Here is a 71,831-nt window from a genome sequence, read left to right as displayed (position 1 = left end):
AGTACTGAAGACAGAGTACTAAGACCCAGTGCTTGAATACCAGTTTGCCCAAGCTTGAGATGTTTGTAAAGGAGGGTGTGGAACAAGATGCAGGTGCCCAGGCAGAGAGGGACTCCAGATAGGTCTGGGTCTGGGAGGTTGGAAACTACTACTCTGTGAATTTTTCTGGACCTCTCTCATGAGTGGAGGTGCAAGCTGGCTCCTGGTCTAAGAGGTGCAGTGGGGAATTAGGGCTGGGCTTGCACTCCAGAACAGAGGTGCAGAACAGTGGGATGTCAGCAATGGCCTAGGGGAGAGAGAATTCTCCTCTGAGAAGGAACAGAGTCATCGGCAATTCAGGAGCCTGGAGCTGGGGCTGCTGGGTGGGGGAGGAACTCACAGTTTCTGATCACTCAGGAGATTTATCTTAGATAGATGGAAGGCACTTTGAGAAAAAAAAAAAAAAGTATACAAAGTGAGAACATCAAAGCAACCTGAAAAGACAAAGAGAACTGTGCCATGTTTCACAACTTACAAAGCCTCTTTGCAACTTTTAGTCTGTTATCAAGTTTTGGAGCAATGACTACCCCCAGGAATATGCCTTCAGTAAGCTGGGAAGTTAGGGAATGTACCCCTCTCCTCCTGTGCTCCCAACCCCCAAAATAAGCCATATACCAGACCCTTGCCAATGCCAAGCCATTGTATTTTTGCTGTTGGGGTTTTCCAACCTGAAGTTCAGCCTGGCTTGAATGCATGGAGCTCAGGACTGCCACAGGGTCATCTGAACCTATCCAAGTTGTGACATTACCTTTCTCTTCCTTACCTTTCTGGGGTATTTGTTTGTTTGTTTGTTTGCTTGTTTACACACTTAACTCCATGCGTTCTGCATCCTCCTCCAAGCCCTGGAGGAAGTGTTTTGTGTAAATGATGAGGTAAACCAAGGTTACAGACAGAACATGCTTGATTCCCTGGAGCTTTATTGCAATAACTTTAATCTTCTGGAACTCATCTGGTATGAATTTAGGAACCACGTAGCACTTCACTGAAATTCCCCCTTAATGCAGCCATTGCTCTGCTGGCCTTGGCAGTTACGGAGTTTGCCATGTTTATGATTTGGCCCCAGGCTCCTTATTAATGAGCCTTGAAAAGAGGGTGTGGAATGTCTAGGCGCCTTTAGATAGATGGAAGGCACTTTGTGTTTTTCTTGGGAGGAAACAAACAGAAATATCAACCTTGAAATGCATCTGGGCTCTGCCTTCTTTTAAAGAGAAATAAATCAATGTGCTTCCCAGGCCCCACTGGGGTAGAGAAGCCTCTGTCTGGCAGAGAACCTGTAAATTCTCTGAGCTCTCGGTGTATGCAAACTGAAAGAAGGGGAAGGATTTCTGCTCAGGTCTTTACATTGCTGGACCCACCAGGGTTGACAAAAAGGCCATTAGGTTTAGCTCCTTGTATTTTAACAGTTCTCCTGGTCAAATGACTGGACCTCAGGAGAGCCAGCTCAGATCCAAGCCCCAGGCTTACCAATTTTGGTCAGGCCACATACTCTCTCCCCACATCCATCCCGCAGTCCATTTAACAAGCACTTCTTAAAAAAATATATTTATTATTTTTAGAGAGAGTGGAAGGGAGGAAGAAAAGAGGGAGAGAAACATCAATGTGAGGGTGAAACATCAATTGGCTGCCTCTTGTGCACATCCTAACTGGGGAGCAAGCTGGTGACCCTTCACCTTGAAGGATGAAGGGTGAACCAACTGACCAACCAACTAAACTATTCTGGCCAGGCCATAACAATCACTTCTTGGAGTGGTCTTACAAAAGTGTCCTCCATGCTTTGCATGCACTGAGCATTGGGATATGAAGAGCAGGAGAACAGAGGCTGTACTCCAGTGATTGTGAGTTCTGACATACCTCTGAGCCTCACTTTCAGAGGTTCCTCTGCAAAATGCCTGTATGCAGATGAAATTGGCACTGCATTAGTGGTATGAGGCCAGTGGTCCACATTACCCCCTATGCCAGAGAGCCTACGCAAATAAATAGAAAACAAGCAAACAGATTTGTCCTGGTAACTTTGATAGTTCTATGTAGTGACCAACTGAGATGGTATGAATTGTGAAATATGCAATGTGTATACCACTTCATAGTTTACAGAGCACTCTCACATATCTTTATTACTCGCAGCAAAAGGCTTTGGTTAACCCTTTTTGTAAAACAAGACCCTGGCACAGAGTCTCAGCCTTATTATGTGACTACCTGCAGCAGAGTATGTGGAGTTGTTGCCTAATAGAGACAGGCATTGTGACCCTCACAAGTTTCAGACGGTCTAGATTTTAATTCTGACCATTCACCAGCTCTAGGGCAGGGGCAAGTTAATAATGTCTCCTGTGAAATCTGAAACGGGGGGAAAATAGACACCTAGGAGGGATTCCTAGTGCCTGAGTTCAAAAAAAATTAATTAATTAAAAAATAAGTTAAAAAAAGCAAAACAGAACCTAGCAGCCATTTCTTCATGGGAGCCTCTCAGCAAACTGCCCTTTGCAGAGAAGCCTCTGTACTAGGATGTCTGCCTTGTGCTTGCTGTCTGCCTACAATGTTTTTGCCATTTGAGCCAGTTCTTATGAAGGAATTCCCAGAGTTCTATTTTAACCAGTAGGACTGAGGCTTTCCCCATCCAATCTGAAGCTCCGCAGCTATGAACAATCAGAGCAGCTCTATTATAACCAATCAGAACACTACCTTTGGACTAATCAAACTGAGGATTTGGTGGCCTCATTTGTATGAGGATAGACTAATCAGGGACCAGGGACAGGGACTTGTGGCTATATAAGCCAGCTCCCTGCTAGCTCCCAGAGCACACTTTCCACTGAATACTGCCTTTCCCCTGGTAGAACTGTAACACCAGAGACCCAAAGATGTCATGAATGCAACCCATGCAGACTAGCCTGACCAGTTGGCAGGGCAGAGGGGAGTCGGCCATCGTTGAATAGAGCTGCCTAGCTGAAGAGGAGCTTGGCCCTGGGACAGCCTGATGACCATGCTGCTTTAATAGCCATGCTGTATTACTGTTGAGCTGTTTGCACTGAATAAAATTTCTTTTTTCACCACAACTTAGGGATTCTTACAGGGGTTAAATTAGTGCCAACAACCATCATTTCATGTTGTTTCTAAGCCCATTTCTTTCTTAGGTTAACAAATGGCAATAAAATGGCCTGCTTCACAGAGTTGTTTATCAATCAAAGTAGGTAATGTATGCCTATGTCCCACGAAACACATAGTACATTCTCAATAAAGCTAAATTCAACTCCCCATTTCTTTCCTCTTATGTGTTTCATACATGATATTAAAAATCAGTCATAATGAGAACAGAATGGTCACTCTGTGAACTTGCTGGTATGTCTGGGTGAATGCTGGCAATGCTCAAACTTTGGCTATTGGGTCACCTGATGGTTGGTATCATTCATGCCCTCCTTTGCCTGGCACCGTCTACTGTGTGCTCAGGATTAAGGGGCCTATGTGGACCAGGAATTCCAAAATCCACAAAGCAGTTATATGAGTTCCTCTATGCTATTCTTTGTCCATGTGGGGTCTTCCAAGTCACATTACCCAGAGGAAGGGCATCTGAGTAAGCTAGTAGATTAAAAAAAAATCAGCAGTAAGGAATAGGGAGGGGGAAAAAAGTGAGCTGTGAGAGCCTAGCTCAGATTCTGAACTTGCATGAGGGCCTTATTCCCTGAGTCAGAGCTCTTACAATATTAACTGGGCCCCTTTTAAAGCTGCAACACATTTCAACTTCTCCCTCTGACCAATCTTAATTCCTTTCCTCCCTTCCTGCTCTTGCTAGTTCCCCTCTGGTTCTGGACCTCATCTGCATCCCAGCAGCTGGAGTCTGAATGGAAGCGGGGATGTTGTTAAAGTCTAAATACCCTCCAACAGGATCAGAACAGCAGCCATACAACCTAGATTTACTGCAACCCTGCCTGAGCCACTGTCACCAAGATCACTGTGGCCTGGACCCCAGCCATCTGCTGGGGCTGGGCTGCTGGAGGTCTTCAGGGTCAGCCCTAAGACAGGGAGCCCTCCCAGCCATGCTTTCTCCTCCAAGCTGCTGCACTACTTTCACTGCTCAAGGGCCACACCTCTTCTATGAAGCAACTATCCCTCCCTCACTTCAAATATGGTGAAGGGGACAGAGAGAAAAAGACAAATCTAACCTTCCTTGAGGCAAGCCCACCCTACCCTGCTTTGGTCTATTTACAAGAACTAGTAAATTCCCCAACCCTTACCTGAGTTAATTGTGCTGTATTTTAGTCACTCATGACTGTAAAACTTAACTAATACAAAAACCCAAGCAAAAGGTTTGTAGCTATGCTGTTCTGACTGATGGAACTTCTATATTACTGCTGTTTCTATTATGAAAGTTTATTGAAGTTACCTTTCATCTAAAACTATACTAGACCAGTAGTCTAAAAGGTTTCCCATGCAACTCCACTGGCCACCCTGAGATTTCACAGAGGTCTCATCCACCCAGCTTGTCCAAGCTAGCCACCAACACCTGGGAGCCTCCTTGAGTTCATCTCCCAGTTCCTGTACAGTGCCTTAACTGTTCAGGCCCCCCTTCTGACAGGAAATCCTTCCCTGAGATATGGCTTGGCAAGGCAATGGTTGAACTGTAGTAGATGCTGTGATGGGCCACAGGCCCCCTTTGGACTTTTAGGACTTGTTTCTCCCAAGCACTAAGTGCTACCAGCTGATGGTTGCCTGGCAATGCCTTCTTAGAAGCTGACCTCTGCTGGAGAAAACAGCCTTGTCCACAGCCATGCCTCTTACCAGAACAATGATATTCAGCAACACATCTGATAGGACCATGAGGGCCCTGTTTTTTTCTCAGATCAGGGCTCCTATGGGATTAACTGGGCCCCTTTTAAAGCTGCATGACAGCTCAACTTCTCCCTCTGTCCAATCCTAATTCTTTTCCTCCCTTCTACAGGTATCAGCCCTGGGAGTATTTTGGGCATATTACAAAAATACACAGTTAAAAGACAAAGACATAGTCTCTGATCCCAATGGTCCTGGGCTCAAACTTTTTCAGGGGCCCTCTCTTGCCTTCAGAACTCAGCAGCATTCTTAGCTGTGGTCCAATGGGGCCATCCATTGGGGTTCAAGTCACCTTGGACATGTCCTGCCAGAGCTGGACTGGCTGGAATCAGATGGCTGAGAGGGTATCTGGAGAAAAGTAACATTAAGCTGTAGGTAGAGAGATGGGAGGGCTTCAGGGGACATTCTGGTTCCAGAGCCAGGACACTCTGCATGAGTTTGAGACTGCCAAAGGGGTACTGAAGGCAGATGGAAGCTCTATGGGGCATGTCATTCTGGTGGCAGAGTGTGGCACAGATGAGAAAGAAGGGCCTGCTTCTCTTTCTACACATGGATGAACGCAGCTTCTGCCTTGGCAACTAGAAAATGAGCACCTGGAGAGATGTGCGGCTCAGTCTGTGGCACTGACAGCAACTTTAGGGTTGTCCCAGCAGCATCAGCAGCCTCAGTGTATCCACAGATAGCTATGAGGCCCAGGTAGGAAAGAGTAAAAGAAGGTAGAACTGAATACCCTGGGGCTCCTAAGATGCCCTCAGGACCAGGGGTATTGTGAAGTTGGGGCTTCAGTGAAAGGAGGGAGGGTTACCATTTCCTGGGGATGCAAACTTGTTTATGCGCACAGGCTGGGAAGGAGGGGTGCCAAGAACTAAAAAATTCTTCCACACTCTTTGGTCAGATACTCAAGGTCTCTTACCTGGTCACAACCTGCCTGCACTGCTTAGCCCTAAGATTTCTTTCCTTGCATCTGCTATTCCATCAAATCATGCTTCTTGCTGTCACCAATATGCCTCCCAGTATCCTCACTCTCTCTTTTGCCCCCACAACTGTCTCCTTCCATCTACCTTATCTCCAGTCTTTAGACCTTTGCATTCTTCATCATTTGAGTATGACCTTTTGAACCCTGACAAAGGAGAGAGCTACTAGCTCCTGGAGGCTAACTGGGCTCACATTTTAAAATAATAATAATAATAATAAAAACCCATCCCAGCAGCCATTTCTACACATGGACCTATCACACAAACCACACTTCAGGGAGAAGCCCGAACTGAACTGTCTGCCTCTGCACTGAACTACCTGCCTGCACTGTGTTCCTGCCACCTGAGCCAGCCCTTATAAACAAGTTCCTGGAGTCCTATTTCAACCAACAGGACTGAGGTTTTCCCTGTCCAATTGGAGCTGTGCAGCTCAACCTATCACAGTGGCTCTTTTCTGACTAATCAGGACAGTGTCTTTTGGGCCAATCAAACTACGAGGATTTGGAGACCCAATTTGCATGGGGACATGCCAATCATAAACCAGGGACAAATCTTATGCCCAAATAAACCAGCTCCCCTCTGCCTCTGAGAGTACACTTTCCTTTTAGCCAAAGACTGGAGACTGCATCTCCCTAACTGTGCTGAAACACTGAAGATGTCTCACCAGAGCAGAATGGAGCAGACCAGCAAGAAGCAAAGATGTCTAGCCAGAAAAGGGCCTGGCCTCAGGGCCACCTGGCTCCAGCACTGCCTCAAAACCATGCTGTTTTCACAGCTGTGCTGTCTCAAGATTGAGCTGTTTTGCACTGAATAGTTTCCTTCACTGCACCCCAAACTGGGGATTCCTGTTGGCATTGAATTGGTGCCAACAACCATCAGTTGACGCCTTCCTTAGTCCAACCATTCTAAGTGACCTTGAGATTCTCCATTTCTCCTGTTCCTCTCCTGCAATACATGTGTATTCTTATTACGAATCAAGACCCCAGGTTCAGTAGGCTGAGGTGGCCCCTCCACCCACCCAGAGAAAGTTTTGTACTGATTAAGGGGAAAGGAGAACCTAAGGTTTGTAGTTGAGTGTGAGTTCAAATCCCATCTTTTCCTCTTACTGCTGACAAACTCCTTGACCTCCAGTCTCCTCAGCTATGACAGAGGGATGTGTAACCACACATAGGTACCAGCTGGGCTCCAAGGACATCCCCCCGAAAGCGGTTTGGGGAGTTTGGGTTGTCCATTTTGACTTTTGCATGAAATCCATATCCTAGGGATCAGCTTGCATTAGGACCTCTAGTCACCACCTGAAATGAAAGGAAGAAGATCCCAGAAGACCTCTGAGGAAGAAATGTATCCTCACCATTATAGGGCAGAGTGGAAGCAAGAGACATTCAAGATGGTACTGGGAGCCAGTAGGGATAATACCAGAGCTTAGGTGTGACTGCTGGGAAGTAAAAGAGTTACTGGAAAGGAGCACAGAGACTTCGATGGCTGCTAACCGGCCTTTCTCACCATTAACCCACCTTCCTTGAGCCAACATGCCAGAAGCAAAATGTGTGGGGCTTACACAGATGTAGGGCTCCAAATCACCCTGAATTGCAGCCACATAAGCCAAATAACTTCTGTCCGAGGGGCCAGGTTTGGGTGCAGATTGTGGCTGGCTGCTAAGTACATCCCTTTCCTCCTTGGCATTTATCTGAACTGAACTTTGCATCAACTAAGCAGTTCCCTGGGTCATGCGGTGGACACTGCAGTCCCAGGCTTCTTGAGAAGATAGAGTGGTCTAGGCTAGGGAGGGTAAGGCTATTTCCTGGAGCACACTGTGCACTATCTCCCCTCTGGCCATGGACCTCTACTCTCTGGGTGTGGACCATGTCCTCCTGAACCTGAAATGGGGAGCAAGCCACTGTGAGGCCTAACAGATGGCTCTCTGTCCAGTGCAGATTCTTCCTTTTTGTTATCTGCAAACTAAACACATCTGCCATCTGGTAACCTGGGGAGATAGAGGTCAAATTTTGCACTTTGCACATACAGAGCATTTCTGCCTAAATAAAGAGCTTTCTTTCTTTCTTTTTCCTTTTTCTTGTTCTCCTGTCATTTCAATAATCAATCCAGCTGTTCATAGCCTGGGCTACCTCTGGGCTCCACACATATTCTGGGACAAGAATGGGCACACACTTGAACTGGTTGAGTGGGGGAAAGGAAGAGAAAAGTTTTACTTCTGTGGCCTGGGAGGGAGATGACTGCACTTATCTTATTCAGAGATGGAGGGAAGAGCAGGTGGCAGTCCCCTGCAGCCTGGCCCTGGGGTCCTGGAATCAGAAGCTTGCTCCATCAAGGTAGACTGACTCTCTCTTCCTTCAACCAAGATGCAGTTCCTGGAAAAATATTTCTTCTCTGGACCTCCTCTCAAGCCCTGCCCTTCTTCCTGTCTCTTTCTACCTTTCACTTACCCTCCTTCGATGTTAATGAAGAGCTGGCCCTGGTTAAAGAGACCAATTTATCATTTCCACCTCCCATGGATCCTGGGCCTACAGACAGGTTGGTTTTCTCTGAAACCATGATAGCCTAAACTTCAGGGGTTGTAGCTGACAAAAAAAACAAGCTCCCTTTTAAGAATTTGTTAAGGGATAAAGCTAAAAGCAGAAAGGGGATAAGTAGGGGGTGAGCAGTGGGGGTTCAAAGTCTGTTTTCTTGACATCAGGTTTGACTCCTGAGGCCAGTTGTGTGGAGATACCTACCTGAAAAGTCAATGTTGAGACTAAGGTAGTTTCAGAACCTCAAGGTGCCTACAGGAGCCAGGCATTCACAGTTGGGAGTGAATTGTTTTTCCAATGTCTTGCTAAGGTCAAATCTAACCCTGAATGAACTGCTCCTTCCCAATGGCACTCCCAGTCCTCTCAACATCTGCATCAGCCTTTAGAGATCATGCAGCTGAGAGCATAATAAACCTCAGGTCCACATCTCTACCTGAGCAACCTCCTGGATCTTTGGGTCTTATATTTCTCATGGGCAAAATGGGGATAAGAACTCTGCCTCACTTCAGTTCAGTAAGAGACAGAAATGTACATGATTGCTGCCTGGTAAATCAATGAGAGCTGTAAATTGAAAAGTGGTCACTCATTTTAAAAATAAATAATGATGTGTACCACATCTTCTTTATCCAATCATCTATTGAAGGACACTTTGATTCTCTCCCTGTCTTGATCAACCTGAACAAGACAGAAATGAACATAGAGGTGATAAATCTTTGTGAATAAATGTTTTCAAATGTTTTAGGTGGATACCCAGAAGAGGGGTTGCTGAGTCAAATGCTAACCTCTATTTTTAATTTTTTAAGGAAACTCCACAATGGAATACTACTCAGCTATAAGAAAAGATCAAATACTACCATTGGTGACAACACGGATGGATCTAGAGAATATCATGCTAAGTGAAATAAGTCAGAAAGAAAAAGTCAAGAATCCTATGATTTCAGTTATATGTAGGATATAAAACTAAAAGAAACAAATGAACACACAAGACAAACAAACAACTCATACACTAACAGACAACAGTACAGTGGAAGAAAAGGGGGCTAGGAGTAGTAAGGGTTAAAAGGGGTCAGATATATGGTGACAGAAGATTTGACTTTATATGGTAAACATAATGCAATATACAGATGATGTATCATAGAACTGTACACTTAAAGCCTGTATAATGTGATTCATCAATGTCACCCCAATAAATTTAATTAAAAAATCAAATGTACATTTAATATATATAATAAATATACACAGACTGGGGCAAAAGTAGGTTTACATTTGTGAGTGAGTACACAAAACACAGAGTTTATTCTTGCATTATTATTTAATAATTACTGTATTATTTTCCATACAAACAACTATAAACCTACTTTTGCCCAACCCTGTATAATAAATATTTATTTTATATATTTAATACATATTATATATAAAATTATATATATTTACTATAACCCACAGGCCCTATTATGAGCCCTGGTCAGAGTCTAGTCTGCACTGCCAGCTCACATCATGTTGAGAAGTCGCTTTGTAAGAGGGAATATCAGGGTCCCCAAAGTGGAGAAGTTCCCCCACTAACCTGGCTTGGGTAAGGAGAAGTGGAGCAGGGCCAGTGAGAGTTATTTTGCATACCTAAAGAACTTGACCAGTATTTTAGTAATATTAAGTAACTGTGCCTGCAGTGGAGCCAGGGAAATGGGTATGAATCTAACCCATGATGAAGCCAGAAAGCAGTCCCCCAGCTACTGTGCCTGTACATGAGCTTGAAGGTGGGTCCCAGTCATGGGGCCTTGCCTGCCCAGACTAACAGGCAGCTGAGAAGAACAGGGGATATGGGGAAGTGCATGTGTAACCCTTTGTGGGAGGAATCAGAAATGGAGTTACGAAGGAAGATCCGCCCTGGGATTTAAAACTTGAGTGCAGGGCAGCCATTGCTTTCTTAACCATGCATCCTGGGAGCAGAGAAGGGGGTCTTGGTGGTTTGAAAGGATGCAGAAGGACCCCCACTGGCCCACGATGAGTAGGGGACATGAAATTTTGGATTAAGAGCAGGAGCCTAGACAAGCACAAATGACAAGAGGAAGCCAGAGTACAGATGGAAATTGGCACAGCTAAGCTACAGACTTCTATTTCTTTTCCTGAGAGACACTACCTCTGACTGGCCTGGTTTGGCAAAGGATGGCAGGACTGTGTGTTTGTGGGTGTTTTTTTGTTTGTTTGTTTGTTCATTTCTAAAGGGTGTTGGATTTAATGGCAGAATTTCGCTCTTATTCTAAACCTGTATAACTTTTGAATAAATAATTCCTTTCCTTTTCATAAGACTCTTGCCCTGGGAGTCACAGTTCTTAGCAGCAGCAGACAATAGAACCCAGAGCAATAGGACCCAATGGTTTTGTTATACCTTTACTCTCCAAGTGTGGGCTTTTGCATCTGAAGAGTGGGGTGAGCACCCTTACCTTCTAATGCCTCTGGGATGCAAGATCAGCTGGTGGTGTGTCCTGTTATCTAATCACCAGAAACCTTTTGATATTTAGCCCTATTTCAGTCATCACTGCATATGAGGGATCCTGGCCCACAAAGTCCCCTGGTTTGCCTCAGATGAAAGAATGAGTCATTCCAGACACCGTTTGCCTGTCAAGGAAAGGGGAAGGTGATTTTCTGTAAAGGAGAATGCCCCGAGCCCCCATGTTCAATGGCTTCTATAGAGAGGGTTACAAGCAAGGGATAGATAACAGGGAGTGTATAGATAATCTAATTACTTTGGTAACTTAAGTTTACAGAGAATAGGTGTTTAAAGAAGACAAAGGTAGGAACACAACAAACTGTTTGGGTCCAAATTGAGCAAACATTATGGCGCTTGGTGGGATTTGGGTCAGGGTCCAGAAATTTTATAAATTTCTCTCCCAGTCTTAAGCTTGTTCTCTGGCATAAGTTTAACAGAGCTTGAGGGAGAAACAAAGCATGCTTCAAGGAGTGAAATTTACTTCTAGGCCTGATTTCCTCTGGGGGCCCTTGGAGTTATTATTGGGTCTTGCCTATTAACACATTACTAATGTTCTGGCCAAGTGCTATAGGTCCTCTCCCAGGCCTCAGCTTGCACAGGACTACAGTTCCTGATACTACTCAAAGCGGCCCCTACAACTGCATGCAGGACCTTCAGGCTTACTGTGGCTGCCTCAGAAGCAGTTTGGTTCTTGATCCCTGGGGAAGGACACCAGTCTTAATAAATTTAAGCTTTTATTTCCCTTCAGACTTCAAGATCTTTGCCAGTTCTAATGGGCTCTTCTACCGAGGTTGCATGAGATGGCCATGTAGTTACAACTACCGTCTTTGCATGGTGGTATATCAAAACGATAGGACTTTTGATAACTCTGGGACAAAACACAGCCAATAACTGCACCAACCAGTGGTGCTGTTGGCCCAGGTGCAAAATGAGGCCATCCACCCAGTCTGATAATGACCTGAGTATGCAAAGACCCTCGCTTCATCTGTCCATGACAGTGAAATATGCTTTTCTTGGCATGCTCTGGGTAGGGGTGCTTGACTCCTCCTGAGTTATGAGCATTTGGAGTTTGGGCTTCCTGCTCAAAATCTCAGCTGAAGTCAACTGGTAGACAGAATTATACACACACTGACCTGCTGAAGTGGCCATAGGAGTAAATATTGCCTCGGGTCAGGTTCTCTCCTGGAATCTCAAAACTTTGTTGAAAGCTGCTGAGACAGGGGTAATACATCACCACCACTCCCCTCTGTTGCCTTTGTTTACAACTAGGTAATGACTTTTATGACTGCCTCCCTCCATCCCTAATATTTGTTTTATTGCCCCTGTAGGGAGATTTTTCCATTTGGCAAAAATCATCAGATGGTTTCAGTCATGTTAACAACTGTTCATTAAATGCAGAGGATAAACAGAGAAAGAGAGTCTTGTTTCTTTGCTATTTTTTCTTTTTCTGTAATATATGAAAGAAAACAATGGGTTGGGCAATAGAAAGTAAAGAGCGCTCAGATGTTCTTCTCCTTAGATCTTGCCTGGATGGGCATTCTTCAGGAAGCTATCCCTGCTCTTCAGAGAGGCCATACCTTTAGCAAGGAGAAGGGTGAAGGTTTCAGTCTGTTTTGAGATAAGGACTTGCTGTGTGATCAGCAAATTTTGGCCCCTGACACTTGACTACTCTTCCCATGTGGTCCAGAAAGTATGAGGCACATTTCTCTGCTCATGGTAGAAATAATCCTCAGGGATCGAGCACCTAGAGATGATTGATATAAAGTGGTTATAAGGGAGAGCCAAGTAGATTGGTAGGTGGATGGGTGGGTGGGTGGATGGATGGATGGATGGATGGAGAGATGGGTAGATGGATAAACAGGTAGACAGTTGTATGAATAAATGGAAGGCTGAATAGAAGAATGGATAAATGGATGAGCTAAAGGGTGGATGAATGGATGGAAGGTTAGGTTGTAGATTGATGAAGAAAACAGCACCTCTTGGTGGCACAGCCTAGGGCTCTGAAGCACTGAGGCGAACTTTACAGAGACAAAAAGAGTAGCAGTAATCAATCAGCCTGGCTGCAAACATAGAAGCTTCACCCTGAGAATCTAAGAAGAGAAAAGCTGTTGGAAAATGGAAACCAATTCGGCTGTATGGGTAAGACCAAAACTCACAGTTAGGATCCTGGATTGCATTGTGAAAGAAGGGAGGGAGGGAGAGAGGGAGGGAGGGAAAAGAAACTAGGAAAAAAGAAAGAGCTCAAATTTTCACTTTTGTACTTGATAAAACATCCCCAAACAAAAATATCTTTTAACAATCGATTTGTTTAACCTCTCCAGTCTGCTTCTAAGCACTGGGATGGGACAATGGGTATCTTATAGGCACTGAGCAATCCTTCCCACCTGAGTCCATCTCCCACTTACATTCCCTACCCCAGGCTGCCAGTGGTACCAGCCTTTGCATTTGGCTCATTTTGAGGATGATGGCTTCTCTTTCTCTGTGCATAGCCTGTGTGCTGCCTGAAACAAAAGGAAGGAGTGTCAGGGAGTGGGCTTCATATCCATCTGCCCCACCCAGAGACTAGTGGATTGCTTAGAGATGCTTCTTCTTGCCCCAGGCATGACCAGGACTATTTCTTGAAGGTGAGGGTTGAGGTTAAACTACTGATAGCAAAGAGGAGAATTTTAAAAAAGGTCATCCCTATGCTGCTTTACTGTACCCCTTTGTAACATAATAAAACACTATTGTAATACAGCTTAAGAAATCCTCTCATTGAGAAAGTAGGCAGTTCCAAAACTTGCCTTTCCAGTACTCTTCTCATCCTCTGCCCACATAATACTGAAGGCCCAGGCAGAAAGCCCACAAAGAGGGGCTCCATTGTGTTGGGAAGAGCACAGACTCTGGAAGAGGTTTGCCAGGCTCAACAAATAAAAATCCTGAACACTTAGATAAACTTGAATTTCAGATGAACAAGGAATGATTCTTTTTAGTATAAGTATGCCCCATGCAACATTTGGAACACATTTATACTAAAAAAAAAAAAGTGAAAATGTTCTCATTTATTTTAAATTTAAATTTAACTGGGTGTACTGTGTTTTATGTGACAAACCCACTCTTATATCCTTCACCAGGAACAGCCCTACTTGGGAGCCAGGCAGAGCTGATTTCTATCCCAGCCCTGCCAAAGTGTAGCTGTGTGAACTTAGGTCTCAAATCTAAGGAATCGGGTTAACATTAAATCTACCTCGAGATAGGTACGAGGATTAAGGAGGTGAAAAGTATATAATACTGTGTAACTCCTGTGTAAATATTACATATCCTATAACCTGAGGTTTATTGTAGGGCCTGATACCTGCTTCAATTCTAGAAACTTTCATGGAGCCTTAGGTGCTAAGACCAGTCTGTCCAGGGTTAGAGGGTAACAGGAGAGAAGAGTAAGGTTAGGAATCGCAGAGCAAATCTGGACTTGATTCCACTGTTTATGTGATGGGATACATGCAGAATGGAGTCAGTGTGTGAAAGCTGGTGTGGGGGCTGGAGTCACAGCCATGAACCCTCAGGGCCCTCAGGTATGATTTGCCCTAGAACATTAGTCCTGATAGTGCATGCTTCTGAAGGATGTCCCAGAAAATAGCACCCCTGCTTTAAGAATGTCAGTTTAGGGAAGTATTTGGGCACAGCCACCTTAGACAGAAGACCTGGCTTGCTGGATGTGCTTGTTCAGCTAGGGCGAGCCATGCTCCCATGCCAGCCAGGACCCAGCAAGAACCCTGCATGCTGATTCCCTGGCTCCGCCTCTCTGGATTCTTCCCTCAGTGATGACCTGGGAGGTCAATTTGCTCCTGAGGTCAATTTGGAATCACAGGGTTAGCGAAATCTCCATCACGAAAATTCATAAACCACTTTTGACACGTTTGATCAGTCACAGCACTTTCTCCATACACTGAACAAATCCTTGTGTGTGTGTGTGTGTGTGTGTGTTTCAGTTGGGTTTATACCTTTCTTGAAATAATAATGCAAATATGTTGCATATTTTCTTCCATCTTCAATATTAAAATGGCTACACAAAAACTTACCAATTTTGATTTTTTAAACAAAGGCACTCTGAGCCCTGGCTGGCATGGCTTAGTGGATTGAGCGCCAGCCTGCAAACCAAAGGGTCCACGGTTCATTTTCCAGTCAGGGTACATCCCTGGGTTGCAGACCAGGTCCCTAGTAGGGGGCGCATGAGAGGCAACCACACATCAACGTTTCCCTCTCTCCATCTCTTTCCCTCTGTCTAAAAATAAGTAAATAAAATATTTTTAAAAATACAAACTGATATGATAGCTGTCACACTACAGTCTAACAAAATTGTTTCAAATGATGTTAAAAACAACTAAGCTCTACTAGAGCCATCATATGGAAAAAAACAAAGGAAGTTTTTGACCAACCCAGTATTAAATAATACAAAAAATGTTCTTTATTTTGGGCAGCTTTTTCACACTTAAGATCTTTTTGTATCACAGATTTTTGATATATCCTCAATTACCTATACTATTTCGTGCTATGTTACTTTAAATCTACTTACCTTTTAAAACTTAAATCATACATTTAAAAAATTATCAATCTCGAGAATTTGTTTTAATGTGCCAGTTACTTTTTTTCATTACTTTAGAAAAATAAATATATAAATCTATATTTTTAAAAATAATGTTTAAATAATGTTTTCAGAGTACCACCTGTAGTGTCCTTCCTTAAGAGCCCACCAATGAACTCTGAAAGAGCAAACAGCCCAAGCTGGACAGAGGGTCATAGGCAGGCACCTGGAGTTTAGAGATCATAACACATGGAATGCACCTGCCATTTCACTCAACAGCCAAACCAGCCAGACTCTTGCCTAACCCCATCTTGAACTCCACATGACTGTGTCCCTGAGGAGCAGCAACTCTGAATGCTGACTATGGAATGTCTGGAAGATCTCACAGGAAAGTAGCATTGCTTTGGATCTAGATGGGGAACAGAGCTCCCTGGCAAAGAAGAGGAAAGTGAAGTCTTTCAAGCAGAGAGAGTGGGTGGCATAAGCCAAAGCAAAGAGAAGGGTGGTGGACTCTGCCTCCCTGAGTTTGGCTAAGCCTGGGGTTAAAAGGTACAGTCTGATGGCCTCTGGCTCTCAGAGTGTTTGCCTATACAGGGTTTTAAATTAACATAGGTTGCCAACTGAAAAATTGTGGAGATTTTACCTAAAATACAGACCCTTGGCTTTCCTATGTAAGATCCTAATTCCCTACACTTCTCAGCTCCATGTTCCCATAGCACTTAAAGACTTTCCAGCTTCTGTAAATTCTGTGTTTAATTACTTATGTTTAGTGCCATTTTGCTCTCCTAATTAATCCCTCTCTCAATGTAAACTACAGGAGGACAGGGATTTGGGGGGACTTTATGCTTTCTTTACTAAAATATTTCAATATTAACATACATGTCTGGCACATAGTAGGTGCTTAATAAGTATTTTAATAAATGAATAGTGCAGGTGGTGAGCTCTGATGTAGGTCCGGGGATTCCAGGGCACCGCCAGCCAGGAGGCCCTAGCTGCCCTCTGCCCCAGGTCATGCCGGCCTCTCCCAGTGGCTCCCTCAGGCTGAGGAGGTGGGGAGCACATAATTTTGTTGCAAGAAGGAAGCAAGGGAGAGGTTTCAACATTTGCTTTGGCCAGACTGACAGGCAAGGCTCACGCTAGGTTCCCGACTCCATGGTGTGCCCCTAAACCCCGGCCACCGGATTCATCTGGCTGCCCAGGGGTGTGGGGAAAGCCTGAGCCCTGATCCTCTAAGACCCCCGCCAGACAGAAGGCAGGGAGAGGTGGAGGTTTGAGGGGGAGCGGGGGTGGGAGACTTCATCACCAGAGGGCGCCAGAGCCCAGCCGCGGTTCTCTGTCCGGTTGACAGCCGGCCTGGGCTCAGGAGCTCGGAAACGACTGGCTTCAGCTCTCCCTCAAGGAGATGGAAGTCGGGTCCCCGAAGACTGTCTTCTCTGCTGGATTGTTAATTCTTCACGGGCAGGAACCAAGTCAGTGGGGTTCCCAGCTCTATGCTCAGTGCCCAAAAGAGGGCTTGGCCCAGAGTGAATGAATGAAGAATGAGTTCATCTAATATGGCGGGAAAATAGTTTTGGAACTAAAGACACCCATTCCTACGGTCAGAGTCCCGGAGCTCTTGCAGGGTGGCTGCAGGGAGACACCCTCCGGTGAGCCCAGCTGCAGCAGTTGAACCCAGGCCCCATGCGCTGGGACTGCTCCCTCAGTGGCACGGGCTCCTGGACCCCTCAGGGAGAGAGAACTGTTCCCCTTGGACGGACGCAGGGATAGAATCCACCCCACTGTCTGGCTATGAGGGAAAGATGAGGGAAACAAGGCTGGAGCAGCCTGTGGTCACTATGGATGCCCCAAAGGGTGCCCTTCTCACCCCCACGCCTCCCCGGACACCTTCTGCACCCCTTCCCTCTCTACTGTGGCCATTTCAGGGTGTCCAGAGTGGGGCGCGGTAGCCTTCTCTGTGTTCTTCTCTGGACTAGAAACCCCAATGCCAGGGAAGCTGTCAAGGCAGGGGCGGGGACGAAAGAAGGTAAGTTCTTCCTTTAGAACTTTGGGTCCCTCAGGTCATTCACTGGAAAGAGGGAGAAAACACTGAAGTTTACACAATTATTCTTGGATTCCCTTTATCGAGTACTGAGGATTTCTCAGTGCGAAGGCATGTCATTGTCAATTCTCCTAATTTCATTCAGAGAAACTGTGATTAGCCCATTTCTCAGTCGAGAGGACTGCTGAACTTAACTAAAAGCGTCCCTCCTTTTGGTGGCACAGCATCTTATTTAGAGCCTCATCTTTACAGTTGAGGAAACTGAGGCGCAGCTAGTAAGCAATAGCATTGGCTTGGAACTGGAGTTGTCCTGACTGCACACATCTGTCTCATACCCTTTTAGGCGGAGCTTTGGGGCCGCCGTGCAGTGAGCCTGGGCCAGTGGTCACCTCCTTGTCCTAACTCCTAAAACAAGACGCTCTTTGCTACTATAGCTGATGCAGCTGGCCCAGCCAGCCCTCACCCCTAGGCCCAACATTATTTTTCCTTAGTTTTCAGTCAGATCTCGTCTGTGTGACTCTGTGTCTCCATCTAAACAATGTGAACAATAATCAACCCTTCAGGCCGGCCTCATTGCGCGGTTTGGTTCCACACTGCAAGTCAGGCTTACAGAGCCGGGCCCAATGGATCCCGTAAAGGCTAAAGGCCCTAAGTGCACCTCAGCCCCTGGAGCACCCCTGGGGCGGAGGAGGGGTGGTAGGGAGAGGACAGTGGGGAAAGGCTCTTTGGGACCGGACGCCCGAAAGGGCCCCCGGCGGTCGCCGGGATTTGGCTCCAGGACCGCCCCTCGCAGCGAGTCCCACCCCTCCCCGCCCCGCCCCGCTCTGTTCTTTCGCTTCTAAAGCGTCGCGAGCCCTTCCCCAGCGGCCGCACTTTATCTCTTCGCCGCCGCATCAGTTCAGCGTTAGCCTTGGGTCCTCCTGCCGCCGCCCGTCAGTGCCATGGATGCCAAGATCGTCGCCGTGCTGGCCCTCGTGCTGGCTGCGCTCTCCTTCAGCGACGGTGAGTGTGCTTGGAGGCGGAGGCCCGGCAAGCTCCAAGCTCTGAACTCCGGGCTCAGAGCTCCCGATTCCGCGCGGGGCCCCTACTCCTCTGCTCCCGCCCTCGCCGCCTAGAGCGAACTCAATTCTCACTTCTTTGACCATTTCTCAGGGCGCTCTCCCTCGGGGTGCGGCGCTCAAAGTCCCGCGAGAAGCGTCAAGGTACTGAGGCTTTGCACTCCGCACACGAGCTAGAGTTCTGGGACTGTGGAGAAGCCACCAGACCTCCAGCCGGCTGCAGAGGGAGGTCCCGCAGGATAACTGGATGGGCGCACCGAGGGCACGTTGTGAGAGGGCGCGGGGGAGGGGTGTGTGGAACCGAGAGAGGAACCTCGGGTACCTGGCCCTGGCACGTCCATCCCTCAGCTAGTGCCTTCCCTCATCAGGCTCGGTTTCCAGAGGCGGATGGGTTCACGGTGCTGGAGATGCGATCGGCAGCTGATTTAGGGAAGAGCTCTTTGCAAGCCTACTCGAATCGCTTGTGGTGGCTGTGAGATCTGGTGTAGCAGCGTGGTGGCCCCTCCAACCAGAGTCCGGATCTCTGCAGCCACCCAAGCAGGACTCCGCGAGCGGGTGGTATGGAGCAGCTGTTGCGTTTGCGCCACCCACCCGGCCGTGTTTCTACACAGCTCTGAGGTCCGAAGCGACGCTACGAACCCGGGCACGTGTCCAGCCATGGCCTCCCTGTCTCTTCCCGCGGTCCCCCTAGAGAGGCCCTGGGGCCATCAGACTCTCGCATTCCATAGTCCCCAAAACACACCTGCAGATGTGTGCCTTTGTTGCAGGCAAGGGAGCTCGCCACCTCCTATGAGGGCTGCAAGCAAAGTTCAATCGCCAAGACCTTAGGCCATTGTGCAAGGTGGTGTCCAGTTTCACTGGGAGAATGGGAGCTTTTTTCTCTTTTGAAGCTTGAGAGAATCTCCCTGTCCTGTCATAGGATACCACTGCTGCTGCAAACCAAAATAAACTGTTGCAAATAAAAAAAACATGTTAGTCAGGCCATGCAGCCTGTTCTGTTCTTAGCTGTGGAGTTTACAACAAACTCTGCAAAGGGTTGAAGAATTTTCTGAGTGCTTTTGGTACAGCTGAGGTTGTGCAGGGCCCGAGCTCCTGGAGCACTGGGCTAAGCTGAGGGAAAGACCCCCAGCTGCATTCTGGCAGGAGATGGTGGGAAAGCCAGGGTGGGTAAGGTGCGTAGGATAGCAACTGGACCAGGCAGTGGAGCCTGGTTAACAGGGTTCTTGGCTGATCCCTGGGAAGTGTTCTTTAAAAGTGTAGCAAGTTGCTTGTTAGAGCTGCAGAAGGACCAGATTAAATTTTTTTCTCCTGGCTGAAAATGTATTCTAGGCTGTGTCCCCATTCCCCCAGGTCATAGAGGCACTCTGGTGTGGGAATTAGCACTTGAGTGGTCTGGTGAGAGTGGAGGTGTCATCACACACTTCTCTCTGGAGAAATGGTGCTGCCCATAGTTGAAGAAAGGACTGGAATGCAGGAACCCAGGTCCATGAGTCCTGGGTACAGCTGATCTGGGGGGAACATAACACACAGACTCCTACTGACCCTGGAAAGGGTTGGTTGTTTACCTCACTTGACCGCCAAGTGTGAAGGTTAGTGTCCTGGATTCCAGGCTAGTCTGGTTCTTCATGCATGCCTAGGCCAGAATATATTTGTTTTTTTGGTTTGTTTGTTTTGTTTTTGTTTTTAACTCTTGGGGCCTGTGTACCCATGCTGAGCTCCCAAGCTGTACTTCAGAGAGACCATTGTTTAGGCTCAGGCTTAGGACTCTGCCCTCCCTCCGCTGTCTAAGCTCAGCCCAGAAACTTCCAGGGGCTAAACCTAGGGTGGGCCTCATTCCTAGGCCTGGTTGGAGAGTGTGGCTGGCGTCTCTTCATTAGAGTGGAAGGTTCTCTGGTAACTGTTCTGAAATAAAGCCAAGGTAACCAGGTCCCAACCCACAGTAACATCTGGGCTAATCAGTGCCTTTCCTGTATATGGAGTCACATCCACAACAACTGAAAAAGTTAGTAATGTTGACAAAAAGCTATAGAAAAGGACATCAGGTGGACACAGTTCTGAGTTCTCTTGGTAAAGGGCAGTTGGGCTCTGTCACTTTAAAAAAATTACTCTTACCCTGGCTGGGTAGCTTAGTTAGTTAGGGTCTTATAACCCCATACGTCAAGGTTTCAGGTTTGATTTGCGGTCAGGGCACATATGAGAATCAACCAATGAATGCATAAATAAGTGCAACAACAAGATGATTTCTCTCCCCCTGCTTTCTCTTTCTAAAATAAATAAATAACAAAAACCAAAAAGTATATTGAAATTCCCTATTTGATAGACAGGCAACTCGGGCCTAGAAGCAGAAATAGGAATTGCCTTTAAAGGAATGGATAATTTCAGAGGAGGAAGGGGGAAGAGAAGAAAAAGACAAAGCCTGTGTTTCAACTTCAGACTAGGCCTCATTTTCACTGCATGGAGCCAGAACACCTTTTTGGACACTAGAGAGCAGCAGCCCCCACCCATCACAGTGTGCATATTATTGCCTTCCAGCTCTCTGTTGCTGTAAAGCTGGGACCTGTTCTGGCTCACCACTGACCCCAGTCCCTGCTCAGTTCAGGAGCACCCATGAGAATTCTAGGGAAACCTGGGGGCAGGACACTCAGAGGCAAGACCTGGCTCTTTACCCAGGCTGCCTAGCCCCCAGCCCTGGGTTGCTTTCCCAGCTGCCTGGTTACCAGGTAGCACAGATAGGAAATGGCTATACAGTTGCTAAAAGCCAGGCCCAGCAGAGACTTTCTGAGGTTACATCAGGGGTAATGTGAGGGTTGCTTGAATGCTCCTGCACCATGAATCAACTGGAAGCCCTGAATCAAACTTTCTGTTCTCCTGTTTTTAGGGTGTTGAGTTTGGTCCTGGGTGGTTGGGGTGGCCTGGGATATTCTCTCTCCCAGACTTGGTGGTTCAATAGGCTGCTATACCCAGGCCATGCCATTTCTCAACTGAATGCAGTCTTTAGAAAACAAAAAAATAAGAAGTCCCTAATTTGCAAGGTTTCATGCAGCTTCCTGAGCTTCCTTGCCCAAAAGCATAGAACCTCAGAACCACCAGGAGGCCTCTGGGAGTTCTGTAAGCAAGAGCATTAAAAAAAATACAACAACAAAAACCTCTGGACTAAATATTCTCAGACATACATTTAATCCCTGATGAAAGGATCCACAAAGTCAAATAATTTGGGTTATTAAATAGGGTTTGGATAAAATCTGCAGGAAAAACCGTCACAAATCCCAGCCTCCCAGGACTTGCAATTCTAGACTTAAAGAATAAGGGTGGGTTCTTCAAGAGTCCTTTGCTAATTTACACTAATGAGTATCAATTATGGCATTTTGCAAATTGGTAAATTTGCAAACAAAGATGTAATATAACCCAGGAGTCTGTAGGGCCCCTGCACAGGCAATAAAAGCCATATTTGACTCCAGCCCTGATAATCTCCATGCCTTCTGGGAAGTGCTGGAGAGAAAGTGGGCCCTTGTCCTGCCCTCTGGGGACTCCCAGCTAGGAAGCCAGCCCAGATTCTTTTCTGGTTGCCTGGGCTTAAGGTAAATATGAGGCAAGAAGACTGCAGGTGAGGAAGGGCAGTATTCCCTCGAGGTCCCTGGTGGATTCTGGGATGAAGCCTATGAAGGAAGACGGAGGGAGGAGGAAGGAGAGAGAGCTTGGAGCCTCCTTATCACCCCTCCCCCTTTCTCTTTATTTTCTTTTCTTTTTTATTGTTCAAATACATTTGTCTCCATTTTCCCTCCACCGCTTTTCTGCCCAACCCACTCCCACCTCCCATGCTCAACCCTTCCCCACTTTGGCTTTGTCCATGGGTCCTTTATACATGTTCCTTGATTTGACCCTTCCCCTTCTTTTCCCTGTTAACCCTCCCCCCTTTCTAAGTAAGAGAGACTCTTAGTTGGTCCCGGGGATTTAATTTTGGGAAGAAGAACTGGGTACCTCGATACCTTTGACTGAAATAGTTCTTTCCTATGATTAACATCCTTTATCTTAAGAAATCTGAGCAGGCACTTATTTTAATTTTCCACCTTCCCTCCTAGGGTTCATCTCTCCACAGGTCCTTTTGGCCTCTGGCCCCGTAGGAGTTCAGCCTGAGCCCACCAGATCTCACTATGCTACTCAAGGAGAAGGTTTTTTTGCAAGGATGCACCAGTGACTGATTCCATCACTCTCCATCCTTCCATCATTCTACCATTTCCCCACCCTTGGCTGCAGACCCGGATACATGTGTATCTCTGAGGCCTGACAGGATAATAACAAGCTACCTTGTTCTTATTACCTCTTATAGGGAAACCGGTCAGCCTGAGCTATAGATGTCCTTGCCGATTCTTCGAGAGCCACGTTCCTAGAGCCAATGTCAAGCATCTCAAAATCCTCAACACTGCAAACTGTTCCATTCAGATTGTGTAAGTTTGAGAATCATCCTCCAGGAATGTTACGTCTAATGGGCACAGTAATACCTAACTTGTAAAGCTAGAGAAATGACACGTGCCAAGTGTCCAGCCTTGAACTTGGCATAATTAGAGGTAGCTGTTATAACCACAAGGATTTAGAATATACCACCAAGCAGGAGTTTCCAAAGCCACTCTTACTCTTTGGTGTCTTGCTTTGCTTATAGTAGTCTCTGTCTCTTCTTTCCAAGTTTCCTCCCTTCAGCACAGAAAATGGCAGCACACTTGGATGCATTTCCAGACTAGAGAAACACTGGCTTCACCAAAGTTTGCACTCAATTTCAGTAACATCCTTTGCTAGTAGTTCTGTCTGTCCTGCCAGTTTCAGGGCTTTGGTATTATAAATTAATCCTTTTTCACATAGTACAAGATCCAAATTCAACTGAAGTCATCTTTAACCATTATCAGCTCACATAACTGCATTTTCTCAAATATAACACATGAGTTTTTAGTTTTGCTGGTGCTAACATTTGATTTCATTCATATGGAAAATGAAACAAACCAAAATCATACATACATGAGACAGAGATCTGTGGCCTGCAGTGCAGGAGTCTGGACAAGGTATGCAAGGAAGCCACCCATGGCTGTCCATTAGTTGGCCATTCAGTGTTCCTATGTACCTGTGCTGGCACATAGTAAGCATGCTAGTGTGTCTGGACTCCAGGGAGGTGATGCAAGGGGTCTCCTGGGGAGAGCTCACCTCCTGAAAAGTCCCAGTGCTAAAAACAGATGGGGACAAAACAGTTAGAATAAACGCTGCAACTTCCTGAAGACTTTTCTACATAGCACCAACTGTTCTTTATGTTTGATTCTTCTTTGTCTTTTTTCCTACCCTTTGATGCCTTGATGTGCTTGTCATTTACAAATGTTTTAGGGCCCTAGAAGATGAATGCTTTTACTTATTTTGCTTATAATAAAATACTATCTGTCCTTTAAGAGATATTTTATCAGGTATTGAATCTGGCTTATATGTTCTTGCTTTACAGTACAGATTGTGCTGGTTTACTTGCCAAGTAATACACCTTGAAGCCAAATATAATTCTCAGGTCTGGGCATACACAAAATTAATAAACAGTGGTATCCAGATTGGAACTCCTATCTACTTTGCTACAAGCTATATCCCTCTGCACACCTCAAGAAGGCTATGTGAAAACTCCTGTGGGTTTTCTGGAGCCATTTTGCTGGCCTTAGCTATCCTTCTAGACCCTTAAGTGACTGGCCAGAAGTATCCGCAGGCTTCCTGTAGTGCAATAACACAGTGCAATTACCTGGTAATCAGCGCTTTAAGGAGAGGGGTGTTAAGAAAAGTCCAGTCCTTTGCCAGGGGCTTTCAGGTAGAGTGGCCATGGTGGATGTGAGAAGTAGGAAGGAGTTGAGGTATGAACTTTAAAAAAACAAAAAGAGACCCTGAAGATTCACTGAACTTGTGAAACTCCCTGGAAACCGCTATCAGGTGAATAATCTACACTCTGACTTCCCCAACTAGTACTGTCCGGTCACTGCATTCTCGTCCTTCCCAGTACTGCCCCTCCCTCACTTCACTCTTATCTACCACCTGCATTGCCTCTTCCTCATTATACTCTCAACCCACACCTGCACTGCCCCTTGCTCAATGCACTCTCAACTCCCAATTTCAGTGCCCCTCCCTTATTGTACTCTCACCCCTCTCCTGCACTGGCCCTCTCTCACTTCATTGTCACCTGTCTTTAGCCCCCAGATTATTGCAGGACCCTGCCTCTAGGCTTATTTTTCTCTCTGTTTTCCATGTGCTATCAAGGTAATTCGCCAAAATAAAAACCTGCTTCTGTTACTCTAGTTACTATCCTCACAAGTTCCCATAATCTTGCAGATAAAGTCCCACTTTTTTGCCCTTACATCTGGCCACAGGCTTCTTGAGCATTCTGTCTCTTGCTGTTCCTTCACAGACTCCATATTGTTACCCTCTGATATATTTGCACTTGCTTCTTCCTCACCCTTCACTTCTCTTACCCAATTCCTACTTACCCTTCAAATTCCAACTCAAATGATTCCTATAGGAATTCTCTGCCAAGCAGACACCTGGCTCCAGTAAGGATCCTGACACAGGTGTTGAATGAGCAAATGCGCAGGTTATAGCAGTCCTTCCTCCTGTGCAGCTATCACTGTTGCCTCTTCTGTTTTTGCAGGGCAAGGCTGAAGAGCAACAACAGACAAGTGTGTATTGACCCAAAGTTGAAGTGGGTTCAGGAATACCTGGAGAAAGCTCTATACAAGTAAGCACAACAGCCAAAAAGGACTTTCCACTAGAGCCACTGGAGGAAAGCTAAAACTGTGTGAAAGTCCTGAAAGGGCAAAGGTGTGGGGTGAGGAAGGTCTGAATGGAGAGGGCCAGGTATGCTTGTGGGACAGCACATTGACTTGGGAATGGGTGGGAGGTTTGCCCAGGATGTAGACATCTGCATTTATAGCATATGGTACAATACCATAGCTTATATTCATTCATACCTGGGACGCTTGCACATTGGCTGTCTTATAACTCGGTTTTTTTCCTAAGAAATTGTATTATCCCAAAAGTATTTCCCACCAGTCACTTCCCTTATGATCATCACAATCATCTTCATTCTCATTATTCTTTTTTAAATCAGTGATTACTTCGATATCTGTATTCGGTTTGTTTTGGATTTTTCCTCTTCTCTCCTGGGGAGTCTGGGCACAGTCAGGTGATGGTCAAGCATGGAGCTCAGAAAAGTGTCTTTCCTCCAGAAGCTGGGGTATAAAGGAAGACTATTGGGTGGCTCCTGCAGGGCACACCTCTCCTGGAGTAAAGGTCCAGGGTAGCTCTCAGATGCTGACCATACTATGCAACTGCCACTAGCTGTACCTCCTCTTTCAAGCTCAGAGAATGGACCTGTGGGCTCCATGTAGAATCCACCATCACTGGGGACTGTGCTCAGAGACCCTCTCCCAGTCATTGACAGACTCTCCCTGCCTGCAAGAGCATGCTTTCATCTCGCTTCTCCTTCTCATTTCTTTATGTGCTCAGGGGAGGAGGGTGGTCATTGGAGTTCCAGCCCTGCCGCCCCCTCCTCCCTCTGCCCTCCCTCCTGCTCAGGCCCATTGTGAGAATCTGCTCTGGTCTCCTCCAGAATGGGGCTGGCCTTCTCCTGGGTCATGGGAGACCATGTCTCCACCTTCCCATGAGAGACAAATCTTTTCAAAATCAAATGCAATTTCAATCTGAGAGCTTTCATTGAAGAATTTGGTTCCTTTGATTGCCTCTGAAGCATCTGTGTGCCACGGAGGCTCTACAAATGCTAAGTAAGTTTTCTGAAATCTGAGGTGAAAAATTAAGTGAATAAATTAGATTCATGCCACTAACTTCGGCTCCTGAAGCCACAATAGTTACAGTCAGAAATGTTGGCAAGGTGAAATGTCCATGCATAAATGTGATCCACAGATGGGCCTGTTGGTATGTGTAACTTTTTGCAAGGCATTTTTTATATATTTTTGTGCACAAATTTTTAAACATTTCTTTATAAACAAATGTATCTCAGAATATATTTATAGTCAAACAATTCATACATTTGAAGTGGAGCCTTATGAATGTCAGTAGATACAATTCTCTATTATCTTAACTACTGGCAATTTGTAAAGAAATACATAGAAATGTGATTGAAGCTTTTTAATGTTGGCCACAGTGTATTTTTTCACTTGTACTAAAATTGTATCAAATGTGACATTATATGCACTAGCAATAAAATGCTAATTGTTTCATGGTATAAATGTCCTACTGTATGTGGGAATTTATTTACTTGAAATAAAATCCATTAGTTGTTAGATGCGGAGCTCTTACACATTTCCCAAGTTTGTGAAGATAAGCTGGCCTGGTGGTCAGGTGCCTTAGATCCGTCCTGCCAAGTTCTCATGTGAATAATAGCACATGGGCCTTGCTCAGGAGTAAATCTGCAACTCAAGTTTTTGCGTGTTTTTTTTTTAAAGCCAGTGAAAGCATCAGTGCTAGTTTTCTGAAGAATAATATTTGACTCACTAATTCCTCTTCCCCTTCCTTTTCCTTGGTTCTCCTAACAACCCCATGTAATCTCTAGAGACTCAACCCTTATAATATAAATCTCTCACATTTTCCCATGTAAAAATCCCATAATTCCAGCCGATGGTTAATATCAAGCTTTCTCAGGAACAAGTGACCTTATCCCATAAATCATTAAATACCATTCAGCTTAAATCATTTTAATGTGACAGTCATGAGCCAGTTGCTGTAATAAAATTCTGCTAACCAGCCTTCTCCCTCATTCTTCTGAACAATTTTAGTCATTCCCAGGGTGTCTCCACAGGCATCCAGAAAGGAGAGATGAAGCTGCCTTATTTCTCCTCTTCTGGACGGCCTTCTGAACTTTGACTCCTGCCTCCAATTTACAATGCACAGATTTTTTAGATGAAAAAGAGTTCAGCTCTGCACTCTTTTACTGAGAAAAAAGGAAGCCTGGGAGAGCAGGTGGGGTGAAATAGAAGATCAAGTCCAGCCTGGCTCTGGTTTGCCTTCATACCCTTTTAGATGAGAATGGGAGCCAGGGTCAAGTTGGCAAATTGGTGATTGCTGTAATCAGCTCACATGTGTTGTGGAAGCCTAACATTTTTTGAATCAAGACAAATGTCTAATTTTAATGAGGTACTGATGGACAGTGCTTTGCCCAAGGGCCTTTAGACCTGAGTCTGAAGACAGAGTGAAACCAATACATGGGCCAGTGTTAAATATTGTGTAGACTGAGACAGACTCTTGTTTATCTCAACATTATTAATGGTTCTACTAATTTTATCAAAGGGGGCGCAGAGAAGAAAAAGTGGGGAAAAAAGAAAAGATAGGAAAAAAGAAGCGACAGAAGAAGAGAAAGGCTGCTCAGAAAAGGAAAATCTAGTTATCTACCACCTCGAGATGGACTGCAGTACACTCTGTTCTTGTCTTTCCCAGTGCTTTGTAAATTTGCTCTAACCCTTCTGCAGAGCAGACCCGCTGTCTCCTGGGTAACCTCTCAGACTCGGAGGGGGAGCAGCACTTTGCCTCTCCTATGGCCACACTGGTTCCTGTATTTATATGTTCATTAAGGTCCTTCCTGGTCTGCTAAATTATGAAGTAGTTGTAGAGAGACTGGGGTTCAGGTCTGGAACATGGAGACTCTGTGCTCAGGATTCTATGTAGAACAGCTCAAGACTCTCAAGACTCTAGAATGACCCAGGATTCTGTCTAGAGTGACCTGGGTCTCCATTATCTCCCCAAATTTCTGAGTCTCCCACCCTGCCCTTCACTCAGTCTCTTAGAAGACCCATGATTACTCTGGAGCTCACCCAGATCCGCACACTTGGAATCTGCCTTCCTGTCTCAGACCAGCATATGACTGCCCAGCATTCCCTATCCACACACACACACAAAGCCATCAGCAAGCCCAGCAGTGGAGCCTCTGCCAGCAGAGGGTGCAATGCCTTATATCCTCTCATTTGCTGCCCCTTGTGCCACCCATCTACGCCTTCTTGGGGAAGAGCTGGCTGTGGCCATTGCATTTGAAGGTGGTAACTGACTCCCTTTTCCAAGTCCTGTTGCCAGCCCTCCACCTCTCTGCTGCCTGGGGTGGGACTTCTCCAAACAACCCTCTCCCTAGGCCTGGAGCTGTGTGAATAGCTTTACCTCCAAGTAGGTAGGCTTCTGCAGACCATGCCAGGAGAGCAGGTGTGAGCTCTGCATTCCCAGAGAGCAGATGTGGAAGTGCTTCTCAGGGAGCCTCTTCACAGGGTAATTCATTTTGTAGATTGTTTACACGGGTCCCAACGATGTGGAGGAACTCTGCAAAGGCCTTGCTGCTCTGGGACTTCTAGCCTATCCCTCCCCCTCCTTCTGGAAGAACCTTCATGACCCTGTGCAATTATTTGCAGGACACTGCTGCCTCTCACTCATTGGAAATACCTGCTTAAAGTGACAAGGTTTAAATTCTAGAAGTTTCTCACTGCCCTCCCTACAGAATTATGTCTGAGATTTCTGGGCAAGTCTCATTTAGTCAGGAAGAAGGGGATCACGGGGAAGAGCAAGGCCTGATGTTGGTAGTGCTTTGAAAAGGGGTTACCTTGCAGATCTACTCTTCTCCCTATTCACCAGAACATATAAATGCAAACCCTCCACCCTGGGCCCCGGTCATAATTTTAGTACATGGATCCAGAAAGATGAAGTGGATGGAGGACATGGAAGACGGATTTCAGGAGAAGGGAACTCAAGGTCCTTGTGTGTCAGACTCACCTGTGTCACACAGTGCTGTGTCCCTCTCCTGCTCTAATGTGCTCCTTTGGGGCTACAGCACAGAGCATCACAACATTCCTTTTTACCCACTGGAGTACTGTCCTGTTAGAGCCCTGCAGCCAGAGACCTTTGTTTCCACGGTCATCCCTTTTAGCTGGCTAACTCTCCCAGCCTGGGCCCGTTTTCAGCACTGAGGCCAGCAGGCCTGCTCTGAGTGAGCAGGGGCTTACTTCAGTGATCTTTACCCCCTGCCTCTCTGGATGTTAACTGGAAGGCATCTGGATGTTAACTGGATGGCCCAGGGCTGCAGTCCTTCCTGGTGAAGCAGCAGCATGCCTGGTCTGTGGGAACCTGGCTGGGCTATTCTTAACTCTTAAAAATGCACCACTGAGAAGGTCAGACCCTATGCCCCTGTGCCGTCCTTCACTCGGTATGTACACTGTGGGAGCAGCCATCCTCTGTGCCTAGAGAGGTGGCAGTTCCCTCCTCTTCACCATGGAGAACTGGCTGCCCTCCAGCAGTAGTGGGTCAAGCTATTGCTGACCTAAGGCGACAAACTACTTTCTGCAGTTCTCAGGAGGACAGTATCTCCCACATATCCTGGGGCATTGAGGGCTGTGGGGACTAAGAGAGCTGGCCTTGGGCTTCACTGTCTGACAAGCAGGCATAACCCCAGCTCCACTGAAGTGTCCTGGGTCACTGGGGAAGAGCCTGACCTTAATGCTGTTGTGGGTTGATATAGGGCAGTGTTCACATGTTTGCACCAGGTGAATGGTGTGTGAGGCCATCCCCGCATCAGCCCCAGGGCCACTCTGGCTGGTCCACTGAGAGGCCCTGAGGCAACCGGGGGGGGGGAATGGAAACAGTCAGTGGTGCCAAGGCCCTGACTGAGCCGGCAGCCTGAGCTAGGCCCTGTGAAGCCAGGCCTAACATCTGCACTGGGCGAAGGCAGTGTGCTCCGTCCTGTCATGTGACCACTGTGCCAGGCTGACTCCGTGCCCTCCTTCATCTGCCATGACCCATGCTTACTGCACCAGTCTGTCCTCTCCATTTCCCACCTTCCATCCATATCCCTGTGCTGCTTTGGCCATGCTGTTTCTCTCGCTCCCCTCCCCTACCCAGGGCTTCAGAAAGGAGATGCATCACCCTGGCAATTTGGAATTCAGAAGTGAGGAGTGGGGCCCTGCTGGAGTAAGCTTGGAATCTCAGTGTGAGGCCTGGCCACTGTAGGAACCCGCCTTAATAGTGTCTCCCTCTCTTCTTGTTAACAGGAGGTTCAAGATGTGAGAGGCGCAGGTTGGGTCAGACGCCTGAGGAAGCCTTACTGTAGGATGCCAGGTCTAAAGCCAGTGTTAGGAAGGGCCCCTTGTGGTTTCCTTGAGCAGTCCAGACAGGACGGAATGCGTTTCCCAGGGCCTTGTTTTGCACAATTTGCCTTACTTTCACCATTTGACTATATAGCAAAATATATTCTGGGTTTTTTTGTTTTTGTTTTTGTTTTTTTTTTTTTTTTCATTTAGCTTGATTATCCAATGTCACTGGTGACAGATAGGAACTTAGAATAAAATTATTTTACTTGCTTTATTATAATATCTTTACAATGAAGCCCCTGGTCTGACTAGGGGTTCCTGAGTTTTATATTCCTCTGAGCTACACAGGCTGGGACCCCAGACTGAGGGAGTCTTGCCTGCATTATCATGTCCTGGGATGGGGAGCCACCAGGAGGTGTCAGGACCAGTCAGCATGGGCAAACCCTAGTGAAGGCAGCCCTGTGCCACAAGGGGTCAGGGAAGATTACGGTCTAGAGGGCCAGGCAGAAGGTTCATCCCTCATCCAAGCGAGCATCCTGGGGCTTCACTGAGCTGGGGCAGGTAGGAGTACAAGGCCAGGGTAGGGCCTCATCCTGAGCTCTCCTCTACATCTCATCGCGTTCTTCTCATCATCCTCTCTCTCATCCATCATCATGTGCATCTGAGACTGTCTCCATGACCTCGGAAAAGGACTCTCTCAAGACTAAAGCTTTAATTTAAACTGCGCACCAAGAAGCAAACCAAAATGTATTCCGTTACCAGGTCCAGGAAACACTGTGCATCACTGTGTCTAGTTTGAAATATTGTCTGTTGTCCAATCCTGTTTTCTGTTCAAAGCCATTGTTGTTGGTGCTTCATTGTCAGTTTCTCATATGCAGAGGCTGAGAGTGAAGAGGTGCCCCTTGGGCCTTTGTCCTGGCCCCTGATTAGGGCTGTGGTCATTTGGGATGGATAACCTTGTTTTCCCTACAAATCACAAAACTGTGGTGGATTCACAGAGCCCAAGGGAATTCAGTTTGCAGCAGCATTGACCTCTGAGGACACTGACCCTCAAAATTTCCATAGATGTAGATATCTCAGAACTATAGAGAGTTTTGTCTTTATAGTGTTAAACTCAGCACTGTTTGGGGACTAACAGGAATAACAAGAAAATAATTCTTAACTTCTTTTTAGTTTTGAAAACATAATCCATAAAATAATTAGTCCTGGGTATTTTCCTGTTTAAAATCTAACCTCGTCTTTATCACCATTTGGCAATCCCACCATCTCTTACCTTGTACGGTGGCCCCTGGACCTTCTCTGCTGCTGCTGTTACCTTGTGCTTCCAGGATGTCCAGCAGGGAATTACTCTTGGAAAATGATGGGACATGGAAAAGTTGGTTAAGAACCCAGATATTTGGGATATTTCCCTTTACTGAAGGCAGTTTGCAGAGTTAAACAATTTAAAATTTTTGCTTTTGAAAAAGGCACTAAGGATTTTTTTGCTTGTTTTGTTTTTTATTTGGTCTCACTAATACTTATCCCCTTTGATTAAAGATCCAGTTGTTTTTTTTTTAATTAAGAAAGTGGAAAAAACAGAAGGGCAAAACAAGGAAATGTATCCATTGGCAGAACACTGCTAATAACATGCAGAAAGTGTATTGTAGTAAAACAATCTTGAATTGTAGGTGTTTTTAGATTTAATGATCTTTGGGTTATCAGTAACACATGTTAGACATTTCCATAGTATTTCTTAAATTGAATCTTCATAGTGATAAACCCTTCTGTCAACCATATATTCAACCAGCTATGCTATATTGAAAAAAATAAAGTACAGAGGACTTTCATTAGTTATAAGGGATGCAGAACTGGTTTCAAAACACTTTTTTAAAATTAGCCTGTCACTACATGGCTCCTGAATTATACATGAAACTATTGAATCTTTGATGGAAGTGTCATTTCCAGGTAATCCAAGATAGTAAAAAATCTCATGGAAAATTTGGAAGCATCTTCCCCTGGAATCCAGGAACCAGAACCATTAAATCTGTTTTACGCTGAGGAAATGAGCATGCCTTTAAATCTTGACTACAGTTAAATAAAGAATCATTTGTTTCTTCCATATAGGAGGAAAAATAAGTAAGAGTAGAAACTGCAGGGAAAATTACTTATATAACAACAATTATTTTATGTGCAGTCAGCTCCTAAAAGGAGACTGACCTTCCAGCTAAGGCAGATATGCATTTAAATAGTTAATTTGCAAATAAAAAGGCTTTGCCTGTTGTTTTCAAAATATAAGTCAAGTATGTCAAGTGATTAGGTGTCACCCAGCTATTCCTCCTGGTCCAGTGCTGCCACTACCTGACCTTCCCTTGGGCTCAGTGTAACCTCCAACACAGTCCTTTGCTACCAGCCTTTGTATCACATGAGGGTGGACTGGGGGATTGGAACTCACAGGTGTGCTGTGTGTTAGAATCTGAATCTTTGCCCTGTGTTGTTTGTACTGTTCTTTGTCCTGCTCTGGCCAGATGCTGAGACCCCAGCGAGGAGGCTCAGGAGGGGCCCTCTGCTCAGGAGGGGCCTTCTGCTTGTTCGAGCAGAGGGTCTGCATAGCAAAAGACTGCAGTGCCCCTGTGTGAGTCCAGAGGGGGATTTGATTTCACCTTACTTTTCTGAAATACTGCTTGATGTGATCACCATGAGCTCCCTCACTGGGACTTCATCACCTTTCTCAGGTATCGTACCCTCTGAAGCTAGATGAAAATCATCGTGGGGTACTGATTCCTCTACACCTCTCCCCTGACCCATTCTGAGGGAACCCTAACCCTGGGAACCATTCCCAAGGAACATCCATGTCCTCTCAGCAGACATAGCCAAGCTGAAAATCCCCACAGGAAACTTGTTATTCCCCAACTTCGCTGGACTCTCAGTCTCTGAGCAGTGATGGGTTCAGTGTTAAATGTGATAAATACTGTACTTTGTATTGTTTAAAATGCATCTCCCAGATAATGTGAAATTAGTCCAGAAGAAGGCAGCTTCCTGTATGCAGTGTGCTTTTTTTTAACAAGTAACTATTTCTTTTGAGAAACAGTTTCTACTTTCATATCAATGAAAAAATGTATATGCACTTATAATTGTTCTAATAAAGACATGTATTCAAATGTAGCAACCAATAGATTGAAATTAGTATTAGCATTTGGAATTTTCAAGACTTGTTTTTCTCCCTCCTATCACAGAGAGGTATGTAACTCTAGCTTCCATGCTTAGTGGAAAACAGGCCATTGTCATGCTAAACATGAGCGAGAATTCTGGGGCCACAGCTGCCTCTCCTAGTTCACTGATCCTGAGCTGGGAAAAACATACCCTTTTTTCCAGATGTCCTTGATTTTGCTGGAATTCCTTCTTAAAGACCAGACAGCCCTCTGCTTCAAAAAGGATGGTTTTGTGCAAGGGCTTAGGTGTTTGCCCTACAGCTGTTGGGAAGGAGACCTCCACTCTGTACTTGTCAGGCTTAGTGGAAGGCAAACAGATACCCTGTTGCTGAAAGTAGTGCTGAGGATCCAGCACCTTGTGCCCTTCTGTCCTGCACAAGGGCCTTTCTGAAAGCCAAGCACTAATTCTCTCAACTGCTATCCCTCAGCACTATCCTGGACACTGAACAGGTGTGAACTGGACAAACAGATGTCAACCCTTTCATACTTTCTACCACATTCTTTCTGGTACACAGTCAACCAGTCTGGAAAGGAGTGTGAACTCACCACAACTGTCTGAGTCCAGGTAGCTCTGTTATACAGAGTCTCTTTCCCACAGGCTCAAATGTGACCAGATTACCACTGTGCCCAGAAGCTCACTGTTATGTATAGGGTGACCACAGTGTGGTTGCTGAGCTGAAGATGGGCTGAAGGAAGAGAGAAAGGTTAGAAGGGGCTATAGTGAGAGCCATCGTGGTGTCCTGAGATAAGGGTGGTTGTGAAGATTAGGAGACCAGTGCTTAAATTCTTATCTCTGCTCACTGTGGGATTTGAGACACTTCCGTTGTCCTGAGTCTCAGTCTTCCCAACTACAACTTTAATGCTTAGCATCATGAGGAGATGTGAGGATTAGACTGGAAGAGTATACCAAGGAGTCATTTGTCTCCCTCTCAACCTGCTGTTCCCTACAGTCCATAGAGCTGGAATCAGTTCACGCCTGCCTCTACTTAGACCTACAGCTAAGCTCAGATACCACCTGGAGCTGCAAGTGATTCCCTATGAGCTTATCACTCTCAGCTGACAGCTGGGAAGAAACCTCCTGGTTGGGGTCTCATACGTTCCTTCAGTGCCTGGGTGTGCTGGTTCCACATTCTTTACCATTATCTAACTCTAGGAATTACCAGTCTCTGGGAAAATTTTTCAGTGTGATATTGACTCTTCACGATGATGTTGCATTTAAAAAAAAAAAAAAAAGCCATGGTCTTCCATGCTCCACAAGGCTCAAGGCTGCTGGCCCTCATTAGTCAGCTGCTGTCTGTGATGACAGACCTGGACTAGGTGGCGTGGGCAGTTTTCTCCCTGATTTCACAGAACTGCAGTCTGCAGGGACTGCCTTACAATTAATTGAACATTTTCCTAAAGCATAATAAGTGTAGGACGTGTGTCGAGAAATCTAGAATACCATCAAGAGTTCCTAAAGGAAGCACTGATGAAGCCAAGACCTGAGAAAAGTAGATTCTTTGGTGGTGATCTGACCCTCAAGGACTGCCATTGAGAACCCGTGTGGGGTCCCGCTCTGCGTTAGAAGCAGGAAAGTCCTCTGCCTGGGAGAGGTGCAGCTCACATAGGGAGCCCAGTATGAGGACATAGAAGGCTGGATTTCAGCCCCTCATTCCCCTTGGTGCACCCTGTGTAAGGGACAAACCTTACAACCACGCCTGAAAGGGCTAGAACATCCTAGGAATGGGGTCCTGAGAGCTGGGAGGCACCATGAGGGAGGTTCTAGACACAACTGATTGGATGGTGGAGACACCTGGCTCAGGCTGGCCAGTGCGGTTTTCCAGCCCAGGAGACAGAGCTGGGATTTGGACTGCTTCAGGTCCTCAAGCTTTTTCTACTTATGGCTGAGAACATTATACATGGGAGTGTGGGGAGCAGGAGACAGAGGAGCAGAAGGAGCAACAACTGCATGAAATGGATTCAGAGAGAGAAATGATGAGAGACTGATTAGCTCCAGAGGGAGGTGAGATGTGGCTGCCCGCAGGTTAGGAGTGGCTCAGAAGGTCCCTTGTGTTGTCCAGTTGTACATCTTTCTCTTGGGGTCTGTGTATTCTAAGTAAATTCTGCTTCAGAGCCAAAATAAGGATTTCTGCTAATTGGATCCAAATAACCATCACTAGGGGCAATTAGGCAGGCAGAATGGGCAAGGTAGGTAGAATGGGCAAGGCAGGTAGGGCACAAATAGGCTGTGGGCTAGTGCACATAATTATGTTGGAGACTTCCTACCCACCCTTTCCTCTGCCCAACCTCCTCAGGTTGTTTTCTGGGTCTGTTATCTTGGTTTCAGTTAAACTCCAAAGAAAGACTATTCAGACCTGTGCCTGCCAACCTGTTAGGATTTATAAATGATTCAGAGGCATCCCTTAAGACCCCTTCCCCATAAAAAGTACACATATTCAGTTTAGGGCCTAAATGCTCTTCCCTCTTTGAAGGCACACACCAGCACCAACACAATTTGCCCAATATCATTTGTGAGATGGCTGCACCATAGTCAGCCTGTGGAGAGCTCCAGCCCAGCTTCAGGTATGCAGAGGGATGATGTGGGTTTGCCCCACAGCCTGTGCATCCCATGAGAGAAACAAAGTGGGACAATGAAGTCGTATATACATCCATCCTTGGGGTACCCCCTGCCAGGCTGTAAACTGTCTTATTGGGGGTGGGGGAGTTTTGTCCCCAATGCCTTGAAGAATGTTTGTCTTAGTGGCTGCTTAATAAACATTCAACCAGCAAATTGATGTCTTCAGGTTGAGAAACATCAGCAGGCCCTAGGGTGGTTGCACTGGGCAAGTCGCAGCCAAACCTTGATGTTCCTACCTGACACTGGAGCTACTCAAATTTCAAAAAGGTCACTGCTAATTTTTCAGGAGCTAATATTTTAGAGCAAATGAGTTGCATCTAACTCTTGGCCCATGAAACTGAACAGAAATGAAACAGAATGAAGTCCCAGATGAAGCATCTTATACTCTGGGAGGGAGACAGTAAATTGGCAAGATATACTTATGGACTGGGGGTCGGGGGAGGGCTGAATGGGAGGAGCCGTGGACTTGCAGTGAAAGTAATTGCTCACTGCTGTACCATCTATCCCCGATTAAATCCAACTCAGTCACCCTTCTGCACTTCCACAGCTGATGAGAGCTCAGAAAAAAATGCATGTTTGCTCTCTAGTCTCTGAATTCATGACAGTTACTCAGTGCTCCCTGGATACTATCACATGTCCCCGTCCCATTTGCTCCTCTTTCTTTTAGGTGTTCATTCCACACTTTCCCCTCTTTTTAAATCTTTTATCTTCTTCTGCACTCTCAGCTGATGGTCTGTCTTCAATGTCTGAATAAAAGGGAGCAATAAGAAGAAGGGGATTTCCCTGGACTTCACTTCTCATCCACCACCTAACAAATCTGTACCCACTGTCTCTACTGTCACCCATGTGGAGCACCATTCTCCCAGCCACCCTATTCTGGGAAGTGCTTCTCACCTTCCTAAGGACATCTGTCTTGACTTCCCCTTTCTCCTGCACCATAATTATTTGTTTACTCTCTATATCAACACACTAACATGAATATCTCCCATAAAAAAGAAAACAAAGCAAAAATAAAAAGTCCTATACTCTGTCCTTCTACTCTATGTCCCCTGATAGCTTCTGCAACATTTCTCTGCTTCTCGTCACACAAAGGTCCTCAAAAGACCTGTCCACATTTTCTCCTGCTCTTTCTCTCTTCATTCTTGAATCCGCTCCAATCAGAATTTAACCCTGCCACTCACTCCACTAAAACTGCTCTTTGTCAAGGTCATCACTAAGCCCTGTGGGGAAATCCAATAGTCAGTAATCAATCCCCAGCTTACTCAGTATCTCACATCATTTGAATCATTGATAAACATCCTAGAAACACATTTATGGTTGGCTCTGAGGAGACCACTCCTGACTGTTTCTTTGGCTTTGTGCAATTTCATTTCTCTTTGTTTCCTCCTCATCTTCCAGACTTCTAAACAAAAGAAGGCATCAGTGCTCAGCCCTCAGACACTCTTCTCTAGCACCAGGTGTACTCATTCACTCCCTTGGCCCTGAACACCATGTAAAAGCTAAGGAATTCAGAGTGATCTCTCTCTTGGATTCCAGGGTGGTACACCCAGCTCTTCCTCTGAAATTTTCATATGCAAAATGAAATGTCTACTTTTCACTTTTCCCCCAAACTGCTCATCCCATTTCTGCAAATGACAATTCCATTTCTTCGAGTTATGCAGGCTAACATCTTATAGTCATCTTTGATTTATTTTATTTTCTCATAACTCTGAGCTAAACCATTAACAAGCCCAATTAGTTACCTTCAAAATATGTCCAAAACAGAGTCACTTCTCACTGCTACAGTCTTGATCAGGCCACAGCTATTTTCTGCTTGAATCATTGCACTAGCCCCTGAGCTGGCTCACTGTTATGTCCTGCAGTATCCTCTCAACAGCAATAAGAGTGGCCTGTCAGAATGACCAGTCATGCAAAACCTACTCAAACCTTCCAGGGCCAACAGAAGTTATACTCCCTGGTCCCTGTCACCTATCTGACTTTACCCCTTTATCTGTGCCTGCACACTGTCCTCTTCTCCCTTGAACAGGTCAGCCTCACCCTTGGCAGAGTTTTTTTGCATTAGGTGGTCTCTGCATAGAAATCATGTGATGTACCCTGTCCCTTCCTTTAGTCTACGCTCACCATCACCTCCTCAGAAAAGTATTTGCAGACTTCATGTCCTGTACAGTACCCCCTCCCCATGCTGGCATGCCCTGGACACCTTATTGTGCTGTTCTCCCTAGAACCACCTGCCATGTTTAATTGTTTGTTGACTGTTTTCCTAAAGAAAAAGGTTAATACCAGTGCTGAAAGAATGGGGCTTGGTCTCTTTTGCTCACTAATGTGAGCGAGTGTGTGTGTGTGTGTGTGTGTGTGTGTGTGTGTGTGTCTGTGTGTGTGTCACATAGGAGGTAGTAAAGAAATATTTTGTGAATGATTTTCCAATAAATCAACAGGATGTTAACACTGGAACCTTTATTTGCTCATTTCTAAAATAAAGATAGCTATGCTCATCTCAGAAGGCTGTATATTTGTTTACATACTCAAGATCACACTGATAAGTCATTACTTGGACCCAAATTCATCTTACTTCACTGTTCATATCTCAAAGGGTCACACAAACTGCACCTTTTCTATAATCCTCTGACCCTTCCCTTGGGAATCACCAGAACCTGAAAAATGATAATGGTTCATTTCCTGTGAACCAAGATTAAAGGATCATCCCTTCCACACCATACTCAGTGATGAAAGATTGATATCTTTTCCTTCAAAATCAGAAATAGCCCTGGCTGGTGTGGCTCAGTGGATTGAGTGCCAACCTGTGAACCAAAGGGTTGCTGGTTTGATTCCCAGTCAGAGCACATGCCAGTAGACGGTGCTTGAGAGGCAGTCACACATTGATGTTTCTCTTCCTCTCTTCTGCCCATCCCCTCTCTCTAAAAATAAGTAAATAAAATCTTTTTAAAAATTCTCTATATTAAAAAAATGAAAAAAATCAGAAATAAGACAAATGTGCCTACTCCTACCACTATTATTCAACATAGTACTAGAAATCTTAGCTAAAGGAATTAGGCAAGAAAAAGAAATCAAATAATCAGGATTGGAAAGGAAGAAATAAGATTGTATCTGTTTGCAGATGACATGATTTTATATAGAGAGAATCCTGAAGATTACAACCAAAAACTCTTAGATATAATCAATGAATTCAATAAAGTTTCAGGATACAAAATTAACATATAAAAATCAGTAGTGTTTTTATACACTAATAACAAATACCCTAATAAAGAAATTGATGCCATTTACAATAACACCAAAAACAATAAAATCAGGAATAAATTTAACAAAGGAGGTGAAAAATCTCTACTCTTAATGCTATAAGATATTGATGAGAGATATTGAAGACACAAATAAATAGATATCCCATGTTCATAAATTGGAAGAATTAATATTGTTAAAATGTCAATACTACTGAAATCCAGCTATAGAGTAGAAGCAATCCCTATCAAGATTCCAATGGTAATTTTACAGAAGTAGAAAAAACACTCCTCATATTTATATGGAATCACAAGAACTTAAAAGCCTAAGAAAGAAAATAGCCTAAGAAAGAAAAGCAAAGCAGGAAACATCAAACTTTTTTATTTCAAGCTGTGCTGTAAAGCTACAGTCATCAAAACTGCATGGTACTGGCGTAAAAGCAACAAATAGATTAATAGAACAGAAATAAGAGGCTGGAAACAAACCCAAACATATACAGCCAACTAATGATTTGACATGGGAGCCAGGACCATTCAATGGGGAAAAGGTAGTCTTTTTAATAAATGATACCAGGATAGTTGGATATTCACATGGAAAAAAAAATGAAACTGGGACCATCACTTTTAACCACTCATAAAAATTAACTTTAAATGTATTAACAACTTAAATTTAAGACCTAAACCCATTAAATTGTTAGAAGAAAACATAGGACTAAAGCTCCTTAATATAGATCTTGATGATGATTTTTTAAAACATTTCTTTGCTTATCTCTAAAATAAAGAGAACAATACTCACCTCACAAGTTTGTTCATTTGTTGGCATACTCAAGGTCACACCTATATGATACCTAAAGCACAAGCAACAAATAAAAAATAAATAAATGGGAATATATAAAACTAAAAGCCTTCTGCACAGCAAAATCAACAAAGTAAAAATACAAACTCTGGAAGTAAAAAAAAATTTTGCAAACCATATATTTGATAAAGGGTTAATATATAAAACATGTAAAGAACTCATACAACTCAATAGCAAAATAAGTAAATATTGATAAATAAATAACCCAATTAAAAATGTGTAAAAGACCTGGATAGTCATTTCTTCAAAGACATACAAAAAGTCAACAGGTTCATGAAAAGATGCTCAACATCACTAGTCATTAGGAAAATGCAAAATAAAATCACAGTGATATATCACCTCATATCTGTTAGAATGGCCATCATCAAAAAGACAAGAGATAAAAAGTGATGGTGTGGATGTAGAGAAAAGGGAAACTTGTGCACTGTTGGCGGAAATGTAAATTTGTGCAATCACTGTGGAAAGTAGTTTAGAAGGTCACCAAAAATTAAAAGCAAAACTGTCAAATGGTGTAGCAATTCTCCTTATAGGAATGAATTCAAAGGAAATGAATATACTAACTTGAAAAGTGTCTGCAACCCATGTTCATAGAAGTACTTATAGAAGTTCATAGAAGAATAGACAAGAAATGGAAATAACCTAAATGTCCATGAATGAATGACTGGATAAAGAAGTTGTTGTATATATATATGTACAACGCAGTGTTATTCAGCTGTACAAAAATGAGGAAATCTACCTCTTGTGACAACATGGATTGACCTTTGGGGTATTATGCTAAGTGAAACAAGTCAGTCAGAGAAAGACAAATACTGTATGACCTCACTTGTATGTAGAATCTAAAAAAAACCAAAAAACAAAACCACCCTCACCCCAAACTCATAGAAAAAGAGATCAGAATCCTGGGTAACAGAGGCAGAGGTTAGGAGGGTGCAAAAATAGGAGCAATGTGGTAAAAAGGCCCAAACTTCCAGCATAAGATAAAAAAGTACTAGGGATGAAATGTACAACACAATGACTATACTTAATACTCCAGTATGATATATAGGAAAGTTGTAAGGAATGTAAATCCTGTAAGTTTACAAGAACTTTTTATTTGCCTTTTTTCTTCTTTTCCTTTCTTTTTATTGTATTTATATGAGAAGATGATGTTAGCTGAACCTATTGTGGAAATCATTTCACTATATATGTAAATCAAATCATCATGCTGTATCCTTTAAACTTATACACTGATGTATATTTCTCAAAAAAAAAAAAATGGGGGGAAAAAAAGGATCATCCTTTTGCCCAGAGGCACCTCCTTCTGAGTGCTCCTCCCTCCTACAAGGACCTATGCATACTCCCGGTGCAGACAACAGAATGGTTGGTGCTGGGATGGAGTCCAGGGGAGTGATAGCCACAGCCAGTGTATGTCCCCAGGAGGAGACCTCTACTGCCATCGCAGGTATGACTTGGAGCAGTGGACTGCTGGCCAGGCCATAGGACACAGCCTGGGCCCTCAAAGAGCATGAGTTCAGAGACACTGCCAAACCTAAAAGAGAAATCAACAGGAATCAGCTCCTGGAAACCAAGACTATGTCCTTCCACAAATGGATGCACTGGGAAGTGGCAGAGCAGGGATTCCAACATAGGCCTGTTCAGCTTCAAACAGGAACTCTTCCCATTAAGTTTCCCCTCCTTGCTTCTAGTTCTCTACGTCTTTCCCACTGCCCTGCCTTGGTGACGGCCTCAGTCCACTGGCTATTGCTGAAAGCCAGACTTAAGAGTGATTGCCCACCCTCTGGAAAGGAGGTGAAGGAAAGGGCCAAGAACTCAGGAAGGATTTGTTGCAGTGGTGGCTATGCTCAGCTTTTTGGAGTTGCAGCTGAGCCCCACATGGCTTGACCGGTCTTGTTTGGTCTAGAAGGCCCCAGAGGCGGCCCCAGGCTCACCTGGTCCTGGCCTCTTCCCATGCATTTCCCTGAACATGGGACTGTCAGCCTAGGTCACATGGGCTTGTGGGCTGTGAGGAAGCAACCATTCTGCACATTCCTGAGTTCAGGGGAGGCAGCTCTCCTTCTGGCCACTCCTGGAGTTCCCAGTGCCTTTGCACCCAGGAGTGAGGTCTGTCAAGTACCAGTTCCTGCAATCCTTCTGAGAGAGCACCACCTTGCCTCAGGCAGTCAAGGGGAACTGGAGGCTAATGCATTCCCTATTCATTAAGTCAGGAACTCCAGTTCCTTAAGTCAGCAAATCCCTGGGTCAGACACTTCCAATTTGGTTGATATTCCTAGGGCCTACGACCGCCAGGCTCCTGCAGGTACTTTCCAGGGACTGTTGTCTTCAGTCTGCCCAACACTCTCAAAAGATCAGCCCTCTCCTGGGTGACAGACACATAACCTGTAGCCAAGGTGACTCTTGCTCTTCCATGTATCAGAGCCTAGACATATGGGAGCTGGATCTGATCCTGGGCTGTTTGGCTCCAATGAACTAAAGCATCCATCTTGCACTATGCAAAGTGGTGCCCTGGGAAGAGGTTGGGCTAAGCTCCAGTTTGCTCTGTGTGGCCCAAGGGTATTTCTGGAGTTTAAATGAGAGTCCATCTAGAGGAAATGCTGGGCAAACTCAAGCTGTGAAATCAGTATAGCCTGTCAGAAGCAGCAACTTTAAAAAATAAAATAATATTGACTAGAAAAGAAAAAAGGAAAGAGAATAGCATAGGAAGCATTGGCATATGTCACACCTACTAAGGGAAAAAACAATCTTCGTGTGTGTGTATTACAATGTCAAGTGCAAGTTTTACTATATATTGTGGTCAAGAAAGTGTGTTGCTCTGGTGTACATAAAACCTGATGATGAATGTGACTCAACCTACCTGAGTAGAAGGAAAGAAGTTAGACTATGACACTAGATTTTCTTGATATAAAAAGAGTTTAAATAATGTCCTAATATTTTTAAAATCAAGATATATTTTACAATTACAGTATACATCTAATGGCTATAATTTTCATTCTTAAAGTGCTGTAGGCTTTTCAATTAAATGATGATATTTCAGAACCAAAACATCATGGTTACAAATGCTACTCTATTTTGGGCCTCCCGCTTTGTGCTCTTATATCGGTATATTGAACTTAGTACTTTAAGAGTTGAGCAACTGGCTAATATGCATTATAAAGATGCCACTGACCGAAGGCACAGGGAAGGACCAGAGGCTCAGAAAAGTCCAGGGGAGCAGCCAGTGCCACAGAACTGCAGCTCTGGATAATACTCCATAGTTCATTGCACTCTCTAGAAAAGGCTGGGGTTCGAGCCACCCTAGGAAGAGTACCATCCTAGCTCTGAGCTTTTCCAGATAATAAAACATATCTCACCCACAAGGCACTTTCTCTGTAGCTGCCAAGGTCTGTGTTCTCAGATGATGGCAGCCAGGGGCCAGATCACCATGATAGTGCCTCCTTAGGGAGCTCAGTTCCAATGGGGCAGGACTCATGGAGCCCTTGCTGACCCCTCTGCCCCTGGTCCTTATGAACCTGTGTCTGGCTTTGTACCCAGGAAGACACGAGGGGCAGGGGCCTGGAGCCTGGGTCCTAGAAAGTGGAGTACTTGAACCTCAAGATCACCCCTAAGGGGATCATCCCCTGGGCAAGCAAGGATATCAGTCATACTATTCAGATACCCTTTTGAAGTCCTTAAAAATTCACCCAGATGTGCCCAGACAGTCCCAGTGTTTGCCTATTGTCCCCCCCAAAATGACTAGTAACGACCTTCCTCTCTCAAAATGTCCTACTTGGAATGATAAATTCTGTGGTCCCTTTTATCAAAAAAAATGAATGGATTTCCTGACGTCTGATGAGCTCATGCCTAGAATGACAAATGACACTGCTCCTTCTCTCTCTTTTATTCCTCTGTCTCCTCCTGTTCCTCCAGGAGAGCCTGAACTTCAACCTCAGGTCCATGTCCCATTTCATCCTCTGGTCATTACCTCCTTTCTTTAGCCAAACCTGGAGTCACTTTCTAGGGAATCAATCTCCAGCCTGGCCTTGGGCTCCTCATCCTACCAGATAAAACAGGGAACCTGGCCCAGCAAAAACGAAAGCTCAGAATCCACAGGGTTTGAGAAGGATCATTGGGCATGTGCTCAATACCCACCCTGTCACAAATAACACCTGAGACCCGGGGAAGTCTCTGAGCCTCTCTGAGCTCTGATATCCTTGTCTGTGTTTCCTCATCTACAGCTCATGAAGTGGAGATGGCACAGACCTGGACTGCCCCAAAGGCACATGTGAGGCTACTAAATGAGTTCATCGTTCCTCCTCATGCCAGACATATAACTCATACTATCTGATGCTCTGTGCTCCGTACAAAAGGAAGGGGTATTCCTGTTTTGCTGATGAGACACCAAGTTACAGCACTTTCCAAAACCATGTATGTTAAAGTAGCAGAGCCTTGAGTCCCTACATTTTGTATTGAGCCCTTTGTATCACCAGTTAGTCCTCCTTCCTGTGTATCTCAGTTGTAGCCATCTGCTGGGGCCTGGCCTGAGATACCAGAGTGAAATCATTCATATCTGCATGGAGTCTGGCACACAGGAATTATGTGGAAGTGTCTCTTGGATGTCACAGTGGTGACAGACCATACCCCTAGTCATGAGCCACATTGGGCTCAGGGGGCCAGGCAAAAGAAGTATATTCTTGAGTTGAAGAAAGGTAGAATTAGACCCTGTCCTGACAAGTCAGCATGGAGGAGGGAGCTGAGAGAGCAGCAGAGGTAAGAAAGATAAAAATAATGGCAGATCATGTTCCACAGGAACTGATTAGGTCCCCAACTCAGACTGTCTGCTCTGCATACAGGATTTCATCAGCCTGATGCAGCACAGAGAAGCAAGTGACTTCTTAGGCCTCTCCGGGATCAGCACTAGGCCTGAGCCTGAGCCTTTCTGTTTCTGTGTGGTTTGGGTTTGGGTCTAGTTCCTGGGGTTTTGTGGTTACATATCCTGAATTCCAGAAAATGCAGTACTAAGCTGGAGTTCTCTACTTGGCTTTGCCCTCAAAACCTGCAGATCTTTCCATTTCTCAGAGCTGCCTCCTATATCCTCCACTTGTAATCAAACCCATGTCTTAATAAAGTGACAGGAGTTCTTGGTGATGTTTTTCCCTTCAGCGAGCCATCTTTATGGAGTGCCAAAGGATTGAATTCTCCTCACTTCTACTTTTTCTCCATACCCTTCTCCCAGTGCTCTCCTGCTGGAGTGGCTTGGCCTTTTGAAGTACCCAAGGCCAGGACATTTTCATGAAGTCAGGGTTCAGGAATGTTAGAGGTCTGGCCTTTGCCTTAGGAAACACAGGCCCAGAGTCTACCCACCTTGGGCTCGACTCATTGTTTCCCTTTCCCATACCCACATTGCTCTCTTCTTGAGTCTCAGACCCATCTCAGAGCCCTCCTGTCTCGGCTTTCCTCCAAAATGCCTCATCCAGGGCTTTGGACCCTGTTCCCCTTGGCCCTAAATCCATTAGCAAAAGTTACCAATTCTGCCACATTCATGGGAATTTCCAGTTCCTAAGTATCCATCCTAGGGCCACCACTAATTTATTGCAAGAAAATTTAATTACTTGTTCAACTGAATATTTAAGCAAACACCTAAGGTTATATAATTGCCACCCACTGCAATTCCCTGACCTGCAGCTTTGAAAGGGTTGGGACAACCACACTTCTGGGCCAGACCCAGGGGCTCCTTAGAGCTGCCCATCCCTGTGAGGTTCTGGCACACAGAGCACATCCAGTTATAAGTCTGCTGTTATGTACATGGTTTGAAATTCACTTTTGCTCTTTTATTTGTAAACTGAAAATCTTTCATTTGGATTTCACCATTTTTTAATTTTGCTGATGATTCACAAACTACAGATATCCACAGTTTTGAACATAGTGTTCTTAGGAGTTCAAATTCCTAGCTTTCATCCTTCACTCCTAGTTGTTTCAGCCTTAGCAAATTCACTCCAACAGCTGTGCTGCCATGGACCCCCAGCACTAACTCATGCCAGTGTAACCAAGCCAGAGATTCCTTCTATAAGAAGCCATGGATGTTCTCCCATCCCTCCTCCAATGTTGGTTTCCAAATAAAATGAGACAGATGGTAGAGAGAACCCTCACCAAGATTCTGACCTCCCCTTAGTATGGTACCCACCTAGAAGTTGCCTAGAAGAGTGTACATAAATGTCTATGTATCTTAGAAATAGGACTTCCATCTGCTCTTCCCCCAACACACCATAAGCTGTTTTACAAGCAACGGATCAAAATGAAACAAATTTGTGAGGTTCCCAGAACTGAAATGTCCTTTCTTCCTTGTTTTGTTTTTTATTTATTTTTTGTACATATTTACACTATTCAGTATCAAAGTGGAACAAAACAATACAGAAAGAAACATTTTCAGCAGGTTTGAGCTTGGAATTGTGGCTGGAACTAATGACACTTAAAAGAAATCCCCTATCACAGACCCAGCCAAACCCAAACACTGGAAGAGCCATGGAGCTTCTGCCACCAACCTTTAGGAGCAGCTTCAGCTTTCACTTCTGATTCTTTGGGTATGTCTCTGATGCCTAGTGTGACGAAAGGTAGGCTCCCAGAATTTTGCACCTCCCAGCACCCAGAAAGAGAAATATAGAAGCTTTCTGACTCCTTGGACGTGGCCAGTAGAGGTCATCTTCATCCACGATGAGAAGACATTCAGAAATTTGAGGAGAGTCCAAAGGAAGAAAACAAAGTTAAAATGCATGGAAAATAGAATTTATAAAATGATACTAAACATTTAGAATTAAACAATGTGAGAAGAGCCTTTAATATTATCTAGAACTATTTAGAATTTTGGATGCTATCAATTTCTTTTTTCATAGAAGATTAAGAAGTACCTCATACAAGCAAGGTATTAAATTCTGGATCAGAAAGTGAGTGCTTTCTTGTTCCACCTTGCTTTTTGTTTGCCTTCCTGCCCAAGAAAGTGTGAACTCACACTAGGCACTCAATGAATAATGTTCTATATAAATCTTGCCATTCCTTTATTTGAAGCCTTCTAAGAACTTCCCATGGCTCCCCTGTCCAGCTCCACTTCCCCTCTTCACCCTCAATTACACTGTTTTCCTTCTGCCTCTCTGAGAATCCTTAAATGAGTCTTTCCTTTGCCCAAGGCCTCTTCCCAGAACTTCTGTCCCATGACTTCCCATTTCTTTCAGCTGGACTCTCCTGTCTGGTACCTCTGTAATAACCTTTTCTGCTCCATACCATTTCCTTCACAAACCACAGTCCTATGCACCATCTTCATTCCTTTGTTAAGTGGCTGTGGTCCATCCTCCTCACCAGCTACGAGCCCCAGGAAGCAGACAGTTTTGTCCATATATACCCTAGCTGTTCCTGTTAGGATACCCTCTGAAGGCAGCTGACCATTCTACAGTTTCTCCTCTCTGGAAGTCTTCTCTGAGGACAAAGTCAAGGACAGGTTTGTCTGCCTTCTTTTCGGTCAAAGCCTGACTTACTATCCAAAGAAGGGAGGCGCAAACCTGACACATGTTAGCTATTTACAAAGTAGGGTCTGGTTTCCGTTGTTGTTGCCTATATGTCCGGGGGATTTTTCATTGGTCAGATTATAATTAGAATAATAGGGCAAGCTAGTATGTCTCTAAACACTTTCAGGCGGTTACATTTGCAATATGTGGCAAAATACACTCTATTTACATAAACTATCATAAAATACTTTTTTAGTTTAGTATGTTTAATATAGAACACTGTAACTCCCCAGGACTACAGAGAAAGCATTAGGAGAAATGAAATATACTATTTTTAACACACTTGTGAAAACCTACGAAGAACTTGCTCACAATTTTCTATTCTGTTTAGCACTTTTTTTCCCTGTAAATGTTTGGAAAGGAGATTATTGCCCAAACTCATTTTAAGGGAGTAGATAAAAGAAAAGAAAGTAAATCCAAAAAGTTGATATAGTAAAAGAAATACAGAAAAGCAGAGATATGGAAGCTCAATCTGGAGGCAGCAGCACGCTCCCCGTGGAAGCCTTGGTGGGACTCTCAGCTGAAGCCACTCCTTAGGATCCCGATCTCCTGGCTGTCACCAGAAATCACAGTCCATTGGTGGAATTTGCTTACCAATATTTTTTTTCACCCTGCAGGTAATCTCACTGAGGGAAGCCACTGCTCTGGATCAGTGGTTTTCAAATTTGAGAGATTATCATAGTTGCCCAAGCGCTTCTTAGGACACAGATTTCTTGGCTCCACTCCCAGAGCTTCCAGCTCAGCAAGTCTGGGTGAGACATAAGCAGGTGGTACATCTCTAACAGGTCCAGGATTGCTGAGTGAGAGAGAACCTGTGCTCTGGCACTCAGACATTCAGCCTTGTTAAAGGTTTTCGATGGATCAAAGACATTGACCTTATACTGCCCTGAAGGCCATGGGCAAGAGAACCACAAGGCTCCAGGAGCCTAAGGGACACTCAATCTCTGGAGTGTTAACCCTAACTTTTGGTTACCCCTCCACATGTACTCCTTTGCTCTGGTGTAAGGAGCTCTCTTTCTCCCAAGGGAGTCTAGGACATTTCTTTGAGATTTGATTTTTGTGAAATCTGCTCTTAAATGCAGCTGAGTTTGGTCAGCCATACCTTCTACTCATTGGTCTCAGCGTGCCTGAAATGGAGACCAGGGGAGCTATCATCTTAGTTTCCAACTTAAACATTTCCTTAGTACCTCTTTAGATGGAATGCCAATGCTCTTGCCTGGTTCCCAGCCTATGCTAGCTCAGGCCAGGCCTGCAGTCTCAGCCTCCTCATACTCCAGTGCCTCTTCTCCTCCAACTCTGTTTTGTTCCCCCAGGTGGAAAGCCATCCTTCCATGTCTAACTAGCACTCCACCAGACCAAATATGATGGCTCTAGGGTGGGAGGAAGGATCATATTTAGTCAGGCACCAGAGAGTAGGTAAAATTTAATGCTGTTTCTGTTGCTAGCTGTGAGACCCTATAAAAGCCCCTCTCTGTCCCTGAGCCCTAATGACCTCCAATTGCCTTTGCAATCAGAATCTGGGGTAGCCTTGGCCCTTGTCACTGAAGGAAACCTCCTGCCATCCCAGACCCACTGGATCTTTGAAGTATATTTTTCTCTCACCTTATGGAATGAAAAGCTTTGTAGAGCTGGGGGTTGGGGAGACTGACCCCATACTTTCTCAAGGATGGCCCTGGAAAGTCTAGTGAGGGGCCCTAGTCCAGACTGCCCTGTCCTAGGCCTTGGCAGCTGCTCCCAGTCTCCTTTCTGATTTATTTACACAACCTTTGCTTATTTATAAACACCCAGAAACACAGCACTCTAGACCCATTTGGTATATCCTCCCCTTCCAGGCTTACTATTTGTCCTGGGGTTGCTGGAGTAAGAGAGGGGGAGTGGGAAGGTGGTGGGGGGAGTGGGGAAGAGAGAGAGAGAGAGAGAGAGAGAGAGAGAGATTCCATTTGATGAAGAAGAAGGTGAACCTACCCAAACCCTAGCTGTTGAAACCCTCAGGGTGGGCACCTCTGAGGTCCAGATGCTGGTGTCCAGGTGCTAAGAATCCCACATGTGTATCTTTCATCTGACCTCTCAGCTTAGTTTCAAATTCATATATTTAATTACTTGCTTGGATATCAAAAGCATCTCAAACTTTTCTTGGACAAAACTAAAATCTTGATTTTCATAATCCCCTTGCTCAGGTTGAGGATATTCTTCTAGTCTTCTTATCTCAGGTATCATACAAGGGCTATAGCCAAAAACCCAGGTTCACCTATGGTTCTCCAGATGAACATCCCTATCCCCCATCCAACCCATCAACAAAGAAACTGGGCTTGTTTAAAACCTGAATCAAACTCAAATTCTCTAATAGCTTCCCAGAGCCCTCTGGGCCTCCACACCTGATCATACACACCGGCCCTTGCCTGCTGCCACACTTGACTTCACAGGCAGCTTTCAGTCGGTAGAGGGAGAGCAAGCAGGGTTAGCAAGTGGAAGGATGGGAGGGGTGTCCAGAGATAGGGTGGTTACCATTTCTGGAGCCTTGATTGGGCAAGCATCCTACCCACTGGGCACCTTCCTCCTCTCCAATTCCCAGCACATCACTGTGGACCCAGCCTCTTATTATCCCATGAATGTTCCCATTACTCACATTCAATTAATGTGATTCTCTGATTGTATTCAGCAAACTTCATTCTATTTACTCAATTCCCTGCAGAACTTAAGGGCAGTCAGCTACAGGGACTTAGGTGTGTGTGGGGGTGGAGAAGGGTGGAGGTCCAGGTTAAATGATTATCCTGGTGACTCAGTCCCTAAGATGGTGTTTGGAGATGACACCACAAAAAACTTTTTGGGATGGGATTCTGGGAAGACTGTGCAGAGTTGTCATCTTCCAGACCCAGTCCCACATTCTGGAGTCTGACCTCATCCCTGGAAGCCAACCTGGCCAACACTACTGTCTTCATCACCAGCAGAAGGTGAGGACAGCAGGAAAGGTGAGGTCAAGATGTGTAGTCTCTAGATTCTTCAGACAGGTCACTCAGTCTTCTGCTGGTGTAAGGTTGGAATTCTGTCTGGAGGTGGTCCCTGACTGTACCTAGTGACTGCTTCCTCTCCTCCCCCTTCTTGAAGGGAGGTAACCCTGTGTCCTGCCTGCACCTTTGTAAAGAGTTCCTTTATTAAACTCTTCTGAAATTACCCTAACTTAAGTGACCATCTGTTTTCTGCTGAGACCCTGATTGCTACACTCACTTTTGCATTTTCAGATTATATTTTTTCATGATGTCTGCATGTCTTATAACAAACCATTTAAAGAACAAAGAAAGGCAGCATTCAGACACTCACAGACAGGGGCTGCTCCCTGACCTGGCTCACTCTGGGCCAAGGTTTCAGTCCCAACAAGGGCACAAAGCTGACCTATTTTCAGCACCTGTGCTCAAAAATACCCAGAGAGTGCGTGTGTGTATGTGTGTGTCAGGATGGGGGAGGTTAACTCAGTCAGTTATAATGATGGCAAAAAGAGTTTCTGAGAAGAACTCAATTAACACTCCAGAGTGAAAATGTTGGAACTTCAGCCTGCTTTATTTCCATAGTCTGAAACAAGCTTGGAGGCTCCAAGCCCTGGCTTTGGAGGTAGGCAGACCTGGGCTCCAGTTTGGGCTTAACCTGTTGTGACCTCAAATAAGTTACCTAACTTCTCTAAGCCCCAACTTTGTCATTGGCAGAATATTTACCTGTGGGGAGAACTCTGTGAGATAACATGTTTCAAATGTTTAGCAAATAAGCACCCAGAAAGTGCTCAAAACGTAGAGAAAATTATCAATATCAGTGCTCTTTTATATAGAGAGCAATTAATGAGTACAGTAAACTTTAAATTTTTTTTCATAGATCAAGTGTGGGCTCCTCTCATGATTTTCAGCCCCTATCCTGTCCATCCTGTGCTGTGTGAGGCCCAATTTGCTCTGTTTTGGTGAAGCCCTACAGCCAAGGTCTGTGCCACTGTTGGCAGAAAACCTGCAGTCTGGGCATCTGTAATCACTCGAAGTTCTCTTCCTATACAGAGGTGTCACCACCTGATGTCTGAAGAGAAAACACCCCTCTACTGAGGTCCCCAGAGTGTCTGTCCAGGTGCTGCTTTGGGAGGGGCAATTTGTTGTCAGTCATCTGAAGACTCTGCGGCTGGTTCAGTGTGGTGTTTGGGACATTTTTAATGTTTGCTGTTTAGGAAGAGTTTCTTACTGAATGAAATTCAACACAAGTTCCCCTGTTGGGCTCTCCATGGACAAAAGAACAATTCCTCTATAACAGCACTCCGTCCTTGCTATCTATCTAACCACTCTGCTTATGGGTACAGGACTCCACTCATGCCTCTATGAGTCAGCGCAATGCATTCAATGCCAGCCATAAGAGGGTCACTGGATGGGAGGGTGGGAAAAATCAACCTGAAGGTATATGTCCCTCGGTATGAAAGACCAAAGCTCTTCCTTTTCTATCCCAAATGGGCCAGATGTCTTTTGGGATGGTACTTGAAGAACAGTGATGCTTCAGAGACTGTGCTATACTCTGTTTCTGTCCACCCACAGTAGTCTTCTCTTCTGCCCACCTAAGGTGCAGGTCCTTGGAGGATTGAAGAGATTGGGTATGGTCCCTCATGCAGCTCAGAACTCAGTTCATGGTCTCACTACACAGCCCTACCCCAGCTGCACAGCCTGTGCAATAGTGGGTTCTCTCTGGCACCAGACCATCTACCACAGGTCCAGTGTCTCCTGTCAGAGGGCCTGATCTTTCAAACATAGAGTAGTTCCCACTCTTCTCTCACGTGAGATTTTCAAATTTTCTGTAGCTTTAGAATAAAATTCAAACATCTCTCCAGAGCTCAGAGGCCCATGGAGCTCTGTCTCAGTTATCCCCCAGTGCTCAACAATCTGCCTTCCACCATCTACTGTGATCCACCTCCCCAGCTGCTTCTTCCTGTCCCTCGGCCAAGCCTAGCTTTCTCCCTCCTCAGGACATTTGCACTGATTATTCCCCTTGTCTGGGGCTCTGCCCTTGACATCTTAACACACTGCCCTCTCTTCACCCCCGACCTAAACACATCCCCCAGAGTGGTATCTCCTGGTTACACCTGGCCGACCACCCTTCCCTCCTCACATTTTGTCTCTGCTCCCATCTAACCTCCCCACACCATTAATCATTATTTGATAGTGTCTCATTCATTGTCTATCTGCGAACATAGGTGCCTAAGGGCAGAAAACCTCTTTATCTTTTCTCATTCGTGTCATCAAGGTCTTGAAGACTGCAGAGGACATAGAATTTAATAAATATGTGAGGACTGGATGGGTGACTAATTTCCCAGGTGCCTTTCCAATTTAGAGATGTGGAATCCTGGCTCTAGGACAGAGGGGTAGGGGAAGCCGGTGGTCTTGCTGCATAGAAGGGATTATGGTGGCAGGAAATGTCCCACATGCCCTACTGAAAAGTGTAGGTCCACGGTGTCCTGACTAAAGGAGACTGAGAATATGCAAGGAATACATCCAGAGGCTGACATTCAGGTGTGGAGAGCACTCAGGGGGAGGCATGGGCACTAGGTCTTACAAGTCCCAAGATTATGAGACTTGGGCCTGACACCAGCTAGTGGGATCCTGGGCTTTGGAGTTGAGTGGCTTGCACGGCCACAGCTGGCCAGGCTCAGCTGAGCCTCCCTGGAGAAGGAGACTTGTAGAAAGAGGATGTCCACTTCCCAGAAACTGATGTGCCTTTGATAAGTGCTACATACTTGTAGGTTTCTTTTTTTCCCCAAACAGTTTCTCTGTTGGTTTGAAACCACAGCACTGGTGCAAGGGAATGAATTCTACACTTTTCTCCTTCCTGACTCAATCACCATGCTGGGGAGGCAGGGAGTGGCAGGGGGGAGAAAGAGAAAGAGAAAGAGAGAGAGAGAGAGAGAGATGGTAAGAGAGGAAAGGAGTGGGAATACAGAGAGAAAAAGGGTGAAAAAGAGAAGAAAATAACAAGAGGAAAGTAAGGGAATAAGAGACACAGGGAAAGAGACAAGGAAAGAGCTGAGTGATTATATAATTTCTCTAGGGTAAACAAACTAAAGAAAATGGAGCATTTGAAAGCTAAAGGTACTTCGAAGGGACCTGCATGTGAAGTTTCATAGGCCAGAACTTCTGTAGATTTCAACTGTAAAATATGCAAGTTAGCAACACTTTCCTTCAAAAAATGGGTCTCATCAGAAACCCTGTTTTCTAGCATGTACTGTCCTTCTCAGGAACATGGCCAGATCGCTCATCCCTGGGAACCAACAGCAGGTGGGGACTTTCTATCATAGTGGGGCTGATCACACTGGGATTTACATGGGTCCTGTTGATCCTGTTCTCCAAGTGAAAAATGCACTGTCGAAGGGTGAAAAGAAGCACCTTTTGGAGGTGAGACCACATTGCTAGTAGCTGGTTGCATGACCTTCAGTAAGTACTTCAGCATTTTGAACCTTGATTTCTTCATCTGTAAAATGGAGAGTATCGACCTCTCAAGGTTATTGTCAAACCTCAGAAGGAACAAGACAGGGACAAGTATCTGTAAACAGAATATACTATGCCCTCAGGGAAGTCTGAAAGCAAAACTGCCTATAGGTGACAGGTATCTACATTATGTGGTCCATACATGCAAGAAAGTAGATAGGATCACATGTCCAGTGGGCCCAAGAGAACCTGTGTACTGCCTGCATAAACTAAAGGTCTGATAGATTTTCTGCCTGTTCTAAGTGCCCAGCTGTACCTCAGGTTTTCAAGACTAATTTTCATAAGTGAGGGATTTAAGGGCCTGTGCTGTGCGCACGGGCTCCGAGATGAGTAACAATAGCCACTGATTACTAACCCCTTGTTTTACACATCTATTTCCTTTAATCCTCCCACCATCCTGTATGGTGGATGTTTTCTCATTTTACAGTTGGGAATCTGAGGTTCTTTGAGGTTGAGTCAAATCCAAAGGATTTTCAGTCCTTTGGTGGCACAGTCCACCAGCATTGGGTGATTTCCAAGATTTTGCTCATAACCACCATGTGAAATCGCCTCAGAGTAAGAATGAGGCACATCCTTGTTTGAGGCCCTTGAAGAATGGAAGAAAATAAATGTTAAAATGAGCAAGACTTGTGCAATTAGTGCCATAAGAGTGGAGTAAGAGTGCAGAACCCAACCTACACAAACACCCAGGCGGTGGAGCAACCTCACAGAGTGGGGGATATTTGATCCTTGGGTGGGGGAGGTGCAAGGAGCAAGGGAGGGAAAACCTGGCACTTTCAGGCAGGGACAAGGATATGAAGTGGCAGATGTAAGGTTCATAAAATTTGGTGGGGAAACAGGCCCACCCTATACACTGAAAGGTCAACCTCTTCCTTGCCTAAGGGGTTGTTCTGATGACTCCACATCAGTGTCCTCACACTTTAAATCACTCTATTCAAGACCTCTTTGGCACTTCCACTTGAATGATGGAAACATGCAAAACAAGCTAATGCTTACAAGGCAAAGACATGTGCCAGCACTTGTCTCAGCACTTTACAGAGAATAACTAGCCCCTGTAATTCTCCCAACAATCACAGAAAGGAGGTATTATTAACTCCTTTCACAGATAAGAAAATTAAAGCTGTAATGGTTAATTTTATGTGTTAATTTGGCTGGACCATGGTTTCCAGTTGTTTGACCAAACACTAATATTGATGTTGCTCTGAAGCTATTTTTTGGATATGATTAACACAAATCAGTAGACTAAGTGGAACAAGATATTCTCCATAATGTGGATGGTCTCATCTAATCAGTTGAAGGACTCAAGAGAAAAGATTGAGGTCCCAGAAGAGGAAGGAATTCTGCCTCCAGGCTGCCTTAGAACTCAAGATTATAGTATCAACTCCTGACAGAATTTCCAGCCCACGAGCCTGTTCCATAGATTTTGGACTTGCTCGCCCCTATAAGCATGTGAGCCAATTCATTAAAATGAATATCTATCTCTCTGTCTCTGTCTCTTTCTTATGTGACTCTCCTTCTCTCTCTGATAGAATATATCTATATTTTCTATATATATAAAAATTATATATTCTATATATAAATTATGTTATTAAATCATATATATAAATTACTATATCCATAAAAATGTATATGTCCTCTCAGTTTTGTTTCTCTGAAGAACTTTCATACAGAATCACAGATAAAAAGTTAACAAACTTACCCAAGGTTGCACTGAAGTGTTGAGCTGCCATTTGAATCCAGACGGTTTGGTTTTGAGATACATTTAACTAATTGCTCTCATTCCTCCCTCACTCAGATGTCCCACAAGCTGCTCCCACTGAGCATGTCCAAATTGCAACTCCTCTCTCCAAACCTGGGCTTCCTCTGCTCCCCAACCCAAGGAGAGCTCACTAGTCCATCTCTTAGTCCAAAACCAGGCATCACACAATCCTATTATTTCAGTTCTGCAGATAACCCCCCATTCTTTCTCTGTTCTTGCACACATGGCTGCTCAGGCCCTCACCACCTCCTGGTTAGAGATTTGCTGGTTAAAGAAATAAATCAACTCTCCCTAGCTTTAAGCCATACCAGTGGATTTGCTGGCCCATGGAGTCTGGATGTACCATGGTGGTTAGATAGATCTTCAGGAGCAACTGGGTCCAGTTGCTTTTTTTCCATCTCTATTCTGCTGTACTCATGATCCATCCCACTGTCTACTACTACAGGCAGTAGTTACCTTCTGCACACAGGATGAAACATGACCACCACCATCCTCAACTTTTCAGTACTCCATCTTAATACCTGAATGTGGGAAAAATCAGGGGGAAATTCTCATGGGCCTGCTTGGGTTTCTTGCCCATCCCCAGACAGACATGTGCCAGGTGACACTGACAATGTGACCATGAGACTGGGATCACATGGTCAGCCTTGACTGTGGGAGCAGTTGGCTTGTGGAGTGACAATGTCCTAAAGACCACATGAAAGGAGAACCAACTGTTGTCCAGAGGAAAAGCGGGGGTTCTACTAGCAAAAGAAGATAGTGGATTCTAGTGAGGCCAAACTGACATATTCTTTTTTTCAGTTGACAACTCAAGAATCACCTCTTTAGGGAAGTGTTTGTTGCCTTTTTTAGGTTCTTGTATTCTTCTATGTCAATCTTTCCACAGCACTTAAATAATACATTGTGTATATTATTTGTTTCTCTAGACTGTGTGTTCTCTGCGGATAGGAATGATGACTCTCATCCCTGGATCCTCAGAACTATGTTTCAGCAAATTTGTTTTTTTAGTCAAATGAACTTTGTTTCATGAGGAACACTGACAATTTTCTGGGAAAGAAAATAGCATGATCCAATTTGTGCCTGAGAATGAGACATCTGGACTGCAGAGAATGCAAATTGAGGTAGGAAGATATTTGGAGGATATAAATGACTACAGCATAAGAGATGATGATCTGTGAGCTGTGGGAATGTAGAGATAAGTAAATTCTCGACATTGCAATGTGTTAGGCCAGTGCAGCAGCCAAGAGGCAAATTCAGCTGATCTCTTGGACTGCCATTGAGCCATTATGTGTCACTGTGTCTCTAGTTGTCTTGGCCTCACTCTGCACCTTTATCCTCCACAAAACTAGTCACCCCTTGGCATTTTGGGCCCATTAAGACAGAGGTACGTAGATGGTTCATCATGGGAATTGTCTAAGATGCCAAGGATGAGAGGGTGAAGATGGTGATCTCAGTAACTCTGACATGCAGAGACCAACATCATTTTGTTAAGCAGTGTACTCTGTGGACATAGTAATAGATTGGTATACGATAGTACAACTTACAATAAAAAAACAGTTTCCTCTGCCACATGAGCCACACACAGGTCCACTCCTTGAGTCAGCCTCTTCCCATTTTTTGTTTCTCTTCCTCTGAATATATTTATCTTTTTTAATCAACTTTATAGAGAACTATTGGTCCCCAGAATCTATCTCACTCACATGTGATCCTAGCCTTGCAGTCATGTTGTCTCTATCACCTGTCACAGTGTCTGTCCAGGGATGGACAAGAGACCCAACCAGGTCCATGAGACACTTCCCCAGAATTTTCCTCCGCTCAGGTGTTAAGATGGAGTGCTGAGAAATTGAGGATGATAGTGACCATGTTCTATCTTGTGTGTAGAAAGTCATATACTGTGTAGTAGGTCACACTAATATTTTCCCTCTTTTACCAGTGGTGAAAGGTTAAGTCATTAATGTTAGTGGTGACAAATTTATAGCTTAAAAAAGAAACGAAAGGGCCACCAGCCTGGCTCCCCTCCCCAGCCCCAACGGGCAGGCGGGCTGCCCTGAGGAGGCAGGGAGGGGAGCGCTGGGCCGGCCTGCAGGTGGGCCATGATGCAGAATTTCTGTGCGGCCCCCAGCTTCACACGGAAGAGCATGCAGTTGGATCTGGCCTTCTTCAGGTTCCCATGGGATCCAGCCTGATGCCAGAAGTGGGTGGAAAATGGTAGGAGAGCAGACTTAGAAGATAAAACACCTGATCAACTAAAGAAACATTATCGAGTATGTGCCATGCACTTTGAGACCTCTATGATCTGTAGAACTATGTATTTTACAGAAGCATCAGAAAACTAAAGAATGATTGGGTTATTTTATTTCTCAATATTAATTGAAGCAGATATGTGAAGTCATTGGGAGAGTCCGTATAGGACAGTTCCTCAAGATAATGTAATACCAACAATATTTGATCTTACCAGTCACTTGAACAATCCACATAGCAGACACAGAAAACGAATAAAAGAATTGAGTGAAGATGAAATCAGAACACTGAAACAGAAAAAAATTGAGGAAACTTCTGAACAGGAACAAAAACATAAAGAAATAAACAATAGCAATGCTCAGAATCCCAGTGTAGAAGAAGGGGCTGAAGAACAGGATGAAGATATTTTACCTCTAACCCTTGAAGAGAAGGAAAACAAAGAATATTTAAAAACTTTATTTGAAATTTTGATTCTTATGGGAAAACAAAACATACCTCTGGATGGACATGAAGCTGATGAAGTCCCAGAAGGTCTCTTTACTCCGGATGATTTTCAAGACTGCTGGAGTGCCAGATAAATTCTGGTGAAGAGGTTTTGAGGAAGTGCTTTGAGACGACAGCAGTCAGCACAGTGTTCCATTCAAAAACAGCGGAATCAGACATTAGAAATCTGTGACAGCTGCATTCAGGAAGAAACTCTCAGGGAAGTGAGAGAGTCTCACTTCTTTTCAATTATCACTGATGATGTAGTGGACATAGCACGGGAGGAGCACCTGCCTGTACTGGTGAGGTTTGTTGATGAAGCTCATAACCTGAGAGAGGAATTTGTGGGCTTCCTTCCTTATGAAGCTGATGCCAAAATTTTGGCTATGAAATTTCACACTACGACAACTGAGAAGTGGGGATTAAACATGGAGTATTGTCATAGCCAGGCTTACACTGTGTCCAGTGGATTTTCTTCCAAAATGAAAGTTGTTGCTTCTAGACTTTTAGAGAAATATCCTCAAGCTGTCTCTATACTCTGCTCTTCCTGTGCCTTAAATATGTGGTTGGCAAAATTGATACCTGTTATGGGAGTGTCTGTTGCATTAGGAATAATTGAGGAAGTTTGTTCTTTTTTCCATCGATCAACACAACTGCTTTTAGAGCTTGACAATATAATTTCTGTCCTCTTTCTGAACAATGAAGAAAGGGGTAAAGAACTAAAGGAAATTTGCCATTCTCAGTGGACAGGCAGGCATGATGCTTTTGAAGTTTTAGTAGACCTCCTACAAGCACTTGTTTTATGTTTAGATGGCATAAATAATGACACAAACATTAGATGGAATAACTGTATAGCGGGTCGAGCATTTGTACTCTGTAGTGCAGTAACAGATTTTGATTTCATCATTACTATTGTTCTTAAAAATGTTCTATCTTTTACAAGAGCCTTTGGGAAAAATTTCTAGGAGCAAACTTCTGATGTTTTCTTTGCAGCCAGTAGCTTGACTGCAGTGCTGCATTCGCTAAATGAACTGATGGAAAATATTGAAGTTTATCATGAGTTTTAGTTTGAGAGAGCCACCAATTTGGCAACCAAGGCTTGATATTCAGATGAGGCTCCCTGGGAAATTCCGCAGAGCTCATCAAGGGAACCTGGAATCTCACCTGACCTCTGAGAGTTACTATAAAGAAGCTCTAAGTGTTCCAACAGTGGAACACATTATTCAGGAACTGAAAGATATATTCTCAGAACAGCATCTCAAAGCTCTTAAATACTTATCTCTGGTGCCCTCTGTCATAGGACAGCTCAAATTCAATATGTCAGAGGAGCACCATGCTGACATGTACAGAAGCGACTTACCCAATCCTGATACACTCTCAGCTGAGCTGCATTGTTGGAGAATCAAGTGGCAACACAGAGGAAAAGATATAGAACTTCCATCCACTGTTTATGAAGCCCTCTACTTGCCAGACATCAAGTTTTTTCCTAATGTTTATGCATTGCTGAAGGTCCTGTGTATTCTTCCTGTGATGAAGGTTGAGAATGAACACTATGAAAATGGGCGAAAGCATCTCAAAACATACCTGAGGAACACATTGACAGACCAAAGGTCCAGTAACTTAGCTTTGCTTAACATAAATTTTGATATAAAACATGATTTGGATTTAATGGTGGACACATACATCAAACTCTATACAACTAAGTCAGAGCTTCCTATAGATAATTCCGAAACCATCAAAAATAACTGAGAGACTATTAAAATAGGTTTTCTCTTATATTTGATATTGAAAAAATCTGTAAGAGATTTGAAACATCTTATAGAAAAGCTATAAGGTGTATATAGGCTACTTAATCACTGACTATCTTGAGTACATTAGCCTATTTAGGTGGCCCCTGTTTGAACTTGAATGCTTTGGAGAACTAACTGTTCTTCTAGAAGATAGCATTGAAAGTGCCATGTGACACTTCTGCGTGATCAAGGCTAATGGCACTTGGAATTGTTTTTGTTAAGTCATTTAGACATAACATTTATTATCATTGTGGATCCAGTTGTTGGGTATTGAGTTACCAGTTCTTTGAAGAAACAAATTTTGAGGAAGTGTGGGAGGAAGGAGTACATTTTATAAAAATCTTACAGTGAAGCTCACAACTAACTAAATAGCAAGAGTTTTAAATATGCTATTAAAAATCTGTAATGGACAGTTAAGGGAATTACCAGACAGTGAAAGAAATGTGAGCTTTCCAAACAAGGATTTCAGTGTAGATTTTGTCTTTATTCAGTGATCTTAAAAGAAACAAGTTACAGTTAAAGATTGAATGGAAGAGCCTTGTTCCACATCTCATTGTTGCTGTTTACATTCCTTTGTTGAGCCTATGTCTTCATAAGCTTTTTAGCAGATACATGTCAAACACTTCTGTTTCATGGTCAAGACAGGATCCGAGGCCATGGAGATTGACAACTGATTTGTCTGTTTTATTTTGTTTCCATGACTATTATCTACTGCCTTGTCTCGATTTATAAGAGAAACCTGGAAAACCTACAAAAATGTGTTTTATGGTTATCTAGGAATAATAGAGAAAATATTGCTGTTATTTTTTGGTGAAGAAAATCAATTTTGTATAGTTTATTTCAACATAAATAAAATGTGAATTTTGTTTTTAAAAAAAACCACAAAAGAACCACACCTAATACTAGGGTTTCTTATTGGATCTACTCACCTCTCCGCAAGAGGGTTTTCACATCCTCTTTCTTCCCTTCAGTGTTCTCCCTTCTTTCAGCTACAGTTTTTCGTTGACATTTTACAAGGTTGTAACTTATTACTTGTATACAGCCATAGTTGTCTTTAGTGCTTGTCTACAGGTGATTATAAAATTGAACAATAATAAAGTGCATTTAAATTATTTTGATAATGTCAACATTTTCACTCCCAACCTAGATTCTGCGCTAGAGTTACACCGGTTTCTCTCTAGGTCCAAATCATTCAAAGGACAATCGTGTGCATATATTTTCTGTTCTTAATTTGTTTTAAAAAAATTAATTGAATTATTTTATTTATTTATTTATTTTTTCTTGTTCAAATACATTTGTCTCCACCTTCCCACTAACACTTTCCCCTGGCCCCCTCCCCCACCTTCCTCCCTCAATCCTTTCTCACTTTGGCTTTGTCCATGGGTCCTCCACACAAGTTCCTTGACTTGGCCCTTCCCCTCCCTTTCTCCACCTCCCCCCTATCATCCCTCATCTTGATTCTGTTGGTTTCTTTTTTCCTTCAATGTTGCCAGTTATATTTTCCTTGATGTTTGTTTTGTTGGTAAAGTTCCACTTATAGGTGAGATCACATGGTATTTGTCTTTCGCCCCATGGCTTATTTCACCTGGCATAGTGCTTTCCAGTTCCATCCATGCTGTCACGAAGGGTAGTAGCTCTTTCTTTCTTTCTGCTTCATAGTATTCCATTGTGTAAAGGTACCATTGTTTTTTCATCCAATCATCTACTGATGGACACTTAGGTTGCTTCCAGCACATGGCTATTCAAAAATGTGCTGCTATGAACATTGGGGTGCATAAGTTTTTCTGAATTGGTGTTTTGGTATTCTTAGGGTATAATGCCAGCAGTGGAATTGATGATTCAAAAGGCAGCTCCACTTTTTAGCTTTTTGAGGAAATTCCAAACAGTTTTTCACAATAGCTGCACCAGTCTGCATTCCCTTCAACAGTGTACTAGGGTTCCATTGCCTCAACAGCCTTGCCAGCACCTGCTGTTTATTGATCTGTTTATGATGGCCATTCTGACCAATGTGAAGTCGTATCTCATTGTGGTTTTAAATGCATTTCTTGGATAGCTAGTGATGGTGAGCATCCTTTCATATGTCTTGAGGCCCTCTGTATCTCTTCCTTGGAGAAGTGTCTGTTCAGGTCCTTTGCCAATTTTTTAATTGGATTGTTTGTCTCCATGGAGTGGAGCCATGTGAGTTCTTTATATATTTTGGAGATCAAACCCCTGTCTAATGTATCATTGGAAAGTATATTTTCCCATACATTTGGTTCCCTTTTCATTTTGCTGATGTTTTCTTTAGCCATGCAGAAACTTCTTATTTTGATGAGGTCCTATTTGTTTATTCTTTCCTTTTGTCCCTTGCTTTAGGGGACATATCAGTGAAAATATTGCTCTGTGGGATATCTGAGAGTTTCCTGCCCATATTCTCCTCTAGGATTTCATGGTGTCACCACTTATATTTAAGTCTTTTATCCATATTGAGTTTATTTTTGTGTATGGTGTCAGTTGGTGATCAAATTTCATTTTTTTGCATGTAGCTGTCCAGCTCTCCCAAAACCATTTATTTAAGAGGCTACTTTTACTTCAATTTATGCTCTTCCCCCTTTGTCAAATATTCATTGACCATAGAGACATGGCTTTATTTCTGGGCTTTCTATTCTGTGCCACTGATCTATGTGTCTCTTATAGTGCCCAAACCAGACTATTTTTATGTCAGTGGCCTTGTAATATAGTTTGATGTCAGGTATTGTGATCTCTGCTGCTTTGTTTTTCTTCCTCAAAATTGCTGTGGCTATTTGGGGTCATTTATGGTTCCATATAAATTTTTGAAGTGTCTGTTCTATGTCTGTGAAATGTGCCATTGGTATTTTAATAAGGGTTGTGTTGAATCTATAAATTGCTTTGGGTAATATGGACATTTTGATGATGTTAATTCTGCCAGTCCATGAACACGGTATATGCTTTCATTTATTTGTGTCTTCCTTAATTTCTTTCCTCAGTGTTGTGTAGTTTTCTGCATATAGGTCTTTTACCTGCTTAGTTAAGTTTATTTCTAGGTATTTTATTTTTCTTGTTGCTATAGCAAAGGAAATTTTTTTCCTGATTTATGGTTCTGATATTTCATTGTTGGTGTACAGAAATGCCTTTGATTTCTGAATATTGACTTTGTATCCTGCTTTTTTGCCAAATTCACTTATTAGGTCAAGTAGTTTTTGGTGGAGTCTACGGGGTTTTCTATGTAAACTATCATGTTACCTACAAACAATGACAATTTTACTTCCTTCTTTCCAATTTGGATGCCTTTTATTTCTTTTTCTTGTCTGACCACTGTGTCTATGACTGCAAATACAATGTTGAACAGAAGTAGTAAAAGTGGACATCCTTGTCCTGTTCCTGATCTTAGTGGAAAGACTTTAGTTTTTGCCCATTGAGTATGATGTTGGTTGTAGGTTTTTCATATATGGCCTTTATTATGTTGAAGTATGTCCCTTTTATTCACATTTTGCAGAGTGTTTTTCTCATACATGTGTGCTGTACCTTATCGAATGCGTTTTCCACATCTATTGAGGTGATAATGTGGTTTTTGTTTTTTCTTTATTTATGTGATATATTACATTTATTGATTTGTGAATATTGAAGCATCCTTGCATCCCTGGGATGAATCCCACTTGATCATGGTAGGTGATCCTTTTCATGCATTGCTGGATGTGGTTTGCCAATATTTTGTTTGAGGATTTTAGTGTCCATGTTCATAAGCAATATTGGCCTGTAGTTTTCTTTCTTTGTTGTGTCTTTATCTGGTTTTGGTATTAGAATGATGCTGGCCTCTTAAAAAAAGAGTTTGGGAGTCTTCTCTCATCTTGTATTTTGTGGAACAGTCTGAGAAGGACAGGGGTTAGCTCTTCTTTAATTGTTTTGTAATATCCTGTGAAACCGTCTGGTCCAGGGTTTTCATGTGCTGGGAGTTTTTTGATTACTCTTTCAACTTCACTGGCTGTTATCGATCTGTTCAGGCTTTCTGCTTCTTCTTCATTCAGTGTTGGAAGATTATACTTTTCTAGAAATTTGTACATTCAAATTCACATATAATTGCTCATAGTAATTTCTTACATTCCTTTGTATTTCTAGGGTATCAGTTGTTCTTTCTCTCTTTTCATTTCTGATATTATTTATTTGAGTCCTCTCCATTTTTTTCTTGATGAGTCTGCTTAAAGGCTTGTCAATTTTGTTTATCTTTTCAAAGGACCAGCTCCTGGATTGGTTGATCCTTTGAATTGTTCTCTTAGTCTCTATGTCATTCAATTCTGCTCTATTCTTGATTATTTCCTTCCTTCTACTTGCTCTGGGTCTTCTTTGTTGTTGTTTCTCCAGTTCTTGAAGCTTTAGGGTTACATCACTTATTTGAAATGTTGCTATCTTTTATAGGTAGACATGTGTTGCTATGAACTTCCCTCTCAGGACTGCCTTTGCTGTGTCCCATAGGTTTTGGACTGTTGTCTATTCATTTTCATTTGTTTCCAGAAACTTTTTTATTTCTTCTCATGTCATTATTGACCCATTCATTGTTTAATAGTGTGCTGTTCAGTCTCCATGAGTTTGAAAGTTTTTGGGGTTTTTCCTTGAGGTTGGTTTCCAGTTTCAAACCCTTGTGGTCCAAGAAAATGCTTGTTATTATTTCTATTTTCCTTATTTTTTGAGGTTTTTTTTGTGCCCTATTGTGTGGTCTATCTTTGAAAATGTTCCATGTGCATTTGAAAATAATGAGTATTTTTCTTCTTTGGGATATATTTCAGTTAAGTCCACTTGATCTAATGAATCATTCAGTTCCACAATATCCTTATTGATATTTTGTTTGGAAGATCTATCCATTTTTTACTGTGGGTTGTTCAAATCCCCTACTATCAGTTTGTTGCTGTCTATATCTTTTCTGAAGTCCTCCAAAATTTTCCTTATGTATTTTGATGCTCTTATGTTGGGTCCATATATTTTTACATTGTTTATGTCTTCTTGATGGATTCGTCCTTTGAGTATTATAAAGTGTCCTTCTGGATCTCTTTTTATGGTCTTTGTTTTCAAATCTATTTTGTCTGATATAAGCATTGTTACCCCAGCTTCTTTTTTTCCTAACCATTTGCTTGGAATATTTTTTTTTCCATCCCTTTACTTTCAGTTAATTTTTGTCCTTTGTTCTGAGGTGGGTCCCTTGTAGGCAGCATATGTGTGGGTCATGTTTTGTAATCCATTCAGCTATCCTGTGTCTTTTGCTTGGGGCATTTAGTCCATTAACATTGAGAGTTATTATTGATAGGTACGTATTCATTTTTTCCCTTTGTACCTCTCTTCTCCTCTTTCTCACTCCTTTTTGTCATCTTCTTAAAACAGTCCCTTTAGCATATCTTGTAGTGCTGGTTTGGTGGAGATATATTCTTTTAGTCTTCTTTTGACAGGGAAACTCCTTATTTCACCTTCCATTTTAATTTAGAGCCTTGCTGGGTAGAGCAGTCTTGGTTGCAGGCCTTTGCTTTTCATTTCTTGGACTGTTTCCTGCCATTCCCTTCTGGCTTGTAGTGTTTCTGTTGAGAAGTCAGCTGTTAGCTGTATCAGAGCTCCGTTGTTTGTTGCTACCTGTTTCTCCCTTGCTGCCTTTAAAATTCTCTCTTTGTCCTTGATATTTGTCATTTTAATGATGATGTGCCTTGGAGTAGGATTCATTGGGTTCCTCTTATAATGGGCCCTCTGGGCTTCCTGGACTTGTGAGATTATTCTTTCTCTCCAATTAGGGAAGTTTTCCACCATTACTTTTTTAAACACATTCTCTATCCCTTGCTCCACTTCTTCTTCTTGTATCCCTATTATATGGATATTATTACATTTTAGATTGTCTGGCATTTTCCTAAATGCCTCTTCATTCTTTTTGAGTCTTGTTTCCATTTCTTTTTCTTTCTGGGATTTTTTTCTATCTTGTTCTCCAGCTCACTGATTTTGTCCTTTGCCTCATCCAGCCTGCTTTTGTTCCTTTGTTCTTCAATTCAGATATTGTATTCTTCACTTCCTCTTGTCTCTTTATGATAGTTTCTATTTCCTTTTTCATGTGATATAGTTTGCAATAAGTTCCTCATAGTTTCCCTGGAGTTTTTTATAATTGTCTTTGAGCTCACTGAGCTCATTGAGCTTCGTTAGAACCATTGTTTTGGATTCAATGTATGATAGTGTACTTGCTTTTATTTCATTTAGTTCTCTCTGTGGGGATTCCTCCTTTCTGCTTTTTTGAGGGGTGTTTCTTTTCCTTCACATTATTTGTGAGACTCTTCTATTTTTTGCTTCTGCTTCTTAAATTGATCTGTCTTGATTTCCTAACTTTGTCGATTGAACTTCTATGGTAGTAGACAGGTCTTTTTTTTCTTTTCTTTTCTTTCTGGGTCTGCCTCTGATGATGTCAGATGTTGACCTTGTCTGATCTTCAGAAATCTGCTTGAGACTTCCAGGAATCTACCGTTTGTGTCTGTCTCCTGCAACTGTTAATCAGGCACTCGGCTCTCATCCATCAGGCTTAGGCACCACAGGGCAATGCAGTGCCTCCTGAGGGCAGGGCTATTGTGTCCTTACAGGCTGCTGCTACTGAGTGGAGTGGCCTGCCTGAGCCAGATGGAGAATGTAGAATGGGGGAGGAGTCAGCACCAGAGTCCGCAATTCCCCCAGATACTCCTTTAGTTCTCTCCCCAGTGTCTCTGTCTCCATTCTTTCCACAAGCATCTCTAGACAGCTCTGTGTCCCCTTTAGCCAGGGATCCACTTTCTGTGCCTGCTGATCTACACTCAGCATCCTGGACTGCATGCAACTCCTGGCTGGGTCAGAGCCTCCTGAGGGTGAGTGTATTGTGTCTTTTATGCTTGAGCAAGATGGAATCTTTGGAGTGGGAGGTGAGTAATCACTGGGGCCCCACTGGCCACAGTCTCAGTTCTCTCCCCAAAGCTTTCCTCACCAATCTCTCCTCAGGTGGCTCCAGCCCACTCTGCCCCCACTTCCACTCAGAGACCAAGGTAGGTGACTACCACTACAAATTTTTGTGTTGGCCCTTTAAACGTTTCTTTGCATTTCCAGCCTCCTGTCTCTGTCAGAGAGCACCACTACACTTTTCGCAGGTGTCTTTTTTCTCTGTACTTTTTTGGGTTCTGGTGCTGTAAGCTAGAGGTCCCCACTTATGATTCAGACCCTATTCTTTTCAGGGGGATCCAATTGGCAATTTCAATATCCCTCTGGTGCTGGCACCCATGGGTGACCAGCCCACCCTCTTGAGCCTCCACCACACTTCCCATCAGTTAGGTTGCACAAAAACCAGTTCCACTGTCTGTCCAAGGCTCCAAGGCTCCTCTCTCGCTATCATTCAGTTATTTTACAGGTGATTTCTCCACTATTTAGTTGCAATTCCAGTTTTGTCCTGGGAGGAGGTCAGTGTGACTTTCACTCATTCCTCCACCATATTCCACCCCCTTCTGTTCTTAATCTTCATCAATTACTTATGTCATGCCACATTTTGGGTGGCAGTCTGTTCTTCAAAGATTTTCTTCCCCTTGAAGTTTTGAATTTTATTTGTTTGTTTGGTTGGTTGGTTGTTGCTGAAGACAGATTCACATGCCTCTATCATAACCTTACATTTTCTCTTTCTCTCCTCATGTTATCTTAAGGGCTTCTAGAAAGTTTTCGTATTAGAATTTCCCTTCTGCATTGGATCTATTGTTTTTATGAATTCACATTCTTTGTCTTGATTTTCTCCTTTGTTTTCTTATAGTACATCCTTATACAACTTCCTAAAAAAAAGACTGCGTGGAAAAAATGATTTTTTGGGTCTTGATATCAGGAAACAGCTTTATTCTCCCCACATATTAAATTGATATTTTGGCTGGTATAAAGGAGGTATCTGCTCCCAGTCTGTCCTTCACTTATAGGTTGGTTTTCTTTGTCTCTGGAATCCTTAAAATTTGTTTTTTGATTCACATAATTCTGACATTTGTGGATCCCGAGGAAGAAGATACCTACTAAGAAGAGCTCCTCATGGCTAACTAGCTCTAAAACAGAGCCTAACAACCTATTCTACACAGGGACCTCTCATACAAACAACACATCAGAGAGAAACCAGAAGTGAACTGCCTACCTGCATTGTGTTTCTGCCATTATGTAAGCCAAAACTTATAAAAGAGTTACTGGAGTCCTATATCAATCAATAGGACTAAGGCTTTCCTCTCCTAATTGGGGCTGCACAGCTGTAGTCCCAGCACCATCTTCATCAGCCAGCCAGGACAGTGCCTATTGGATGAATCTAATTTTAAAGATTTGGAGTCCTCATTTGCATGAGGATGGACCAACTAAGGGAATAAACCAAACAAAGGTCAGGCACCATGGAACATATAATATATTTAAGTAGAGAGGGTAGAGAGGAAATAAGATGTAGTACAATGTCAGGAAAGGATAAGTGCTTTGAAGAAAAATAATGCTAAGTATCAAATGGCAAAAAGAAGGTTAATGTTTGCTCAATTCTCCATCTTGTACCCAAGGTCCTTTCTTGGTCTCTGAGAGCAGGGGAGCATGGTCATCTTGATTGGGAGAGTGCACAGGATGGATAGTTCAGAGCTTCTGAAACTCAGGTTGTTTGCAAAGGAAGCCCTTTCTGTAGGTCTTGCTCAGCCCACTGGGATGGCCAGCTGCAAGCTGGGGCTATGGAGACACAGTACAGTCAGCAATCCCCTTAAGACACCAATAATTTAGGCTGAACAAGAACACAGGGCTCTGAGATCCCCCAGAGGGAAAGGTGAAATCAGTATTCCTCTTCATTTAATCCATTTGACAGCCTTCCTTGTCTTCTTCAGCTGGATCTTGACTCATTTATTCCCAATGTGAAAAGCAGCACCTCTTTACCTCCTGCATCTGTCTTTCAACTCCATCAATGTTTTCATATGTTAGAGATATTCCAAAGGTTCAAATGGCAGCTTTCCAAACAATCTTTCTCAGAAAAGTTTAAAGAAAGGTCTAGGGGGAACCTAGAATCCTCTGCAGCCAAGATGTGGAGGGCCAGGTTTTCATCTTGTCCTCCCTCCCTTCAGCAAAAGTGAACATGGCTTTTTCCACCAGTCTGGGCAGTGGAGGCTGGGAAACAAACAGTCTGACCCTTCATTTTTCCTTCCTAATTAGATCTATGTCCCTCCAAAGCAACCATATTATCTGTGTATGTTCCCAGTGTCCTTCATTACAGGTGGCTTTAGGACAGCTCAGGACTAACCATGAAATTCACAAAAAAGCCCCTGTGGTTGCGAAGAATCATTCACTAACTCCTGTAATTTTGACATGTCTTTCTTTTTGCTAAAAGAATAACACTCAATATATCCTCAGCTAAGTTATTTATCAAATAAAAATGTCATAGACTCACACAATTGAATTTTTTAAAGCTTTAAACTGATTCATCCATCCATGGTTTGTCAAAAGTTCAGTGGCACATAAGAACATGAAATAAGGGGGACCTGAGGAATTGATGTTTTAAAATTGAGATTTCTTGAAATTTTCAGAGAAAGCTATATTTCTGGGGAATAAAAATGAAGATGAAACAGGAAGGTGTGCAAAGTCTTATGATTTGGTTTAATGAGGACTGTTTTGGGAGTGGTGGCTTTTAGCCATAGCAACAATATCTTCCCTTAGTTATATCTGATGGCTATATCAGAATATTTTTTTCCTGAAGATCTTAGTATTTCAGTTATGTATTACTGTCTATCAAACCATGCCACATTGGAGTGACATAAAACCACCACCATTTCATTGTGCTCACAGATTCTGTGGGTCACAAGGTGGTGCATGCCTTTTCTCCATGATCTCTGGCATCACAGCTGGAAAGACTTGACTGGCCAGGAGTGATGTAACAGCAGGGGCCTGGACCAGAGTCACTTGGAGGTGTTTTCACTCAATGTCTGCCATCAGAGCTGGAGGGCCGGCAGCCTGGGCTCTTCTGTGACTGTTGATCACAGCACTTTATCCTGGCCCTTCCACATGGTTTTAGTGGCTCCCAGCCTGGTGTGGATTCTAAGAGAGAGGGCCTAAGATGATGGTAAATTCTAAGTGTCAAATTTCATAGACCATGATATGCAAATATTTGGCTAAACATAATCTAGTCTAGATGTCAGTGTGAAAGATATATTTTAATATAAGATTAATATTTAAATCAGTAAAGTTTAAATAAACTTTACTCTCTTTAAAGTTTAAATAAAGTTTAGTGTCCATAATGTGGGTGGGCCTTATCCAATTAGTTGAAGACCTTAAGACAAAAAAGACAACCCCCAAAGAAGAGTAATTTCTGCCTCTAGACTGACCTGGCACTCAAGGCTGAAACATCAACTTTTCTTTCCCCAGCCTACAAATCTACCCTGCATATTTGCAATTTACCAGTCTTGTAATCATGTAAGCCAATTTCTGTCTCTGCCTCTCTCTGAGACAGAGAAGCACTTTCCCATGCTCTACTGGTTGAATCCAGATTCAAGAAGAGAAGGTATAGCCCACCTTAACAGGAGGATTGAAGAACAAGGGTCCATGTTCCTCACCCTGCACACTATGAACTTCATAATGGCCCTTTAAGAACTAGGATCATATGCAAGGACATGCATGCTCAGCTTCCAGGCTAGGGACCGAGCCAGGCTTCCCATCCCTTTTCTGCTTTGCATCTTTGATTGTGTTAGCCATCCCCAGGGTCCTGCATCTGTGTGATATACCTTGTGCCATTCAATAGAGCATGGATGTGCTGATTGCTGTAGCATCTCTCCACCAGGAGCAAGGCGGATGTTCCAGAGTGGAGGCAGCCGGTAAGTTCCTGTGGGCTCATTATGGGTGGGACTGAAACTGTACCCACCCTCCTCCTGTACTTCCTTAGGAGGAGAAGAAGGAGAGGAGTGTTAATAGAAAATTTGACTACTGAGGTCTCATACTCACATTCTGCATGGTGTGCATGGTGAACTCCATGGGAGGACCCCACCCCTATGAGGGTATTAGGCAGTGGAGGTGCACTTTATGATTTTGTTTACCTCTAGAGAAAC

The 71,831-nt window shown here is 43.9% G+C and overlaps 1 protein-coding gene across 4 annotated transcripts; it reads left to right on the top strand.

The window, feature by feature from the left end:
* The first annotated feature begins 18,256 nt into the window (after positions 1–18,256).
* CXCL12 (C-X-C motif chemokine ligand 12) lies at positions 18,257–44,708 on the top strand. Of its 4 annotated transcripts, none has more exons than XM_054576878.1 (4): positions 18,257–18,445; positions 22,829–22,946; positions 25,157–25,243; positions 25,992–26,753. In XM_054576878.1, exons 1-4 carry the CDS (start codon positions 18,385–18,387, stop codon positions 26,209–26,211), a joined length of 486 nt encoding a protein of 161 aa, XP_054432853.1. In that variant the 5' UTR covers positions 18,257–18,384; the 3' UTR covers positions 26,212–26,753. The 4 variants fall into 4 exon arrangements, with proteins under 4 accessions (XP_054432853.1, XP_054432849.1, XP_054432852.1 ...); XM_054576874.1 differs by lacking the exon at positions 25,992–26,753 and adding an exon at positions 27,811–30,536 and having other exon boundaries at positions 18,260–18,445; XM_054576877.1 differs by lacking the exon at positions 25,992–26,753 and adding an exon at positions 44,687–44,708 and having other exon boundaries at positions 18,262–18,445.
* The last annotated feature ends 27,123 nt before the right edge of the window (positions 44,709–71,831 follow it).

The sequence above is a fragment of the Pteronotus mesoamericanus genome, unplaced genomic scaffold (assembly GCF_021234165.1).
Source record: "Pteronotus mesoamericanus isolate MK-2021 breed Mesoamerican mustached bat unplaced genomic scaffold, CSHL_Meso_final contig_35, whole genome shotgun sequence".
Lineage (NCBI taxonomy): Eukaryota > Metazoa > Chordata > Mammalia > Chiroptera > Mormoopidae > Pteronotus > Pteronotus mesoamericanus.
This window is presented reverse-complemented; position numbering and strand designations above follow the sequence as displayed.

Bases quoted from the DNA above. Each gene is read 5' to 3' on its own strand.
- CXCL12 (XM_054576878.1), top strand. From the start codon at position 18,385: ATGGATGCCAAGATCGTCGCCGTGCTGGCCCTCGTGCTGGCTGCGCTC. The intron at 18,446-22,828 runs GTGAGTGTGCTT...TACCTCTTATAG, and splicing joins TGCGCTCTCCTTCAGCGACG to GGAAACCGGTCAGCCTGAGC. The intron at 25,244-25,991 runs GTAAGCACAACA...CTCGCTTCTCCT, and splicing joins CTGGAGAAAGCTCTATACAA to TCTCATTTCTTTATGTGCTC.